The sequence below is a fragment of the Pteropus medius genome, unplaced genomic scaffold, assembly GCF_902729225.1.
Source record: "Pteropus medius unplaced genomic scaffold, Ma_sr-lr_union100, whole genome shotgun sequence".
NCBI lineage: Eukaryota > Metazoa > Chordata > Mammalia > Chiroptera > Pteropodidae > Pteropus > Pteropus medius.
Window position 1 is genome coordinate 260,388 of NW_024350925.1, and position 55,188 is coordinate 315,575.

Below are 55,188 nucleotides of genomic sequence, written 5' to 3' on the forward strand. Positions count from 1 at the left end.
TTCTTCCAAAGCTAAGTATAGTTTTAACATACGATCCAGCAATTCCGATCCTTGCTATTTTCTCAAATAACTGGAAAGCTCATGTCCACGCAAAAACCTGCACACGGATTTTTACGACAGCTTTATTCATAATTGCCAAAACTTCGTAGCAACCAAGATGTCTTTCATTAGGTGAAAGGAAAAACAAACCGATCCATTGAGACAATGGAATATTTTTAGAGTTAAAAAGAAATGAGCTATGAAGCTACAAGAAGATGTGCAGGAACCTTAAATGCATACTGCTAAGTGAAGTAAGCCAGTCCGAAAAGGCTGCATGCTGTGCGATTCCAATCATATGACATTCTGGAAAAGGCAAAACCATAGAGACAGTAAAAAGATCAGTGGCTGCCAGGGCTTTAGGCAGAGTGCAGGAGTTTTAGGGCAGTGAAACTGGGCCTCCTGAGTCCCAACTTAGTACTCCTTATACATCTCAAGTAGGGCGACGATATAATTTATTGTCCAAGCCAGGCTATTTAAGAGTGAAATGCAGTGCCATAGATGTCAGTCAGAACTGTCCCAGAGACCACGAACTGGGAGCCTACGAGCCACATCTTGAGTCCAAAATCGTTTTGTTTGCCCTCACATAGTGGTGTCCCACACAACATTCTTTAAAAACTGAAATCGGTGGCCCACATTTACTGCTGCGGAAACTCCACATAAAAACATGAATTTCTGACTCCTCTTGGAAAGTGGGAAGATCTGGACCCACCTTCGTGTACAGCAGTGAGTGGCTAGAGCTGAGTAGCGGTCAACCCCTGTGCGGACGTGTCCCTCCCTGTTCGCCACAGACTCCACCACTCCCTTTTGCATCTCATCCTCTAGGCCAAGTGTGAGTTTCCATTTATCTTCTTGCTTATACCGTTTTGGTTTTGTTTTCTTTCGTAATAAAGAAATAAAAAAAAGGAACTATATCTTACATATGCATGTCATGATACAAAGTAAGAAAAAGAAAAAAAGACCAAGACGATCCACAAACAGCTAATTCTCAGCCTTGCAAGGCATTTGAGTTTGCCCGCTCTGGTCTGTACTGCCTGTCTCCCCAGGCCCCAGACCATGCCGGCCTTTAGAATTTTCTCAGGCTGCCACCCACTGCTGGAAGAGCTAGAAGTGAAGGGAAAACAACAGACATTATTTAAGCTTCCATTTTTATTGTTACCCAAATTCAGTGTCGTTCATCATCAACTCGTGGTGGAAATTATTTCTGTTGTTTTTCTTAATTGCCTCCAAATGGAAGTTGAGAGCAAGACAGAGCAGCAGAGGCCATGGCACCCACCTTTCCTTTCTGTAAACATGTGTTTTGCGAGCACCTGGCCGTGGAATGTTGTTCATCCATGTGGAACAGCTCCAGAGGCGGGAGCATCGGCTAAGAGGCCGTTGCAGTGAACCAAGCGATGAGACCTATGACTAAGGTGGAGACGGTAAAACAGAAAGAAGGGGACAGACTTGAGAGACATCTTCAGGTTAGACTTGGCAACTCCTAAGATATGGAGGGAACTTGAATTGAGAGATGAAGAATGAAAAGACAAGTTACATACTGAGATAAAATATTTGCAAATCATGTGTCAAACAACAGATTTGTATCTAGAATATATAAAGAACTCTCCAAACTCAACATTAAAAAAAAAAAATCCAATTAGCAAGACAGGAAGAGGATGTACAGACATCAAATAAGCACTTGAAAAATATGCTCAACATCCTTTGCCATTAGGAAAATGCAAATTGAGAGCACAATGAGGGATCCCTACGCACCTCAGAATCACCAAAATAAAACCTAGTTGACACCACCAAATACCGACAAGAAAGAATGGTGAGAAAATACATCACTCATTCATTGCCGGCGGGAATGCAAAATGGTCCAGCCACTCTGGAAAACGGTTTGGCAGGTCGTTATAAAACTAAACGTGCAATTACCATACGACCCAGCAACTGCACTCTTGGGCATTTATCCCAGAGAAATGAAAACCGTGTTCACACAAAAACTTGTACATGGATGTTCATAGCAGCTTTTGTGTAATAGCGAAAAACTGGAAGCAACCCAGATGTCCTTCAGCAGCTGAATGGTTAGACAAACTGCTCCAGCCACACCATGGAATGCCACTCGGCAATAAAAAGGAGCAAACTTAATGCACACGACGACTTAGATGGATCTTAAGGGAAGTATGCTGGGTGAAAAAGCCAGTCTCGAGAGGTCGCATACTTCATGATTCCATTTATATCACAATCTCGAAATGGTAAATTCATGGAGCTGGAGACCTTTCTGGTGATGGGATAGTTTCGGATCTGCTTGTGGCGGGGGTTACAGGAATGTGTGAGCGAGTTGTGTGGAAGCACACTTACACACACAGCTGAGCACTGGTGAAGCCCGAATGAGCTCTGCCTATGTCAACGCCTAGTTTTGATACTGAGTAATACATTCGTAAGATTTCGTCACTTGGAGGGACTTGCTGAAGGGTCCCTCTCGGTACTTCTACGTTGTTTTGCAACTTCCTGTAAATCTATAGTAATTAAAAAAAATTTTAAGTTAAGTACTCAAATGAAAAGGAATAAACTATTGATATACCTAAAAATTTGCATGAAACTCAAAGGCATTATGCTGAGTGAAAGAAGCCAGTCCTAAAAGGTTACGTGCTGTTCAATTCCATTTATATGACATTCTCAGAAGGACAGCACTTGGAGGAGGGGAGGACATAAATGCAGAAGGACAGCACGGGGCATTTCGAGGGTTAGTGGAACTGTTTTGTGGCATGAATCTGGACATGTGTTAAAAATCACAGAACTGCGCATGCACAAAAAGTCGATTGTACCGTATGTTATTGTAAAATTCAAAATAGAACTAGATCGCCGAGTGCTCATTTGTTTTTTTTCTTTCCGTCCTCCCTTTCTTTCTTTCATGCATTTATGCAGTCACTTATTGAGCACATGCTTTATGTACGGCCCTGTGCTAGACTTTGGAGATCAACCCGAAGACACGCAGGCCCCTGCCGTCCTGGGCGTTCGTCCCGCTTCGGGTCCATATGGGTTGGAGCCCAGTGTTGTACTCGAGGGAGTAGGGCAAGGAGAACGCTGCAGAGGGACCGAGTGTGCAAACTTTTCATTCCTCGAACCCCGTCCTGTAGCATTCAAAGCGGTCGCTTGTCCATCAAAGACTCTTAGGCCTGAGGGCAGGGAAAGCGCCCAATTCGTATTTCACAGATATTCAGGAGAGAAAATCCTAGGGAGGGTTGCACCCTCAAAAGGAAGGTGTGGGGGTAGGGGAAGATTTGATGCAGTTAGCGAAGTGTGACTCCGAATAGTGTTGCCTGAATTTGTATGTCTGTATGTGGATGTGTCTTAAAAAAACCGTTTCTTTAGCTCATGACTCCGTAGGGTGATGATTGGACTGGGCTCAGCTGGCCGGTTCTTCTGCTGCTTCTGGCTGGGTTCACCCAGCACTGCAGTCAGCTGGCTGCCAAGGCCTCACTCACGTGTCTGATGGGTAAGCGGTGGTCGTTGGGATGTCATCATCCAGCGGGCTAGCCTGAGCCCGCCGGCGCATGCTGGGGATGCCCGAGTTCCCAAGAAGAGCAAGACAACAAATGCCAACATGTTCTTTCTTTTTTACAGCTTTCTTGAGGTGCAATTCACACATGTTACCTGAGTTTGAATTTTGTTTTCTCTCCTGTTTGCAGGGAATCTGAAGCATGTGGTCTAGCTGACAAAACGAGATCAGGTTTCCTGAACGGAAGAGCAGTGCCTGTAATGAAGACAGCGTGTTTATGCGAGCAGTGTGTGCAGTTCGTGACTGCAGGGGAAATTGGGAAGAAATTACTTCCTGAATATTTCCAAGGGGCACCAAGTGGCGGCTGGCCTCCTGGGGTGAGGCAGGCAGGCACCCCAGAGGCCTCAGCTAGACCTAGGGAAGAGGGAGATTTCCAACCTTTAAAGTGTTTATTTTTTAAAAACACACAAATGCCGTTTCTAATCTTTGAAAATTATTTTTAAGCAAGTTGGGGAGGGGTTATTTTTATTTTCTTAAAGGAGACAGACGAGGAGCTGGAGGAAGGCATGGAGTTCTAGTGAGCAGTTTGCGAGGCAGAGGGGGGCTGAGAGGCAGGGTTTGGGCCTCGGGGCCATCCAGGCAGAGCCTTGGCAAGGGAGGGGGCAGAAGTGCATCTGTGTTGTTTTCCGGATTAAGGATCTATTTTGTTTTTAATGAAATGTTTCAAAACCAACTTCTGCGTCCCGTTGTCCTCAGTGTAAGACACACCGACAGCACACACGGCTCCAAACATGTCCTCTCCCTGCAGCGTCAGGAGCCACCCGGCGGTTCGCACGTTCTGGCCTGGTGCAGCCTGGAAGCGGACTCTGAGTGCCTGACCCCGCTGAGGAACTAGTATGTCACCACCAAGCTCCATCCTGTGCTAGGGCCCCTCTAGGGAAGAGCCGTCCCTGCCTGGGGAGCGACTCAGAAACGGGAAGGGCAGGTGGCATTTTGATGAATAGAGAGGCTACTTCCCCGTCAACTGTAGACAATCAGTTGATGAGAAAAATGGGATACAGTCGTGACGTGCCGGTGTCGCTGAAGCCTCTGGGAGACGGCAAGATGGCAAAAACAAGGAGAGCAAGTCCTGCCGCAGCGGCTTCCTGGACAGGTTCAAAGGGGATGATATTTGAGCCGGGCCTTCCAGGCCTCTGGGGATTGGGGGGTGGGGGATGGTGGAAGTTGCGTTCATTGCTAGCGGTGGGAAAAGCCTTGACCATGTCCTGGGATGAGAACAGCCAAGTGTTTATTAAACGGCGTCAGGACACCTGGTCGCCTGGGAATACCAGTCACTTCAAATGCCCGCTATTCTAGCTGTGGACTCTCGGCCTAAGGGCAGTTTGACTTCCACCAAAAAGAAGGGGGAATCTACAAATCGAAGAGGGAGTGGGCGCTGACTGCGGCAGTTGGGGGTGGGGGCAGGCCAAGGAAGACAATTGGGAACTTTGAATTCCCAGCGTGTCAGAGACCCCCCGCCAAGTTTGTTGTCTCCCCCTAGCCCAACCCTTCCTACTGGACCCACCCTCAAAGTCATCCCCCAAATTCCTGTGAAGGCCTCAGCCCCCAGGCCAAGATGCTGGGTGACTAGTGCCCCCTTCTTTCAAAGGGATGGGCTTTCCCACTGGGCAGTCGGGTGCCACCTTCTCAGCACGGGGCGAGCGGGGGGCGGGGGGAGCCCCAGCTCCAGCCCAGCTTGGACAGCAAGGCCAAAAACATCCCATAGATAGAACCAGGAATAATTTCAAATTTGTAAAAGTTAAACTCAGAGTCCTCAGATGGGCACAGCGTTCCCCAAACAAGGAAGACAGACTGACGGTAGCTCCGCTCAAGTCTAAAGTCATCAGATTCCACACATCAAATACGTGCGGCTCTGGGTGTATCGATTATACCTCGATAAAGCTGTCAAAGAAAAAAAAAAGAATCGCTCCCCTAACAGCCGTCACAAGTACCTAGGACAGGAAAAAAACATCGAAGGGAAATCCACCGAAATATTAACCGAGGTGGACTTCTGTGCAGGAGGGAGGTAGAAGCGTGGTTTAAATGTTGTCTTTCCACTTTTCGATATTTTCCACACGTTCTCTAGTAGTAAGCACGGTCTGGTTTTGCCATAGGAAAAATAAATAAATAAACTCTAAAAATCATCTGCAGGGAGAGTTCCAAATCAAAGTGAATTCGAGACACCCGCTAAGGAAGGAAGGTTTGTGTTCAGGCCCTCGGGCTGTTTGAAACATGCCAGGAGGTTCTGAGCCGGCAGCCTGGGGAGCTCCGGCTTTCCAAATCACTGGGCCTGGAGGGTCTCAGATAAGGCGGCGAGAGGGCGGGGCCACCTTTAACCGGTATGAGCCTGTCCTTCCTTCAGGAAACAGCTGCCTTTGTGCTAGCAAGGACCAACCACAATAACCCTAATAATAATGCAAAACGAGCTTTGGGATATACCCCATTTTACAAATGGCTTTCATTTCTAGTGGGTCCCCCCCCCTGCCGGGTGGGTATTATCATCCCCACTTCATAGATGAGCAAACTGGGACCACAGACTGTGAAGTAACTCGCCAAGTTGTCAGTGGCAGAGCCAGGAAGCAAACCCAGCTGGAACCGCAAGTTCCCTTACTTTTTTCGCGGCCCCACACCTAGTGCCGCGAAAATATTTTTAAACTGGGACTTTGGAGTAAACAACTTTCTTATTGCTTCCAAAGTCCAAGCTGGACCGAGCCACACGCTGCTCCCAGGACCTCTCCACACGACAACAACATTAATTAGTTGTGTGCTTTTCAGCAAGTTATTCAACCTTCCTGGGTCTGTTCCCTTACCCATAAAGTGGGCGAATAATTCTCGCACTTCATGGGCTATTGTGAGTGCCTGATGAATTCGCACAGATGGAGGGACTTTGAAAAGAGTCTAAGGCATTGTGTGCAGGAGGGCCTGCCATGAAAATGGGCCTGAAAGGCCGACCTCTGAGGAAAGCCCGATGCTCGCAGGAGCCCCCCTGGCCTCCGCTATCAGGGCCCGCACAGGGGCCAGAGAGACCTAGAGACGAGCGTCGGCTGCGTCTGCAACTCAAGGGTTAAGAGAATAACCATTTCAAAAAGAATCTATGCATATATTGGATATGCCTATATTTGCTTAAAACATCTTTGGAAAGATACACAAGAAACTGGGGAGCCAGGTGGCAGGTGGAGGGGAGTAAGGGAGACTTGTACTATGTTCCTTTTTGTACCTTTTGATTTTTGAACCATGTGAATGTGCTACCTGGTCCAAAAAAAGTAAATAAATAATTTTTTTTTTAAGCCAACGGAAAAATCCCCAGCCAGTTTCCCTTTGGGGGAGTGGATCTGCCTCTCAGCGTTCATTGTGAGCTGTCACAGAGAGAGCAGTATATTTCCAATTCTATGTTTAAAAGACTCTTTCTAAGGCAGAAAGACTCCTTTATGAGAAAATCAAATATTGTCATTCAACTAAAAAGGAAGAAGGGGGAAGGAGAGGAGGACAGGGAGGAGGAAGAGAGAGAAGCAAAGCAAACAGCCTTCCGGACCAAGCAGGTTTTGACATCTCTAAGCCCCTACACAGAAAGTTCCAGCGGCTCCTCCTCCCCTGCCTTTGCCAAGTACAAGTCCCCAAACCTGCTGCTCAGTGCTGGGCCCCGGACTGACCAGCAGTGCTTTGGCGTGCAGGCCACACGTACGCCTCGGCCTCAGACTGCTTGGGCTAAGTCCCGTCCCTGTCGCTCACTGGCTCTGTGATGTTGGCCAAGCGACTCACTCTCTCTGAGCCTCCGTGCCCTCATCTGTTAAATGGGAATAATATCCATACCTGCCCCATGGGTGGTTTCAAGGGATCCAAGAGATGGCGAAGGAAAGCACCGGTTGGATGTCACTATGAGACACCGTTCCTGACCCACCGTGAATCCGGTGTGGGCAGTGAGTCTCCCTGACGTTCCCTGGCTTCAGGAACCAGGGAGCTGGCATGCAAATTTGTGTGGCTGTGCACTATACATTCTTCTGGGGCAAGGAAGCGGAGCTCTGATGAGATTCTCAACGCTCAAGGGGCTTGACGATCCCCAGAGGATGAGATCTGCAGCTGTGGAGGTGACGGCAGACATAAATAGAGGCCCCTAAGACCGGGCCCCTCACTTTAGGGTCTCTGCACACGCAGGTCCTGCTGCCTGGAATGCCCGGGTCTTCCCCACATGGGCTCCTTTTTATTCAGTTCTCAGCCTCAATGTCACCACGTTAGTGAAATGCCCTGGCCACCCGTGCCATCTACAGTAGCCACCCCACCCTCTCTACTCCAAAACATTATTTATTTTTATGTCATTTATCATTATCTTATTTATTTAGTCCATCTCTCTGTCTGTCTCTCGCTCTCTCTGTCTCTCTTTCTCGGAGGCTGGGACCTTTGCGGTTTGCTTGCTATAGCCCTAGTGCCCCTGAAATGCTCAACACATCCCTACGGAATGGTGGAACTGTGTAGTAAGACAAAGCGATGCCTTATATTCTGGGTATTATGGGACAAGGAAGAGAGGCAGGCCATCCTAGACTGGGGCAGTTATGAAGGCTACGAGCAGGCGATGACACAGAAGCTGATCTTGGGCCAAGTGACAGGGGCAGGCAGTCCAGACAAAGGAACATGAAATTTAGGGAAATGACAGCAGTTCAGTGTTTCTGCAACTCAGAATATTAGATAATTGTCCAGCAAACCAATTATAAAAAGATAATTTTAAGACAAGAAGGGAAATTTGGATATGGGCTATGTGATGTTAAGGAATTATCGATGATTTTGTTAAGTACGATAACTGCATGGTTATATATTTATATATTTATATATTTTATAAATATATAAATAAATTATATATAATTTATTTATATATAAATAAATATATATAAATATATATAAAATATATATAAATAAATTATATATTTATTTGAGTCCTCATCTATCAGAGACACAAAGTAAAATATTTACAGGCGAAATAATATACCCGAAGTTTATTTTAAAATACTCCACAGAGGGAAATGTGCGTCTGTGGCAGCAGGCGTTAGTGGAGAGAAATGAAAATTTGAAAATTGTTGATCATCGTTGATGTTTGTTTGGTGGGCACGTGGACGTCGAATATACCATTTTTAAATTGCCGCAATGAAACATCGAGACCTATATTACTGAATGACAGGAAATAAGAGAGCAGGGGCCAGATCACAAAGGGCCCCTGTGCCAGGTGGAGGAGGCTGGATTTGATCCTGCAGGTAAGAGTTTCAAACCAAAGAGCGATCTGATCCAATTTGCATCTTTAAAGACTGCTCCAGCTGCCGGGACAACAGAAAGGAGCCTGCTGAGGCCCAGCTCCAAAGTGATTGCTTAGGAGGAGCCTCTGTTTACCTCAGTCCCAGAACCCTCCTCCCTTGGTCCACAGTGCTTTTCTTCTTACCACTTACTCGGGGAGAGAGAATATGTGTGTGTGTGATGGAAATACTTTTTTTTACATATGCTTGAAGGAAAAACGTTCAAAGAATACAGATAATGGTTTCATCAGAAACTTACACCTCACCAAGAACCACTATTAGTGGTTTGCTAGTTATCTTTCCAGACTTTTTTTTTTCATTTATTCCATAAATATTTTTTAAGCACCTACTAAGTACCATACAGTGTGTCAGGCACTGTGGTTACATCTGTGGATAAAACAGGCAGCAACCTGTCTCCATGGAGCTGGCATTATACATATGTGACCATTTGACTCGTACATGACTGTAATTATACTGTTTATCTCACTTTATTCTATGCACGGGCAGCTTTCCATATCAATCCACCAAGAACTCTTTTATTCATCTTTTTTTATGACAAATTTCAGACATAGCAAAAAGTGTGGCATACCTGACCCCTTAAAGCGGTCACGTTATATGGATGCTCCAAAATTTGTTTAACCTGTCCCTTAATGCTAAACATTCAGAATTTTCTCCTTTTTTCTTTACACATAAAAACACTGCATAACGACAAATATACTAGAGATAATAAAAAAAAATTCAGCAGGCTAGACGTACTCGTATAGCCTGACATTTGTTAATTTTGTACCCTGAAACCTTGCTGAATTAGCATGTTTCTATGTCGATGAAAAACCTGAAATAAACTCATACATCTGTGGCCATTCGATTTTGGACAAAGGTACCAAGTCCATTCAATGGGAAAGAACAGTCTCTTCAACAAATGGTGCTGGAGCAACCGGATAGCCACATGCGAAAGAATAAAGTTGGACCCGCACCTCACGCCATATACAAAAATCAACTCAAAGTGGATCATAGACCTAAATGTAAAAGCTAAAACCATAAAACTCTTAGAAGAAAACATAGGGATAAATCCTCTTGACACCGGGTTTGGCAATGGATTCTTAGATATGACATCAAATGCAGAAGCAAAATAAATAGATAAATTAGAACTCATCAAAATTAAAAACTTTTCTGTTGCGAAGGACATTATCGAGAAAGCGAGAAAACTCACAGAGTGGGTGAAAATATTTGCAAAGCATATATCTAAGAAATAGAGAGTGACTGTTGAATGGGTACAGATTTTATTTTGAGATAGTGAAAATATTTTGAAAGCAGAGGAGGTGGCCGCCCAACAAATGCCACGGAATTACTGACTTTAAAATGGTTCATTTTATATTACGTGATTTTCGCCTCAGAAAAAATCATTGCAGTGAAGATCATCTCACGCCCTTGCGTATTGGTTCTATTATTTCCTTATGAGAAATTCTTTGTACGTTCAAAACAAACACGAAACAGACGATAGATTTCGATCCGCAGAAGCGCCCCCTCAATCACACTGCCATTAACACTGTGGCTGCTCCCATCACTCCCTGGAATGTCATCTTTGACCATCTAAGAGGTAAAAATAGCTCATCGTTTGAATTTTTGCCCCTGATTTTATTAGTGATGTTGGACGTGTTTTTCTATGCTTCATAGTACGTTATTATTTAACTATCTGTCTTTTCCACTGTACTCGAGACCTCTCACACCTCAGTCAATGCTGTGGGGGGCTACAGGGAGAATAGTGACCATAAGCTCCTCCTGGTTCCACAGGGGCCTGGGCTAGTTCTAGGTATCCGGCACCATGCTAACGCATCTTCCCCTCGAGGTCACCTAAATGCCTTTTGAAACACGCTGTCGAGAAGCACGCGGAGTGGCGTGGAGGGCGTGGGTTTGCACTAGTCGGAAATGGAGATCAAGGCAGAATAAGGGAGAGAATGAGGGCTGAACTGGGCATGCGTCGTGAATGGAGACAAACAGAGGAGAAACCACTAAAATCACTGTGGGAGCGAGGCGGGCACAGCTATCATTTCTCAGGGCCTGTTCCAGTCCTCTGTGGCTGGCTCCTGGCTGGTGGCACCGCTCATTGCTTTGCAATTCTCCTGCCAGACTGGGCTGCGTCCTTCAAAGGTGTCTGTCAGCTCCGTGGCACGGTCCCGGCATTAGCAGCCTAAAAGGCTGCAGGGAGGGAAAAACCACCATCCTTCCAGCCCTATTCTGTTTGTGAGTTGCTGGCCTGTGCTCTATCACCCGCCATCTGGTTTCCACTCATATCTGCTCCTCCTTTGAGGAAGATTCTGCAGAATCTCTTATACATTCCACTCCTGAGCCCATTAGGCTAATCTCTGTCCCATCTCACCTGTGACTCTCCTGCACCTTCTCCCGTATCCGGAAGCCAGATTCTGGCTCAGGCATCCGTTTGTGCAACAGGTATTTATCTATGGCCTGCGGTGTGCCGGGCAGTGTGCTCCTCGTTAGGGATACAGAAGGTAACAAAACACAGAATCCCCTATGCTCACGATGTGTGCATTCCAGCTGGGGAGACACGTAATAAATATAATGTGGCAAGTGGTAATCAGTGGTGTGAAGAAAAATAAGGCAGGTAAGTGTTGAGAGCGATGGGGTCGCTACTTTAGATAAGGTGCCCAGGGAACAGCAAATGCAAAGGGCCACAGGCAGGAAAGACCTTCTCATATCACAGAAAGAGCAAGGCCCCTGTGCCTGAAGCCGATGGAATGGGAATGATGGGGAGAGGGGGAGGAAAAGAATGTGGCGACAGAGGAGGGACCAGGTCGCACATGCCACTGCGAGGACTTTGACTTCTGCCCTGGTTGGGATGGAGAGCCGGGGAGGCTCGTGAGGACCCCTCTGGCTATGGTGTGGAGAACAGACTGTCGGGGACAGGGCGCATGGACGGAAAGAGACCAGCCGGGAGGCTACAGCAGTGATCTAGGTGACAGGTGACAGTGCCTTGGAGCAGAGTGCTGCCTGCGGAAGTGGTGAGAAGTGGTTTGGATCCTGGATGTATTTTTTGAAAAAGAGCTGACAGGGTTTGCCGATCAGTCGGACAGGGGACGAGAGGAAAAGAAAGAGGGAGGCAGAGGTGCCATGTCCTTAGCTTGGGAAGCTGAGGGAGGACAGGCGACGGCGGACAGGTGCCTTATTTGTGCGGAATTCAGGAGAGAGCACGGGTCTCCCCCAGATGCACGGGGCTCAGTGAGATTGCTCACCGGTGGGGGGTGGGCGTTGGGTGGAGAAGGTCAAGGCGTGTCTCGCTAAGCAGCAAAGTACCAGGTTCCACGTCACCCCCGGTGAGCACAGCATCAAAGCTGAATTTCTCAATGCAGCATCCAAGTCTGGCTCCCGCGATGTTCTCGTTCCCATCAGTGCCTCCTCCTATGTGCCACTCGATTTGATCGATGTCGGCTTTGCTATCTATCCCCACTGTATTGGGAAGCCCTTGAGGGCCAGACTAGAACCTTGGTCCCCTCTGAGGCCCTGGTGACTGGAGCAGGGCCGAGCAGAGGCTGAGCTCACATCTGTGGCCTCAAGGGACAACCGCGTAGGAATCAGAACCAGCCCTGGTGAGCCCACCCTGGTGGGTCGGGAGGCCCGACTTCCCAAACAGTCACATGTGACAATGAGGAAAGCAGGGCCAAGAAGGTGAGGTCAGGCTTGGAACTGGACTCAGATTGGAAGGCTGACTCCACCCCCCACGCGGCAGGGAACAGGGGTCAGAGAGGAGTAATTACTCACATGTGTACAGCACTTGAGAGTTTATAGCCACAGACATTATCTCATTCAACCCTGGCACAGCCTCACGAGGTAGGCATTCTCCTTCCCCCAGTTTACATGCAAGGAAACTGAGGCCCGGTGAGCTAAAGTCACTTGCCCGCGGTCACACAGCTTGGAAGTGACAGCGTGGGGACTTGAATCGAAGGCAATCTGATGGCGGAGCTCTGTGGTCCCGATATGACACCAGGCCGATGCTGCAGGCTGGCTGGGTAGCCATTTTCCTTTCACTACTCATCCCCTCAGACCAGGCGAGGCCGGCCCAGGTGGCCTGGGACTCGAACATGACAGACGATCACCTATGTTTGAGACTGCAATGGTGGCAGTCGAGAGAAGCTTGAAGACTATGCATGAGAAGTGCAAAGAGAGGGCCCTGGGCCTGTTGACGGCCCCTGGAGCAGTCTCCGGGGGACCAGGCCTTCTTTCTGGTTGGGCACAGGCAGGTCATCCTTGGCTGGCAGCTGCTGTGCACTCGCACCTGTCGGTCGGGCCCCCCGCTTCGCTGACACGTGTCTCGCCGCTCTATGCCGCATGCACGTGGCTGGCCACTTCCGCCTCTACCCCACTTCCGGCCTTTCTCTTTCTGTTTGATTTCCTTTCCTTGCCATGTTTTCTGCGCCCCTGAATATATCTCTTTCTTCTCAGTCCGTCTGTCCCTTTTCCTCTGACTCTGAGCAGGTACCAGTACAGTGCCAGCTCCCTCCTCTGTCATAGTCAGAGGTTCAGGTGAGCTCATCTGTTCAGTCCCCACCAGCTCTGATGTTCACTTTTGAGGAAAGGGAGGACTGTGGCGGGGAGGGGGAGGCAGTAGCTAAAGAGTGGGAAAGAGAGAGAATCAGACAGGACTCGCTTCGAATCCTCCCTCGTTAGCTGTGTGACCTCAGCGAAGTTACCTCCCCTCTCTGAGCCTCGTCCCTTCGTCTGTAAAATGGGATTGATGATAATAGCACCCACCTCACGATGGGGAGGAGGGCAGTGAGAATCGACCTCGCTCCCGGACAGGAAAGGCGCTTCTAGGCGGTAATGGGCAAGTCCAGCAGTTGTGACTTAGGAGGCAGTGAGCGCTGGTCACCAGTGGAGGCGCGGGGCCCAGCCCACTTGCTGTGAATCCTCAGCCCAAAACACACAGTGTGCGAGGCGTCTAACATCCCTATGCCTCGCTTCCTTACAACTCAGCTGTTGCTCGTATCGATCAGCCTGTGGCAAATGTGGTTTCATTATACAGCATTTCGCTTACAGTGCAAGACCCTAGGGACAATGTCAAATGAAGAGTGACCATACTCACCTGACACACGTTTCCGTCATCTAACAAGTACTCACTCAGGAAACGTAACCGTGGACGTTTTTAATCAGACCTAGTGGGACTAAAACTCTCCTGAGCTGGTGTCCTTAGTGGTGACCTGCACGAGGCCACGGGGAACTCAGCTTCTGTTCCTCTGGCAAAGCCATGCACCCTGGGCGAGGGCTGTGTAAATCCCAGAGGACGTGCCTTTTTGTGATTATCACCAGGAGACTGTAGGTGCTCCATGAGGGCCACTGTCTTTGTGTCATAGCAGGAGAGGGACCTAGGGTGGTTGGCCTGCGGGTGCAGTTAGCACATAGGGAACGGATCCTAACCGCAGTCACACAGCCACGTTTGTCTGCGCTGACCGCAGGCCCAGAGTGAAGGGCCGAGACAGGCAATAGGCGCTACTGGTCCAAGCTGGTAGACCACTCCATGCCAGCGGGGGCTCTGATTAGTGGGAAACCAGCGTCTGTGCGTGCACGATGGCTGGAAGTTTGAGGCCTCAGATGCAACGGGACTGACGAGCTGGGAGGCAGGGCCTCAGAGCCCAAGACAGGTGCGTACACGGAAGTGCCCCTGGCGTGGAGATGGCATCAGGGCCAAGGGGCTGACACACCCCCTCGGGGCTCAGGTCCCAGGAGTGAAACTAGGGAAGGCCTGGCAAGCTTTGGGCCTAGCCGAAACGTCTTTAGCAAAGCGAAACGAGGCCTTTGTCACTCCTTGGCACGGGGAAACTTCTGGACTGAGACGCCATCACACTGGCCGCCAGGGGTTTGAGGCATGTGACCATCGGCGTCCCAGCAGGGGCCAGGGAAGGGAAGAGGGAGAGAGCTGCGTGAGGGACCTGCGTCCTGGGCCCCGAGGACAAAGCCCTCTCTGCGCTGGAGGAGACACACAGGGAAAGTTCCCCACTGCTTGGCCAAAAGTCACCCTGCCTATTGCTCTCTTTGACACACGCTCACACTTTCTTTCCAGTCCTATATTCCTGGCTGTGCGCGAGCTATTTCCACTTGGATGTTCTGCCAACGGCTTAAACTAAACATGCTTAAAGCAGAGTTCCTCTTCCCCCACAAAGCCTCACACCTTCCCAAGGCCTCCAGCTTCAATGCTGACACCCGAACGGCCCGGGGCCTGGCCAGCCTGGCTGCCGCTTTCTCTCCTCCGTCGGCACCACTGTCCCTTCCTGCCGTTGGACCCTGTGCTGTTTCCTGGGGAACATTTTTCAGAGGCGTGTCTGCCACACCCAGGCCGCAGCCCTCTCCCACCGGGTACCTCATCTCGGGAGGTGCCTGCGGCAGCCATGCACATTCCGGCCACACACATTGACCATTTACTGCCGTGGGTGTGGCGGACCATCCATTCTAGAAGAAAAGCATAGACACACATAACAGAGGAGCAGGGAGCCTTGTGGCGAGAGTGAGTGCGACGTGGCTGTGAATCCCAGCTCTGCCACTCACTAGTGGTGTGACCTCGGGCTTGTTATTTCACCTCTCCAATGGGGTTGATGGCGCCGACTTCCTAGGGCTCTCGTGAAGTTCAGTGCTAGTAGGGAGCACAGAGAAGGGCCACACTCTAGCATGATACCCCCAAGGGCTGGGATGGGCAGAGCCAGGAAGATGGTCGCCAAGGAGGCGAGAGGTTGGGTGGCCAGCGCTGTTTGAATATTCGTGGTTTTCCCATTATGTATTATGTACAGGAAATCGAGTAGCGAATGAATTCGACTGGATCCAATTCTGGGCCCTTTGCAAACATCCCCCATCCCTTTGTGTAACAGGAAAGCAAGGCCGCGCCGTCCGAAGCTGCCCTGTTATCTCTCCGCTCTCCCGTTTCTCAAGGCCCTGTCCGCGCTCCTGGTGTTCCGCCCTAGCTTCATCTTCTTTGCAAGCCACCTCCTCCTCCTCCTCCTCCTCGTCCTCCTCTTTTTTAACACGGGAGCAGAAGCCAGTGCCTGTCCGAGCCCGCTGGCCTGGGGCACAGGAATGTGGCCGCACCCTGGGCGCGGGGTGGCCAGTCCCAGGCGCTCACTCAGGCTGGCAGCCGGCAGGAGCTGGGGAGGCTCCGGCACCTTGCTCCGAGGGGCTGGAAAGCACTGCAGACGTTAGCTCATCAGTCCCTGGCAGAGGCCCACCGGGCTGCTATTCCCACTAGCATCTTCCAGATGGGGAAATGGAGGCACGGCCGCACTCGGGTGGTTGCAGGCTGACGGGATCCCGAGGGCGCTTCTCCGCAGGGTCCGCAGATGGAGGAAGGGGCAGAGGGCCACCCGACGTCCCTAGACGTACTCGTATAGCCTGACATTGTACGGGGCGAGGAAGGAAATAGGGGAGAACCGTGCTCCAGAAGGCAGTATCTGACGGGGTCCCCAGGGGAGAAGGGGAGCGTGGTGGCAGGGACCCACCATCTCCTGAGCCCCCACGCGTGAAGGGGCATGCAAACAGCCACGGCTTTGCTCACTAGCCCATTAGGAAGGACCCACCACCCTCACTGAGACGTTTGCCTCCCCCATCACCGAGATAAAGTCTGCGTGGCCAGACGCCAAAGGGTTAACTCTGATGAGGTTGGGTTGATTATTATGTTTTCGTCCCGTTGCTTTTCTCTTACTTCCAAATTCTGCGCGGGGCACAATTGTGACATTTATAACGAAGCGAAACGTTCATTATTTTTAATGATTAAAAAGGAGAAGCGGCTGGGATGTGGAGATGGCCCTGGGCTTGGAGCGAGGGGCGCAGGTCCAGCCCACGCTCTCACTTGCCACAGTGGGACCCAGATGAAGTCACTTCGCCTCTTTGAATCCCAGTTTTCTATAAAATGCAGATAATCAGCCCCACGGGGTCAGCGTAGGATTGAAAGAGATGTGTATGAAAATGCTTTTTTAAAAAAAGTTTGGGGAGCTCTTCAAACATATACACAAGTCAACTCTATAAGGAGGCCATGTCACCATCTCATTTTCTCTATATCCCCACCCACTTAACGCTGTCCCCACGGAAATACTTTAGAGCAAGTCCCAGACGTGCCATTTTCCCCATAAATACTCTAATATTGAACTGCTTTATACTCTTTTCACAAGAAATAATGCATGACGACTGTAAAAAAGAATTGGAAAATGAAGAAATCATGTATAAAGCAGAAAACAAAAATCACCTCTTTGAATCCCACTCATTACCCCACCACCCAGAGACAACTACGCCTTGGAATAGCCTATTATTGATCCTATGCACAGATATATACACGCAAAAGTGGGATCCCACTGTACGTGCCGTTCGCAGGTTTCACTTAATTTTAATTATTGAAGTAATAAAATCATATTGCAGAAAAATCAAGTGAGAAAATTACCCATAATCCTTTACTACCTAACATAAAAACTTAATATTTTCACGTATTTCCTTCGTATTTTTTTAAGTTACACACTTTTAACACAAGTGGGATCACACTATGTACTTTTAAAAGTACGAATGTGTTTTACATGTAAGAAAATATGTTACAGAGAAATAAAAGGAAAATAGCACCCAGAACCCCACTACGCAATTATAATCACTGTTATCATTTTGGTATATTTAGGTCCAATATTTCTTCTGCACGATACAATTTTAACAAAAGTGGGAGCATACTCTTTACGCAGTCCACTAACTATAAACTCGAATTATAAAAATAATACTGACACAGTTGGCTTGGTGTTTTCCTGACCGTCGATTCATTATCCACGTTCATACGAGCTTGGAAACATAGCATTTAATATTTTACTCTGTGCACTTTGTAACTTGGCATCATATAGATATGCAACTGTGTACCCAGAGGTTTTTTCTTTTTTTAATTTAATATTTTGTAGTGAACATTTTCCCATAAATAAGAGTTTTAGGAATTAGGGGTTTTTAAAAATGCATCAAGGTCCCAAGGGACACTTCCTTACTGTGGACATGTAGTGAAAAACGCTTTCTGTTTTTCACTATTATAAACAATTCTCCAAACTTTCTTGAACAGAGATCTGTGCTTTTGAACTTTTCGATCCACGTGTGGAGTATACGTTGCTGGAGACCACTCTGGGTGTTTACAACTGTCCTGTAAAAAGCGATCGTCTCATACTGGTCCCTAATTTACTCCTGTCCCGTGGCTCTGACAGCCCTTGGTTCTGGAGGGTGGGAATTTGAGAGCAGATCTACATTTTTGTCTCCCTCCCCTTCCTGAGTGTATAGACCTCCTTCATGCCCTGTCAGTCCGCTTTTTAAATTAATCAGTCAGCAAACATTATTGAGCCTGAAGTGTGTGAGCTGAGGCCAGGCTGGAAGGCAAAAGGAGAAGAGTCAGAAGGGACAATACCAGCGTTTTTGACCACTTAGCACACAGCGGGCGCCAAGGAGGCTAAGCTTTTCCAGCGTGGCAACAACCGCACAGAGTTGCTACCGTTACTATCCCCCCATTTTACAGATGGGAAAACCCGAGGCCCAAGGAGCGAAGCCACTTGGCCTACGGTCCCACACCCAGTGAAGGGCAGAGTAGGCACTGAAACCCAGGCGGTCCGAGCCCCGAACCTGTACTCTGGTCACAGCCGAGCCGCCTCGTGACCGCCACTCCGGCAGCGGCGTTGGGGGTGAGGGTAAGGACTCTGCGGTCGGCCTGACCGGATTCAAACACTCGCCTCCTGGCTGCGTGAACTTGGACAAATCTCTGGGACTCCGTTTCACCTTCGGCAAACCCTGCCTCGCAGGGCTGTCGTGGGAACGAAAGGAGACGCTGGATGGGAACAGGCCAGGCCCGACGCTGGCGCACAGAGGCTCTCGCCGGTGACCATCCCTGTCCTCTACTTGCCAGGCGAGCTCGCAGTCCAGCCGCCAAGTTGGAAGGAGAGTTCGGCGGAGAGCTCTGAGCTCGGCTGCCGCCGCCTGGGGAGCCGGAGGTCCAGGCGTGTTTGCACAGACGTGCAAGGGTCTGCCTTGCTCGCTCCCTGCCTCTGCAACTAACCTCCTCTCCCATCGCCCCCAAAAGAAGGGTGGCTTTTGTGCTCCGAAGCTGAGTGCTCCGAGCCCCTCTCTTTCCTGCACCCCAGGAGGTGGACAGTGGAGAGGGCAGGAAGTCACCGGCGGGGAGACCCTTTCTGGCGTGCGGGTACAGAAATGTGGCGGAGGGCGCTCTTTTTTCTGCCCTTCAGGGGTCCGGATGGGGGAGGGGCTGGCTGTTGAGCAACTGCTCGGGAGACACTCCAGAAGCCGAGATGAACATATGCCTCTTTCTAACAATTGGCCTGGGAGCCATCCAATAGATGGAGGGCGGATCCGCCACCTCCCGGATCCGGAGCCTGCAACGGAGACGCCGCGGCCGTTTCCAGGAGGGCTGCGCCGCCGGCCGAGGCGGAGGGGCGCCCGGGGGCCCTAATTAGCGACGCACAGTGGGGGAGCCTCAGGCGAACGCTGGCACGGCTTCGGGGTGTATTTTGCAGGCCGACTCTGTGGGGTCTTACGGTCCCGTGAGATCCCGCCTCGCGTCGGAGGGCACGACCCACGATCCCCGGGCAAAGCGAGAAAGCGCAGCGACTGCGTGTGGGGTGCGGGTGTTACTGGGGTTGGGGTTGGGGCTGGGCGAGGGGAAGGAACGGAAGCGCGCCCGGCGGCCTGGGGGGGCCAGGGAATGGCTTCACCTGGCGTCCAGAGGACTCGCCGCAGCGTCCTCCACGTGTCAAGGAAGGGCCTTGACCTGTCCCTCTGTTTGCTGCCCACCTTTGTGTCAGTAAGCTGGTCAGTCCGTCAGCAAACAGAACTTTGTTCCAAGAGCAAATGCGAGGCACTTGGAAGGCAAAGGAAGAGAAGGGAAGAAAAAAGAAAAGAGAAGGGAAGAAAAAGAAGGGGGGGGCGGAAGGCAAATACCTTTAGGTCTTCAAACCCAATTAAGCAGACAGAATGCACACGCAGTGGAAATGCCGTCGTGACTTCCCCTCTGCCCACTTTTTTCTTAATAACAACACTTTTTTTTTAAAAAAAAGGGACGTTAAAAACACTAAACTAAGCAGTTGTCACTGAAAGGGTCAAAAAGCGGAGGATGACAGAGGTGTAGTCCCGGCGGCCTTCCTGTAGGAGGTGAGACGGGCGCTTCTTGGCCACAAGGAACACGAACCTCTGTCACATAAAGATTTATAAGATGACATCCCAAGCCGAGGCAGATCGTGTGATCTAAGTGAAATAACCCGGCCGCGCGAGGAGGCAGGAGGCATCCCGCGACCCCCGGGCCAGCCCTTCGGTCCGTGCCGCCGGGCCCCGCGCATCTCCGCACGGAGCCTCCCGCCAGCCTCCGCCCGCCCCGGGTGACCACGACACAATCCTTGGAAGCCAACCCGGCCCAGGCCTTCGAGGGAAGCCAGCGCTGGCCGCCGAGCAGGCCCTCAAGGAGGCTCTGCCTGGAAGCCGGCGACTTTCGCGGGAGGGAGGGGGGGACTCCAGCCCCGTCCCTTCCACCGGGGGGATGGCGCGGCCCCAGGGGCAGACGGCCGCGCAGAGGACCGGAGTCGGGCCCCGCGGGCACGGTCCCGGGTGCGGCCCCCTCCCCGGGCTCATTCACGGAGTCCACCGCGTACCCCCAACCCCCCGAAGCCCTCAGGCCACCCGCTCGATTTAGGTCAGGAAGCAGACACAGCTCTCCTTCGCCTCAGCGAAATTACTAAGTGGAATTTATTGGGCAAGTCCATGCAGGGCGGTGGGGAGAGACCGGAGCCCGCGGCCGGCCCCCGCCCGCCCTGCAAGCACCGGCGGCGGCCGGGAGCTCGCGGCCCGGGGCGCCCGCGGCCTGGGCCCGCCGGCGCCGGCCCGGGAGCCGCGGCCGGTCTCCGGCCCTGCCGCACCCGCGGGGCCGCTCGGACTCCGTTCCCCAGCCGGCCCTCCGCTTTCACACGATCCGCGGTGACTGCACCAGCTCGAGCGCCTTTAAAGGGCCACACACGCCAGCCGCCGCTGTAAAGTGTTCCCAGCGGCACGGTTGCAGCAGGGGCTCCGCGGAGCTGCCGAGAGCAGCCTCGCTCCGCCCGCAGCCCGCCGGCGAAGGGGCGTCCCCGGCGGGGAGGAGGGCGGCCGGGGCAGGCGCAGCGCCGCTCTGGCCCTGGGTGAGTATCCAGTTCAGATTTTGCCACCAACTCGCCCACGAGCCAGGACATGTGCTAATAATGCCCTAAGCCGGTTATAAAGACGTGGAAATTGGGGGGAGAGAGAAAACGGGGGGAGAGGGTCTGTCCTTCCTGGGATTCCTAGCCGAGGCCAGCCTGCTGCCGTGTGCATGTGCGTCAGGGCTCTCCGGGCGGCAATGGGGGCTTGAGAGCTGGGTCCCCCGCGCCGGGAGGGGAGCGCGGTGGCCGCCGCCGCCACCGCCACCGCCCCGGAGTCAGGCGCCGAAGCTGCGGGCGGGCGGGCGGGCGGGCGAGCACGGGCACGGGCGCGGGCCGGGGCCGCTCGGCGCGGCACGGTGCGGTGCGGCGGCGGCGGCGGCGCGGCGCGGCGGTGCGGGCTTTTCCCAGGCGCCCCGGGGTCGGGTGGCACTGAGCGCGAGCGGCTGGCGGCGGCGGCGTGCGTGCCAGGGGCTGGGGGCTCCGCCGCTCCGCCCGCGGCTCACCGGGCTCCGCGCTTCCCTCTCTCCAGGGCAGGCGGCTTCACGGAGGTAAGGCGGGCCGCCGGGCAGGGCGCTGGGCTGGGCGGCGGGGCCGGGGAGTCCCGGCGAGCGCGCGGCGGACAGGCGAGCCGGGGGCTCCGGGGGGACTTCTTTTCCGTTTGCAAGCTGCTCCGCTGGGGGCGGGGGGACCGCCGGCCGCCCGGCCGCGAGCGGGTTCGCCGGGCCGGGCGCCCGCCTCTCCGGGGAGACGGCAGCACCGCTTCCCCCCGGCGCCCGCGCTTTCTGCAGCTTGGCCCCCAGCGACTTTGCTAGGCGCCCGGTCCGCATCTGGACGCCCCGGCTCCGGGGCTGCACAGAGCTCGGGTCTCCTCCGGGCCGGGCTCAGCGGCAGCGCGGGCTGGAAGTTAGCGAATTTGGGCAACTTGCCTCTCGCACGCAGTCGCCCCCCGCCCCCCCGCCCCCGCGCACGCCCACACGGCCACGCACGCCCACACGCACACCCCTCTGCCTATAAACGGCCGAGCGCCGCGGGGCCGGGCCGTGCACGGAGCCCCTGCCTCGCCGAGCGCCGCGCTTGGAGTCGGAGGGACGTGGCTGCGAACCCCGGCTCCGCCACTTTCTAGCGCTGTGACCTTGGGCAAGTTCCCCAACCTCTCGGAGCCTCCGTCCCCGTCTGGTAGCGGGACGGAGCCCGGGCCCCAGGCGGCTTGGCTGGGTGGGGGAGGCTCTGCCCGCGGCCGCGTCGCCTGCCCGGCGGGCGCTCAGTAAGTGTTGCTGAGGCGCCCGAGTGGCCGCCGCCGGTGCCGGAGTGCGTCCCCGCACGCGGCCACGGCGCGGGGCCCCAAACTCACCGCCGGGGCCGGAGCCCGCGCGCCCCCCGCCCCCCGCCCGTGCCCGCGGTGTCCGCGATCCGCTCCGGACGCGGCACTTGCGGCCACGGACGCCCGGGGGCCCCGGGGGCCCGGCGCGCGCCCACGGCCAGGGATGCCGCGGTGGCCCCCGGCTCCGGCGGCTCCACCTGGGACGCGGCGAGGCGCGCAGCCGGGCCGTCGGCAAACAACGGGCCTTTAGTTTTCAGGTGGCGGAACTGACCGCGTCCAGCCAAGCCGCCGTACTGTTGGGATTTTTAAATTTCTCCTGAGTGAGAAAATAGCAATCGAGATGGAGCCATCCGGTTGGTGCCATTTTAACTTTTGGTCCCCAGCAGGTCCAGGACGAGCCCCCCCCACCTGCCTCCCCTTCTTTCTTCTTCCCCGCCCTCCCCACCCCATCTAGACGGGGGCGGGGGGAGGCAGCCGGGCCACGGGAAGGTCTGGAGCGAAGGGCGGGCGGCGGGACCGGGAGCCGGTGGCCGGTGGCCGGGCCCGCGCGGCCCCCGCGGGCGAGGCGGCACTTGTTGCTCCGCAGCGCTCAGCCGGCGGCCGGGAGAGCGAGCGGGCCGGGACGTTCCCGCGCCGCCAAGTTTTTTCCCTTGGAACGGGCTGCGCGACGGAGTGGGGACAGAGAATCGGGGGAGCAGGGACACGGATTCGCATCGAAACCCGACCGCCTCTTCGGAAGGGTTCGGCAACACTTACTGAGCGCCTAACCGAGCACAGACCCGGGCCCCGGGCCCGGGCCGGGGCAGGTGGGGGGAGCGGTGACGGGAGCCGACAGTTCTGAGTGGGACCGGGGTCCCGTTGAGGGGAGCGGCCAGCCCGAAGGCGGGAGACTTGGTAAAACGCTCTTCCCGGGAGCTGGCATCAGGACACACGTGCTTTTTTCCCGGTTCTCGTTATTACCATTACTATTATTTTCCTCTCTCATTGCTGTTGTTGCTGTTTGTCCTTCCGTACCTGGAGGTGGAAAGGAGGAGGGCTGGGCAGGAACGGGAGAGATGGGCAGGGCGGCCTCTGGAAGAAGGACGTGGATTAGACTCCTTGTCTCGTGGTCACTGGCTTGTGACATTCCCCGGGTCCTCCGAGGAGGGAGGAGGGGCTCCAGTCAAGCTGGAGGGGTGCGGCCCACCCAGCGACTGGTGTTTTCCTCGTATTTCTCACCCCACTTCCTCCACGAAGATAAAGAAAGGTAGTAATTGGGCACTTTCTACAAGTGTCTGAGCAGATTCTTAATGAACCCTGCGGGCAGGGAGGTGTCAAGGAGCATTCTAGCCTGGTCGGAAAGATTAGAGACGCTTTTTCAGGTGCTAAGGATTCTCTGGGCGAGGAAGCATTTATAAATATGAAATTCGACATGTCTAATTCATCACGAAGGCTAGAATATAGGAGGCTTTAAAAAACACAAGCTTCTAGAAAAACAGCTAGAGAGTTTGCAGGTGAGGACATTTGTTACTTTCTGATTTGGGAGGGTTCTTTTCCTCCCGTCCCCTTAGCCTTTGCTGCTTGAGCGAAGGAATTACTTCTCGGGGGTCTTGAATCGTTGCAGGTGGGACTTGGGCAGGCCAGGCCTTCTGGCATAAGAGCTCCACCTCGGCCACCTGATGGGAGGGCCTTGAATCCCTACTTGCCTCCTGCAGGAAGAATTCGGCCCACCTGCCTGGGCAGATGGGCGTGGCCTGTCTCAGAGCAGGTGTCCAGGAAAGCCCCCTTGCCTCCTGCTAGCTCTGGAGGGGACTTGAGACAGGAAGGAAACTGCGACCTTCCTAGCCCCTGACCCAAGGTTCAGGAGCTCCCTGACCGTCCGCTTTGGGGACTGACTGCTTCTCTGCGCTGCACCCTGCAGCTCTCAGGGTCCACTTCACTCTGCTCCTCCAGTCCGGGCGGGGGAGGCCCCAGCTCTCCAGCTCCGATGCTCGCGGCTCACTTAGGGACATGTCTGCCTTCAGAATCGGGAACAGTACCCCCTGCCCCCCCCACACACACACACACTAACACTCGGGGCTCCGAAGTCACTGGCGTGAGGAAAGGTGGCGTCGCGTCCCCTCTTGGCGATGCGAGTAGCTGGCTGAACCTTGCACCTTTCCTGCGTCGGGCAAAAGTTCCACCTTGACTGCCTCCCTCGCTCAGGCGGTCCCTGGTCTGGCTGGATCTCTCGTCACCACCCGTACCTCGGTCAGTGACGTCTTCGCCCTCTTCCTCTCTCACGTACAGCGCAACCGCCGCAGCTGGCAGCGTCACCTCCCACCAACTCGTCCAACTTCTGCCAAGGCTCTGAGATGCCAACGATGTCGAGGCCTGCACCTGATGTCAAGGGTGGCTCCTCACCTATGAAGGAGGTAACTTTCGACGTCTTCCAGTTGGAGTCACTGACGCACGGTCTGGGGTCTTGCGGTCGGCCTTCCTAGGTGTGGTGTCTGCTGTTCCTTAGCACAGAGGAGACGACAGGGCTTTCTCTGGGGACAGTGAGCATAGCTCCTGCCTAAAACAAGGGCATAGCGAACCCACTTGGCTTGTTGAAGGACGGCAGGGAGCAGAGGAGTAAATCACGCTGTCCGAAGGGTTCGCGTGGGCTGGGAGGAGGGACCGTGAGATCGCGCCTTATTAGAAAGCTCAGGTGGCGGGACGGAAATGCAAGCAGCAAAGCCACTTAGGATGGCAGGTGCCCGGCACAAGGACTCAGCTGTGAGCTCAGCGCTCAGAGCCCTGGACGCAAAACAGTGCTCGGGCTGGGAGCCGAACTGCCCAGGGGACCTTCTTGCTGCTTCCCCCCGCCCAGCCTCAGGAGCGTGCTGGGCCGGGAGCTATGCTGTGCCTCCCTGTCTTCTAGGATGCCACCGAGGAGATGAACTCTCTGGCCTACTCGAACCTGGGCGTGAAGGATCGCAAAGCAGTAGCCACTCTGCACTACCCCGGGGCTGCCTCGAACGGCACCAAGGCTGATGGGGCTGCCAGCGGTCCCTCGGGACCTTCATCTCCTACGAGCACCTCTCCCACTAAACCCCCACCCTTAAACCTGAACCCCGCCCCTCACCTGCTGGCTAGTATGCAGCTGCAGAAACTTAACAACCAGTATCATGGGGCGGCCGCCGCCACTCCAGGCCAACCCGTCCAAGCCGCGGAGGCGGGGCCCCTTCAAAACTGGGGCTTAGGGGCTCAGGCGGGAGGGGCGGGGTCAGGCTCTCCCCCTGCCGGTGCCCAGAGCCCTGCTATCATCGATTCGGACCCGGTGGATGAGGAGGTGCTGATGTCGCTGGTGGTGGAGCTGGGACTGGACCGGGCCAACGAGCTTCCGGAGCTGTGGCTAGGGCAGAATGAGTTTGACTTCACCGCAGACTTTCCGTCTGGCTGCTGATGCCAACTGTCCCTAAAGATGGAGGAATAAAGCCACCGATTCTGTTGTAAATAAAAATAAAAAGCTACTTACAGAGACATGTGCCGTCTGGAGGTGTTCTTCACTCGTCTGACACCCTCTTAGCAGGCCCGCAGTGGGGCCGTGGGTGGGCACTGCGAGGGAGCTGGGCGTGTTGGGTGGGATGGGGAGGGCTGCGGAGGGCTACGGGCACTGCGTGCCAAATTCCTGCCGCCACCTCCGCCGCCACAGCAGTTGTCTCTTGAGCCCGAGGACCTAGCCTCGTCGCCTTCCGGAACGCGGGAATGCTGTCCTGTTCCATGGTGGGATACAGGGGCTGGAGGTGGGGAGGGTGTGCGTTCTCAGAAGAAAGACATCCAGATTCTGCCTCGGTCTCCAAGTCTAAACAGTCACCCACCCTCTCTCTAGCCCCCCAGTCCAACTGACCATTAAGGCCACCCCTTTGCGCTCTTGCCTCTGAACGACAGAACTAAGAAGGATCCTATGGCCTGGGAGCTCAGGTTTCTATGGAAAATTACAAAACCTACAGACTCCCACCATTAAACTGCGATTCTGGTGCCTTCAAGTCACTCAGTCGTTCAATCCCTCCCTCCAAGCCTGGGACACTCCGGGCTGGTCTGAGTGTCCCCTGACTGGCCCCCTGGCCCACCCTGGATGGAGACATGCTGTTTCTTTGGGCTATCCTCTGCATCTTAACAAACACAGGTCAGGGCCGGGCTTGACAAGTTTGATGGGGACATAGTGATTAGATTAACTGCTGAGGAGGCAGTGGCTTCAGAAGCATGCCAAGTGGCAAGACAGTATAGCCTTATAACTATCATGGCCTTGGGGACCCGATCTAGCCCCGTCGTCACGCTTATACAACCCAAGGGTCTCTACCCACACTTCACACCCCTTGGCCATAGTGAAAATGGCTTGAATCTGCTGCTCAGGACTCGCGTGAGGCCTGTTCCACAGCAAGCGTCTCCGAGGGAGCCTGCAGGCAGAGGTCACGCACTGGCCCTGGCACTCCCTGAGAACCTGCTCGGGGCCAGGCAGTCTGCTGGGCATGGGGGTGTGAATTAGATACACTTTGTACCTTGAGGGGTTGCTCATCTAGAAAGAGAAAGACAGGCACCAACAAATGACACAGTATCACCCATGAGACGTGGGGATGGTACTACATGACCCCAGAAAAGGAAGCGGCTCCATTGGCCCCGGGGGAGTCTGGGGATGACTTCCTGGTACTGAACTGGTTCATCTGTTTGTTTTTATATCTCACGGTAGTAAGTACATGATGCAACCTCATTGTGAAAAGTAGAAACTTTACAGATAAGGTTAAACCTTTTGACCAAGTCTCCCCCTCAATCTTGATCACCTTTGACCCTGCACAGACGTAGCAACTGCTTATCTATTTGTGGTATATCCTCGCTGGCCTTGCCCTGTGCCTTTACACAAAGGTATCTACCCACAGAAACAATAAGGGTTTAAAATAAGACGACAGGCAGCCAAAGAGCAACGAGTGAGGGGGAAAGCTGTGAGGCAGGCCGGGGGCGCGGAGGCGGCCGCGGTGTAGACTGTTCTGTTTGAGGCCCGGAGAGAAGCACACCTTTCTCCTTCCTGTCGCCGGCCCCGTAGCTTGTGGGGAACCTCTGGAAGTCTGTAGCATAGCGAAGAATTAAGCAAGTTTGATTTTTAGAATGATCCCGCTGAAGGTGCACAGTTAGATTCATCTAAGGCTGCAAACAGGGACACGTGGGTTTCCGAAGGGCTGGTGACGCAGCGGTGGAAAAACGAAGAGGAAGGAATGGAAGCCTGGGAGCCGGAGGGGAGGACAGGGTGGCGGAGGCCTCGGGCGTGTGTGCCGGACAGGCCAGGGCAGGACCCGGGGAGGGGAGGGGGGAAGCTGCGGTCACCAGGTGGGTTTCCGAATCCGGACAGTCCGGCGACACAGGGCGAGCACTAAAGCAGAGTGGCGGGATGCGCGGGGGGCCTAGACCCCAAAAGGCTGGAGGGTTCCGGGGTCGCGTCCCTACTGGGGCCTCCACGAAACATGATTCTGGCCACGCGAAACAGTGGAGCAGGCCCCGACCTCTGGAGCCCCAGGGCGCAGGCCGCCTTCGGAATGTGGAGAAGCCCAAGCCAAGGGTCAGCGCCTCTGATGCGGGAGGGGCGGCCTGGGAATCATGGAGGTGACAGGGGTGTAGCTGGGAAGCAGATGGTGGCGAGGAATGGCCTGGGCATCCCCAGAGAAGACGATTCTGAATGAGGAGGGAGGGCAGAAACTTGCGCATGGCAATCCTGCCTCCTGGTGCGGGGGCCAGAAGTGTGGCCACCTGAGCAGCCTCGAGTCCAGAAGGAGAGAGGGGGAGAGAGGGCGAGAGGGAGAGAGAGAGGCAGGGAGAGGCCGGGCTGTGCCCAGCTGAGGAGTGGGAGGGCATGGAGCACTGACCGTTGATTGCTGGAGAAGGCCCAGCAGGGCGGGCATGTCACACGGCACAAGGGTCCCAGGTGCACGCCTGGTAAAAGACGCAGCCTGGGAGTGGGTGTCCATGTGTGACCAAGAGCGCCTCCTAGAGACCAGGCACTGTGCTGCTCCCTGGGGACCAGTTAGGCGCCCCTGTGGCTGCTCTCCAGGGACTCCCAGTCCAGTGGTGGAGTCAGCCATAGTCATGAGGGATAAATTGGATTTCCATAAGGCAGTGATGCTGGCGGGGAGCGGACAGAGGGGACCGCATGGCCTTCAGCACAGGGTGCAACTGGAGCACAAATAAAAAGATCAAATCTGGGCTTGGTGTAAACCAGAAACGAGCGATACCATAAAAAAAGGCCCACGGCCTTTTCAGGGAAGGGTGGAAAAGCCAGCAGCTTGATTTCCCTGAAGGGCAGAGAGCTGAGAGAAGATTTAAGATACAATCAGATCTCTACTTTATCCCGCGCAAGGGGAACCTATCATCCCACAAACGCGGACCGAGCACCTACGATGTACCAGCCTCACGCTAAGCGCTGCAAACATGTGGCGAGCACGTTGCCCTTTAAGAAGTTTAGCAAGGAGAGAGCCAACGGCGAAGTAATCACAGATAATTACAATTAGCAATCATGGGACATGAAGGGAAGAAAAGCTACAGGTGCTGTGAGATTGCGTAATGGGGACTTAATGTCAATCATAGTACATGGGGTACGGTTTTGAACGGTGGGGTTGTGGTCAGACCTTGCATGAGGAAAATGAAACAGGCTACAGTGTGCATGGCAGATTGAAATGATGGTGGCGCTAGAAAGGTGTCACAGCGGTCCAGGCCAGAAGTAATAAACACAGGACATCAGTCTATGATGAAAAGGTAGCATTTCAACGGGGAGTTGTTCACTGAGTACGGGGTTTGCAAGTTAAGGTCTAGAGATGTGTTGAACAGCGGTGTAAATAACTTAACACTACCGAATTGTACACTTAAAATAGTTCACGTGGTACATTTCGTGTTATATGTTTTTTAAACCACAATTTTTATAAAATACCATTTCAAAGTAGGTAATGATGGACTATTCAATAAGTGCTTTGGGATGACTGGATACACTATCTCACTCTTTACACAAAAATAAATCCCAGTTGGACCAAAGATTTTAAACTAAAAAATGAAACCATAAAAGTACTGGAAGAAAATACGGAGGGATTTAAAAAGAATATCTTGAAATGAGGAGGACTTGCCAAGAATGACACAAAACCCACAAGCTATGGAAGAGATCGATGTATTCGACTACATAAGAAAAAAAAAAGCATGGCAAAAAATACCATAAAAAAGGCAAAGTCAAAGAAAAAACAATAATCTGGGGAAAATGTCTGCAACCCACGGTGAAAACGAAAACAGCTGTTACGAATCAACATGTCGAAGACCACCAGCCCGCCACAAAAAAAAATGAGCAAATAATATCAACGAATAATATAAAAACGAAACACGGAAAAATAAATTCAAATGGCTTTAAAACTTATCAAAAGATGCTCGAATTCACTCATGCTAAAATAGTATTTTAAAATTATATTAGGGGTCTTCTGGTTCCAGAACGAGCTGATATAGACACAATTCCCCCCGCTCCTCTCCTTCAAATACAAATATATTCTCTAGAAATTATTCAACGGACAATGACGAAAGGACTGTGAATGCAAGAAAGGACAAGGTGGGCTGGCTAGGAACTTCAGGGCTTGAGGAATGACAAAATGGCGAGTTTCCTTGGTTTCCTTTTTATTTCCCATATACCCCTACACCGGGTACCAAAGAGGCCTGCAAGCCAAACCACAACACACACACACACACACACACACACACACACGCATTGACACACACGATAATAATGACACACGCACACACACACACACTGACTGGCAAAGGGGAAGCCCAACAGAGACCTAGTCGGAGAGGGGCCATGCCCTGTTCCACAACCAGAACCCCAGAGGGTGACCCGATCTCCTTGCAGCAGCAAAGCCCTGAGCTGTCTCAGTCCCCACTCCAGAACAGGGACACCAGCAGGCAGCCTGATCCGCCTGCGGCGGCAGCAGCAGCAAAGCCCCATATCTCCCCACGGTCCACCGAGTGACATAAGGAGACCCAGACGAGGTGGCTTCAACAACCTCTGCGTTCCTCAGAAGATCCCAGCAAAAATGAGCAGCTCAGGGAAGTGCCCTCTGCCCCTGCAGACAGCACCAGCAAGGATGGAGGGGGAGCCAGAGGGACAGCAGAAGGATGACACAGACCAAAATGACACTACGATGGCTTGGGAAGTTAAACTATGATTGGAACTGCAAGCGACGGGAGATGTGAACGTACATGCTAAACCCAATCGGGGTGACTGCTGCTCAAGCAGAGGATGAAATGGGATCGGGAGTGCCCTAACACAACCGAAATGTCTAGGATACCACAAGAAACCACTCACTATGACAAGAGCCAGGAAAACCACAGTTTGATGAAAAAAAGACAATCACCTGACACCAAGACCAAGCTGAACGGATGCTGGAATTACCTGACAAGGGTTTTAAAGCAGCCATCGGAAAAATGCTTCAACAAGAAATTACAAATTCACTCGAAATAAATGAAAAATTGAAAATCTCAACAAAAATATAGAAGTGAAAAAACGGCTAAATGCAAATTATGGAATGAAAAAAGCAACCGAAGTAAGTAACTCACTGGATAGAGTCAATAATACAGTGGAGATGACAGAGGACAGAATCAGAGAATTTGAAGACAGATCAATAGAATTTAGTCAATCTGAACTCGCTTGAATACCATTAAGTTGTGATAAGTTACATACGTTTATGATAACACTACCTAGAGCAAGCACTACGAAAACTATACAAATATACCCAGAATCATTACAAATAAATCTAATATAGAACTCTAAAATGTGTTCGAGTAACTCACATGAAGGCAAGCAAAGTTAAACAAAAGAATGAGAAACAGAAAACAAATAATGAAATGTCAGGCTTAAGCCCTGACATATCAATAATTACCTTAAATATAAATGGACTAAATATGCCCATTAAAAGAAAAAGATAGAGTGGATTTAAAAAAACACAATCCAACTCTATGCTGTCTGCCAGACGCTCGCTTCAAACAGCAATATAAGTCAGTTGAAAATAAAAGACTGAAAAAAGATATATTGTGCAAACATTAATTTAAAAACAGAAAAACTACAACAGGAGAGCCTATATTAATATCAGATAAAGTAGACCTCAGAGCAAAGAAAATTACTTGGGACAAAGAGGGACATTACATTATGTGAAAAAGATCAATCAGAGAAGGTACAGCCATCCTAAACGTGGATGCACCGACAACAAAGCTTCAAAGAATGCTTCAAGGCAAAATACACAGGTCTGCAATGAGAGCTTCAGAGTTCAACGCGCTCTTTCAGCAACCAATAGAACAACTAGACAAATTCAGCACGGATATGGAAGAACTCATCAACACCATCAACCAAGAGGATCGAGTTGATATTTATACAACACTTCACCCAACTACAGAAAAACATATATTCTTTTCAAGTACTCATGGAACATTGACCGAGATAGGCCATAGTTTGGGTCATCAAACGAACCTTACTAAATGTAAAAGAATGGAAACCATACAGAGTGTGTTCTCTGGCTATGATACTGGAATCAAACTAAAAAACCAGTAACGTAAAGATAACGGGAAAATCTCCAAACGCTTGGAAACTAAACAACATACTTCTAAATAATTTATGGATCAAAAAGGAAGTCTCAAAGGAGAATTTTCAAACATACGTTGAACTAAATTAAAACGAGACTATGACATCAAAATGTGAGGGATGCTGCTGAAACAGACAGGGAAATTTATAGCACGAAATGTTTATATTAGAAAAAGAGGAACGGTCTCAAACCAGTGGTCTAAATTCCTACTGGAAGAGCCAAGCAAAGAAGAGCAAAATAAACCCAAACTAAGCAGAAAGATGAAAATAATAAAGAGAGGAGCAGAAGTCAATGAAATTGAAAACAGGAAAACAATGGAGAAAATCAATGAAACAAAAAGCTGATTCTTCAGAAAAAAATCAATAAAATCGACAACCCTCTAGCAAGACTGACACAAATAAAAAGAGAAAAAAAAAACACACAAATTACCAGTATCAGGAATGAAACGGTGTGTGGGGTGGGAGTGATAACACAACTGATTCTGCAGCTATTGAAGGGATGATAAGCAAATATCACAAACAACTTCAGGTTCATAAATTCAGTGTGGAAGAAAGGGACCAACTCCTCAAGATCCACAAGCTCCTGAAACTCTACCGCGATGAAATGGATCCTCTGAATAGTCCTACGACCATTAAACAAACCGCATTTGTATAATTAAACAGGTTCCACGAAAGAAACCTCCGGTTCCCGATTTTTTTCACTGAAGAATTTTACAAAGTATTCATGGCAGAATTAACACTGATTTTGCACGATGTCTTCCAGAAAATAGAGGAGGAAACTCCTCTTAAGTATTACCCAGATTCCAAAACCAGACAAAGGAGGAAAACTACAGACCAATATTTTTCCTGAACTTAGCTGCAAAAATTCTAACCAAAAATTTAGCAAATCCAATGCAATAATAGATAAAAAAAAAAGATACTACACCATGACCAAGTGGGATTTATTTCAGGTATGCAGGGTTGGTTCAACATTCAAAACTTAATCAGTGTAATTTCCCATACCGCCAGACTAAAGAAGAAAAAAACATATGTTCATATCAGTTGCTGCAGAAAAAGCGTTTAACAAAACCCGACACCAAATCATGATAAAAAAAAAAAACAACCTTAGAATATGAGGGTAAGCTAACCTCAGAAAGAGCTGCTTAAAAAAAAAAAAAAACCCCTGCATCTACCATCAAACTTAATGGAGATAAGCTAAATGCATTCTCTAAAATCAGGAACGAGACAAAGAAGACACGCTCTGATTCGGACATAGCCCTGAAGTCCCAGCCTACCTACAGTAAGGCAAGAAAAAAGAAAGAAAAGCATGTGCAGACCAGAAAGGAAGGAAGGAAGAGAGGGAGGAAGGAGGAGGAGGAAGGGAGAGAGAGAAGGAAGGAAGGAAGGAAGGAGGAAGGAAGGAAGGAAGGAAGGAAGAAGGAAGGAAGGAAGGAATAGCTGAAAGAAGCATGAAGGAAAAGGAAAGGAAAGGAAAGGAAAGAAGAAGGAAGGAAGGAAGGAAGGAAGGAAGGAAGGAAGGATGAAGGAATAGTTGAAGGAAGGAAGAAGGATGAAGGAAGGAAGAAAGAACGGTGTCCCTATTTGCAGATAGCATGATTGTCTACATAGAAAATCCCAAGAAATCTACAAAAATGCTCTGAAAACTAATAAGTGAATTCAGTAAGTTTGAAGGATACATACCACACAAAAAGGTATCAATCGCATTTTTATATACTGGCGATGGACATATGAAAACCGATACAATTTAAGACTTGATACAATTTATAATCGCTATACATATGTACTTAGGTAAAAGCCGGGTCAGGATCTGTATACTGAAAATTACAAGATGCTGATGAAAGAGATCAAAAGACACCTAAATTGACCTAGAAACTTAACGCAATTTCTATGAAAATTTCAGCAAGGATTTTTTTTACAGACGCAGTCACGCTTATTCCAAAATGTAGACGGAAAGGCCAAAGAACTGAAGTAGCTAAAACGATTTTGTTAGAGCAGAATAAACTGGGAAGAATCGCTCTAATCAACGTTAAGGCTTACGATATAGCTACAGTAATCGAGACAGTGTGGAAGGAGAGACACAGAAATCAGTGGAACAGAGAACTGACATCTAGACTCTCACAAATACAGCCCAATGAGTTTGACGAAGGTGAGAAAGCAATTTAAAGAAGGAGGCTGTAGCCTTCTCAAAGAACGCAGCTAGAGCAGCTGGACATCCATAGGCAACAAAGAAACAAACGAACAAACTTCTGCTCTGTGAAAGCCTATGTGAACAGGACGAAAAGACACACTATAGACCGGAAGGAAATACTTCCAAACTACATATCTGACAAAGGACTAGTATCCAGAATACATAAAAAGTTCTCAAAACTAGCCTATGTGAAAAAATTTCCAAACCCAACAGTAAAACAAACAAACAAACAAACAAACGATCCAATTAGAAAATGGGCAAAAGAAATGCACAGACGTTTCAGTGAAGAGGAGATGCAGATGGCAAATAAACACATGAAAAGATGGTCAGCATCATTAGCCATTAGAGAAATGAAAAATGATAACTACAACGAGATGATGCTAACACATCTATCAGAATGGCTAAAAGGAAAAAAAACAGTGATGATCCCAGATGCTGACAAGGATACAGAGAAACTGTATCTCTCACACACTGCCGGTGGGATGTGAAATGTTACAGCCACTGTGGCACAGAATATGGCAGTTTTAATCTAAGTAAACATGCACTTATCATACAACCCAGCGATCGCAGTCTTGGGCATTTGCCTCAGAGAAATGAAAAAGTATGTCCACGCAAAAACCTGCGCACAAATGTTCCCAGCAGACTTATTCCTCAGAGCCCCAAACAGCTTAGATGTGCTTCTGAGGAACGACGTGGATTGCGCTCGGTGGAAAACAGCTCAGCTCTAAAGGATACATATTGCATGATTCCGTGCATATACCATCCATGAAATAACATAATTATAGAAATGGAAAACAAATCATGGGAGGCTAAACTGTCAAGAGCATAGACGACATGGAATTAGATTGGCTTCTAAACCTGGCTTCAGCAAGCGCTAGCGGGAGTTTGGTTAAATTGCTTAATGTCTCTGAGCCTTCATTTCCTTGTGCATAAACTGATTTTTATTCATTTATTCAATCAGTCAACAAGCCCTCCGTTTCAGGTATTAAGGATAGCAGTAAACAAGACATCCAAAATCTTTGCCCTCATAGAACTGATGTTTGGGGGGAGCAATAAACAAAGACACAAATTAACATATCAGCAGAGATCTGCTATAAGGAAGAATAAAGGGAGGTGAGGTAATTAGCACTATGCTAGTACTAAGTGTTCAAAACATATCACTCGTTAGCCCCTTATCAGAGGCATTGTTCGCAAATACCTTCTCCCATTCTGTTGTTGCCTTTTCGGTTTCGTTAATGGCAAAGCAAACTAACTTACAGATACACACAAGAAAGGGCAAAGGGCTCTCCTGGAGGCCAAGGGAGGAGGGTGAAGGATGAAGAAGGTACAGGGGCTCAAACTTATGGTGACTAGACTGGGCGGTCAGCACACCCTGGAATACACATGACACATTATCGAATCGTACACTTGAAACTTGTAGAATCTTATTAACCTACGTCACCCCCATAAACTTAATTGTACGTGTATAAGTTGTCGTTACACGTTGTTATTCATCGTCAGAAAAAAATGCTATTTGTAAAGATTGAAGTGCTAGTAAGGGTGAAGGAAATTGAATACTCTCATACACAATTGGAGGCTAATTTGGCCAGTCTTTTAAAAAGAAAAATGCGCATGGGAACTGAACCCTGGAGCCCAGCTGTCTAAATTCCAGCCCTGGCTTAGCTGTTCCCTAGCTGTGTGACCTTTGGTAAGTTATTTATCCTCTCTGTGCCTTGGTTTCCTCGTCCATAAAACAAAAACAAACATGGAGTTGTGCGGATCGAGTGAAGCCATGTGTGTAAAGCATTTAGAACAATGGTCAGCGTGTAATAAGTGTTTTATACGTGTCTGTCGCATAAATTCCACGTCTCAGTATCTCCCCGGGGAAATACACGAGCAGCAAAAGCAGATCCACCGGTGCTCACCTACAGCGTTGTTTATAGCAGTAGAAAAAGTAGAAACTAACCAAACGTGCATCAATTAGCCGGCAGTGGAACAAAGTGAGGTGGGTGGTTACATTCTGACAAGGAAAGATCTCTGAGAGATGCTGTTATGTACCAAGAGCCAGATTCGGAATGATACGTATGTGACCATCTCGTAAACGAAACACGCAACATTTTATATACATCTATACGGCTGCTGTTTTTTCCCCCAGTCGAACATAACAAGTGTTGGTGAAGATACGGAGAACTTTGGAACCCTCGTCTACCTATTTATTCTATTTATCTTAAACGGCCCCATTGCCGGTCAGAATGGAAAATGGTGCAGCCGCTGCGGAAAACGACTGAGCAGCTCCTTAAAAAGTTAGGCGTAGAATCACTGTGTGATGCAGCAGTGTCCACACTAGTCAGAAGGTGGAAACGATCCAAGTGTCCACCGACACGTGACTAGATAACACCGTGTTTCCCTGCAATGGAATGTTATTCGGACTTAAAAAGGAGTGAAATCGTGACCAGGGCTACGATATAGATGAACCTGGAAAACATTATGCTAAGCGAAATAAGCCAGATACGAAAGGACAGATATTATATGATTCCACTTATATGAGATACCTAGAAGAATAGGCACATTCACGCGGGGACAAAGTGGGACAGAGGTCGCCAGGGGCTGGGGCAGGGGGAAATGGTGAACTATTGTTTAATGGGTTTCTGTTTGGAAAGATGAAAACGATAGGTTTTATGTGATATATGTTTTCTTACAATGAAAAACTGACCTTAACAGGTGTTGGTGGGCACGTGGAACAATTGGAAGTCTCACACACCGTTAATGGGAACGTAAAAGAATACAGTCACTCTGGACAACGGATTGGCAATTTTGAAAAAAATGTAAACAAACGTACCACACGACGTAGCCATTCCACACGTAGGTATTATCCAAGAGAAATGAAAACATTTGTCCACAAAAGATACTGGACAAAAATGAGTAAGTATTGTCAATTTTCCATTCACTTAAAACTTTAAAAAATGCGAATGAATAAACAGCGACTGAAAGCATATCAGCGGAGGGAGGTTTGGAGCGAGGGGTTACGAATGGACATGAGGAGGCCTTTGGGGGTGATGGACGTGTTCGTTTTGTGATGGCTCTGTCGGGTGCACGCAAACGTCATAATTAGTCCAATCGTGTGCTTTACATACGTGTCATTTGTTGTCTATCGCTTATTCCTCAATAAAGCTGTTTAAAGACTAAGTTTAAGGAGGGAGTAGCCAGGAGCATTTGAGAGCTCGCTTCCCAGCATGCCATCAGCTTGGCTCAAATAAACTCAAACTCTGACCCTTGCAGCAGACTGAGGAGTAAGCCTCCATATCCCTATTTTGCAGATAAGGAGCTCGGGATTCAGAGAGGTGAAGCCACTTGCTCAAGGGCACAGGGAGACAGATTCAAATGGTGTGAAATGGAGGAGTGGGCCACGCCGGTCCATTGATTGCTGACAAAAAGTCAATTCGGGAATACAAGGCGTGGAAGGGCTACTCCCACGAAACGGCAGAGAAGAGAAAGATCGGTCCATATATTATAGTGAGAGAATCGGTCAGCCGTTTGAAGAAAAATAGAATTTTCCCTGTCTACCTATTTATTCTATTTATCTTAAACAGCCCCAAGCCGATAAAGAATCAAATGTACGTTATTAAATAGGATTGAGTATCTGGCAGATCTCTGAACCTATGGAAGCCTCCTAAGCTCTGAATTGACAAGGAGTTACAGATTTGGCCACGTACAAATTTGAAACTTTGTATGTAGGAAAATATAACCAAAAGGAAAATAACCAAATGGTAAAAAAATATCTGCCTCAAGTATGACAGAAGACGAACCTCTACGGTGTGTAAAGCACTCATGCGAATCAATCAGAAAAACATGTCCCAAGGAGAAAAATGGGCAGAGACAGTCACACAACAGGAAATGGAACGAAGAAAAAAGCGAAGCTAAATGTACGACCTCGCTAGTGGTTTTTTAAGGCGCTACTTCAAACAATTAGATTAGTGAACAGGAAAAGGAAGTGATGGCCAGGCCGGCCTGAGTACAGTAAAATTGCAAGGATCCTCTGAGAGAAGGGTTTCGGGGGTGTGCATCGCTACTGTCGAAGTGCTGGGATTTGACGCGGGGCTCCCTCCCCAACGCTTCTGCCAACCTCTCCCCTGCACCGAACACAGAGGCGCTAGTTGTCCCAGATGCGGGTCTGCAGCCCGGGTCACGCACCCAAGCTCAGATCTATGTCTACAGATGGCTGCGGCCCCGCGCCACATAGCAAGCATGGCAGTGAGCGCACCGCTGAGTTACCAAGCCAGACACCTGGGAATCAGCCTGTGCCTCACCCCTGCACATGCGTCATTTCCGGTCAGACCCTGCCAAAGCTCCTGGGTCTGGCCCTTCTGTGTCTTGCTTGTAATGTTGAAATAGCCCTGACCCCTCACTTCCAAGCCACTCACACGGCCTTCAAAGCGTTCTATAAGGAGCAGAGTTATCTTTCCAAAGCACAAAGCTGATACCGTCCTCCTTAAAATCTTTCAATGGCTTCCCACTATCTACCTCCATGCTAAAGTCCAAGGATGTCAAGATTTTAGCACCTCCCCGTGTTCCAAAGTGCCTCGCCACCATCTTTCCTCTGATGAGCTTCTCCTGGCTTTCCGCCCCTCCCCCCAGCCCGCCTCTCCCATTGTAATGTGCATTCCTTGAGAGCGGAACTAGATCTTAATCATCTCTGCATGGGTTCGTAATACAGAGTTTGACACAGAGTAGGCACTCAGCAAGTGTGGGGTGACGGAATGGATTGATTCTAAGGAAATCATTCGACTGAAGGGAAGAGCCACGTGAAGGAAACCGTTCACCGTGGCAACATTTCATAATAAAGCAGAAGTACAGAAAACTCAATGTTGAACAATAGAGAACTTTTTATTAATTGTGGGACATCCATTTAATGGAATGTGATGCAGCTGTTAAAATACTAATTATGAAGATCATGCAGCAACTGAGAAAGTGTTTGTAATATAATAAAAGCGGAATGGAACACGGTCTGTATCCTAGAATTAAAATTATGTAAAAGTATGCACGCACACAAACTGATCAGAATGAAAACAGGAACAGGAACAAATGAATACGGATGATGTGTTTAGGGTGCTCGGGGAGGTACTGTTTGTGATTGTCTTAGTTTTTCCCAAATTCCCTTTATTGTTCTTAGAATGTCATTTGTGCTTAAATATGAATTGACAGAGGAAAAAAATATATACCGAAAAAGGTGCTTTGATTTCCTCAAGTCCTTTGACAAGCTGGGGTACAGAACCAAACCAGTGACCTGGGCGACCGGGAACCAGCCCCGCCCCCCCGCCCCTAACTGGCTGTGCGATCTGCAGCTCGGACCAGCCTTTTATGTTATGCTCTCTAATCCAAAGTTCCGTGGTTATTCCCGAATCAACTCCCGTCACTCCCGTTACAGCGGCAGCACCATCTTCCCAGCGCCCTCGGCCTGACGACCTCAGAACCCACCTTGCATTGTCGCATCGTCTCCACGCTGGCTCTAATCCCCAGCTGCAATCGATTGCCCCTTCTTTTACAATAATCAGCTATGGACCTAGTCTTAGACAAAGGAGGCCCTGCCCTCTGACTTGATACCGTCTGGGTGAGAAAAGCTGACACTGCTTGTCTCTTGCTCCCCCGGCAGACTGCTGGGGGATGAGTGCAGGGTAGAGGTGGAGACATGTAAAATGAAAGCTCCTGAGTTAGGGTTTGACCCTCCATCCCCGCCGTGGGAGTTCAGGCACAAGCTGCATAGTCGGGGATTAAGTTTCATAAGACTTGGGACAATGAGTGGGGTGTTGACTGAATTTATTCATTTACCAAGTGCTGGACACAATGGCAGGCTCTCTGTTAGGTGGCAAAGGATCCTCCAGATTAATTAGGGGAGGCTCTGTCACAGAGATGCTCACGGCTTGGTGGGGGACAGTCGTAGCTGTGTGCTGCCATCGAGTTTGAACGGAGGGCTCTGGGCCAAAAGAGTGTGGGACCAAACCTGCCTGTGGGGCTGGGGACTCACAGAGGCAGAGGGACTTGAGCCGGGCGTATCGTCCAGGCTGAAGGGTGACATTGGGGCCCAAGGGGGAGGTTGGGCTGTCCATGGCGGTTCCAAGCTGAGAGTCATCAGGTCCACAGGCAGGACGCTTGAAAGAGGTAGCTTTCTCAGAGCAGCAAGGATTTGGAGCGGCTTAGCCTCTGAGGTCTGGGATGCGGGAGCAATGGGTGTCCGGGCAGAGAGACCCGAGGGGACAGGAAGGAGGGTCAAGGGCACGTTCGAAGTAGGGAAATAGCATGATCGCATTCGCTTTAGATACCAGGACGATCCCTAACGTCCCCTCTCTTCCCTGGGACTTTATGACAAGTGCCAAGCGTGCGCTTTGCAGCCGGACGAGCGGGACAAACTACCTGCATCCGAGACGGAAGCAGGCGCCTCGGAGGAGGCGCGAGCGAGGCGTTGGGAGGAGACCGCCTTTTCTCCGCGGCGGTTCCGAACCGCCGGACCTCGGACCTCCCACCAGCAGGTGGCAAGAGAGGGTCCCCGCGCGCGGTGACCGGGTGGCCAGGGCGGGGCTCCGCCGTCGGCGCGCGCAGCCTGCCACCCTCTTTTCTCTGAGCACCGGAAGAAGGCGGTCCTCTTTCCGTGCCCAGCGCAGCCATGGTAAGGCCTCTTTCCGAACTCTTGGGACACATCAGCTTCCATCCTCCCGAGCCCGGGGCCGCCCGGGGCCCCGGGACCCCCTCGGCGGGTGCCCGGATGGAAGAGAAGGGAGTACCGCCTGCGGAATGGGCCCGGGCGCGCTGGAGAGCGAGGGCGCACAGTAGCCCCGGAGGCGGGGGGAGATCGGCGCCGCTGGCGGGAAGGCCCGGGTTTCTGTCCCTGCCACGCAATCTGTGAGCTTGAGAGGAGCGGCGTTCCTCCCAGGCCGGAGCCGCGGGTGGCCCCGGACGGCAGACGATGGGCCGGGGAGGGTGGGCAGCGGCTCCGGCCGGCGGAGAACCGTTCTCTCCGTCCTTGTCTTTTTGGCACGGCCTGACTACACGTAATGTGGCCGGTAAGCATCTGGGTCCCAGCTCTTGGCGCGTTGCTGTGCCGAGGTCAGCCACGCGCCGGACACTTAACAACGAGACAGTTACATCGGGAAAACCTTTCGATTAACTAGTAAAAGCACAGATCGGGTTCTGGTCCATTTCCGTTGCTGGCTGCCTGTGTCCCAGGACGTCCAGCCCTGGCCATTTCACCAGCAAAGTGTCCTACAAAAAAAAAAGAAAAGCCTCGAGAAGCACACACTTTTAAGCACTAACATGAAAATACTTTAAAAACTGTCCCTTAGGCTCGTGGTCCCAAGAAGCATCTGAAGCGAGTGGCAGCTCCCAAGCACTGGATGCTGGATAAACTGACGGGTGTGTTTGTAAGTATCGTTATGATGTAAACATTTTATATATTGTATCTTATCCATTTTCCGGCTTTACGGACATAGTTACACATCGAGGGTCATATTTTACACTGTTATTTGCGGGCGTCGCTGGCTTCTGTATCCAGAAATGTTGCCATGCCCGGGGGATTCCACACAGCACGTGGTGCACCTGGTGAGTCTGGTGAGTCGGCGCACGGGTGCGCGGCAGGCCCCGCCCTCTGCAGGGAGGAAGTGCTGTAAAGCTTCACGGCCTGGAATAGTTCTGTAAGCCTTAAACGCCTCGCTGACCCAAACTGGGGGGTGATGGACAGTCTGGGGTTTAGTTAGTGGATCTCAGGACTTGGGGGTGGGCTTCAGGGAATCGCAGCAGCCATTTAAGGTCATTTTTTTGGGTCATTTTACAGGCTCCTCGTCCTTCTACCGGCCCCCATAAGCTGAGAGAGTGTCTTCCTCTCATCATTTTCTTAAGGAACAGACTGAAGTATGCCCTGACGGGAGATGAAGTAAAGAAGATCTGCATGCAGCGCTTTATCAAGATCGATGGCAAGGTCCGCACTGACGTGACCTACCCTGCTGGCTTTATGGGTAAGTGGCTGGTGGCGGCTCCTTCGATTCATTCATCTCCTGCTCCAGAAGTTTGGTTGTATTGAATACTGGTGGGCTTTTTTCTTTCTCAGAGCGTGGCCTGCCTTCGAGCGTTTTACTTACATACTGTAAGGCTGCAGATAAATATACGTTGTTTTTCAAAGCCATATTTCAGTTCACTTTAAATTTGACATGTCATGCAAACAGGCTTTTGAAACATTAGAACGTTAAAGTGACATTAGAGCATGAACGATTCGGCGTTTGAAATGGGAAGCACCTGGGTTTCCCTCACCCCACCCCCAACAGTGCTGTGGTGGTCGCTCAGCATGGGATGGTGTGTGTGTGTTTGGGGTGGGTCACTGTAGTAACCTTACTGTTTGATGTCAGATGTCATCAGCATTGACAAGACCGGAGAGAATTTCCGTCTCGTCTATGACACCAAAGGTCGCTTCGCTGTTCATCGGATTACAACTGAGGAGGCCAAGGTGAGTGTTGCAGGCAGGCTGGGTCTTACTCCAGGAAAACAACTGAGTTTGACGTTACCGCTCAAATCAAGTACGGGGCTGGGCCATGGGGATGAGGTAGGTAGATGACGATCACTTCCAGACTCGTACTTGGAAATGGCCACTTGCTAATTTGGTGAGATTCTACTGTATGTGCAGTTTTCTGTCGTGTTATTAAAAGCATTCCAATAGCTGTAGCATCCTGTTGCTGGATTTCTAATAATTGACTCCCGCTGGGCGTTAATGTCCTCAATGGATTGTCTTTTTCAATGGCCGAAATGGATGCCGGTTGAACAGAGACTTCCTGGTTGTCTTTTTTAGACGCCCAGAGTGTGATTTGGGGGAACTTTATGAGTACCTAAAGGAAGGGGGGATCCTTTAAGGATAAAGGACGAGAAAACCAGGGTGTCGTCCAATGCAGTTGGCCCTTTGTCATGTCTCCATTTGTGGGTCTAGCTTTGCTCCGGAGGGGGAAGGTGTCAGCGGAGAGACTACAAGTTTTGGGGGCACTAGTTCGACATAGCTCAGGAAAAGCTACCGGCATTGATTATTTAATCCAGTTTGTGCCGGTTTTACACAAAGGGTTTAGGGCTTCTTGAATTAGTGGCTGTAAATGAAGGTTAATTCAATTGGGCGATTCGGCTGGAGGGCACGTCCGTGGTCAGGATGATTTGATTGACTTTAAGGATGTCAGAGAGGGAAAAATCCAAAGTTGAAGTGCTTCGCGAACTCGTTGGTCAGATGAACTCACGCGCTTGCAGTTTGAGACAACTCGGCTGCGATGTGGATGGAGCCATAGGGGGTGAGCTGGAGGGAGGAATCCAGAGGCCCCAAGAGGCACGATCCACCTGGGGAGAGGAAGGTGCTCGGCCTCAGAGGACAAGAACAATGGGAATCGGTCCAGGAGCCTGAGGTTGTGGCGCCTTCGCTGCCTGGGACTTGCACGTGGGGGTGATGCCGTGCTATTAGGAAAATCCACGAGGGGCAGTGCGCCGGGTGGCTCTCACGAGGGTGGGAAGGACAGTCGGGGGACGCACTTTGCAGTTCCGGAACCAGCTTCCACGTGGGGCTATTTGAGGTGCTGGGCGCGTTTACAAAAGCCGGTGGCTTCGAAGGGACGTTTCGGTCCACCTGGAGCGTAGACTAAACGGCCGACCCTTGTGTGTTTCTAGTACAAGTTGTGCAAAGTGAGAAAAATCTTTGTGGGCACAAAAGGAATCCCTCATCTGGTGACTCACGATGCTCGCACCATCCGCTACCCCGACCCCCTCATCAAAGTGAACGACACCATTCAGATTGATTTGGAGACTGGCAAAATTACCGATTTCATCAAGTTTGACACCGGTAAGCAGCCTCTGCTACCTGGGCGTTCTCTCTCAAGCCCAGGTGTAAGAGCTGTGTTTTTGCTTTTGTCTCCCCTCCTTTATTCATCGAGTTCGGTTCTGTGTCATGGAGCCCCCCACGTGATTCTGCGGTGCACATGACTAGAGGCCAAAGCCGGATGTGTGTGGTGCAGCCAGGGATCGGGAAGGGGGCCGCTCTCCGAGTTTTGAGAAGTGCGCAGGGCACGTGTGGAACCGGACGGGGTCTGGGTCGGCATGGCTTTGGTGGCAGTTAGAGTTAGAGATGCGGATATTATTCTGAAGGGCAGGTGGGGAGCTCAGCCTCAGGTGCGGCTCGGCGGGGTGCCGTGAGACGTGCAGCGGGTTTATACTGGGGTGGAAGGCAGTAGCAAAAAGACGACACACCTCTGGAGCTGGTGTCCTGGCTTAGGTGACAGATCCGCAGAGTAAACTCAAGCGGGAGACGGATGGATAAGCTTCCTCTGTCTCTGTCGGTCATTACATCAGGGTAGGCGTCTGCACGGTGCCTTGCTGAGCACGTTGTCCCCCCTCCTGCCTAGGTAACCTGTGCATGGTGACCGGAGGTGCTAACTTGGGAAGAATTGGCGTGATCACCAACAGAGAGAGACACCCTGGTTCTTTCGACGTGGTTCATGTGAAAGACGCCAACGGCAACAGCTTTGCCACCCGGCTCTCCAACATTTTCGTTATTGGCAAAGTAAGTCCGCGTCTCCCTTCTCCAGCCCAGGGGACCCGTGAGTGCTGGCCGCACCTAACCCAGTGCGAAGCCTCTTACGTTCTTCCTTTGTGTCGGGGGCAGGGGGTGGAGGGGCTCAAGGGGCTCGTGAGCAGCCGTGCGCATCACTGGAGTACTTCAGAGATGTTGATTACGAAAACTGTGGCGGCCTGCATTTCTCGGACGGCCAGTGGGCTTAGGACAGTGGCCCCAGGCAGCGGGTGTTTCTGATCAGGCAGCACCTGAGTGTCTGGAGATGGCCTGGCTGCTGCTGAGCGCGCTCGCAAACAGGCTTCTGTTGCTTTAAGTGAGGTGGCACGTGTGGAAGGTGCCAGGCCGCTAATGGAGCTGGCGCTTGGTGGGATTTCATTCTCGTTGTCTCCTTCAGGGCAACAAACCGTGGATTTCTCTTCCTCGTGGCAAGGGGATCCGACTCACCATCGCTGAAGAGAGAGACAAGAGACTGGCGGCCAAACAGAGCAGTGGGTGAAGTGACCTGTAGGTGACATGATTTGGAAAAGTCTTCGTGCCTAATTAAATCTAAATTTAGCGTGACTGATGACATTGTTGGCGTTTGGGGAGTTTTTGTTGTTTTCATTTAGTTTCCTGCCGTCTTACTTTATAATGGGACATGCGGGTTGGGGTTGGCGTTTCGGGCAGACTCAAGTGTCCTGTGATGTCGGTCTCCTAGGTCTCCCAGGCTGAGCTTGGCTGCTGTGGGTGGGGAGAGCACACCGGACTTGGCAGAGGGTTAGCAGCAGCCCAGTGAGAGCACCCCTGACTTGGCCAGGAGGCCACCTACCCTCAAGTCCTCTTGGCTTAAAAAAAAAATTCAGTACGTTCCTTTCTCTAGTCTTTCCTGCTCCTCTGGTTCTCAACTGCGTCCTCGGGACTCTGCAAAACAGAAACACGTAGAAAATTAACTGGTCCTGCTTGCCTGACCGTGTAGGGTCGAGTCAGGCTCGCCTGCCAGTCTCGAGGTGCCCCTGCTGCGCGGGGCCGGCTCTCTGACACCTGCTCTCCATCTGAAGCCGCGGGTGTCCTCCAGGGGTCTGCATTCCCGCACATCGTGCTCTTAGAAACCAGAACCATCTTTGCCTCGCAGCCGGGCTTCTCCACCTTCAGGCTATCGGGCCAGATAACTTGCGGGTGGCTGTATCGTGGGGTGTCGAATAGCATCCCCCACATCCCAGCCTCTCCCCAGTAGACGTCACAGCATGTCCTCCAGCTCTGCCCAGTTGTGATCACCAAAACATTCCTGCCACACACCCCTGGGGAGCACTGCTCCCCTGTGTTAAGCACTGCCCTGTGGATACTGCTGGATCTCACCACCAGCTCCACGTGACACGTCCGTTTGCTGCAGACCCCCAAACGTACTAAATCGACCCAGCGTGACAGGTTCGGGGGCAGACTTTTAGACCTCTTCCACCTGGGGATGGTGAACCTGTGTAAAATCGTTTTGCACATCGAACCGGGTGTGTCTGTTGGTCCCTGGTGCCCTGGCCTGTGGCTTGGGGCAGCGCCTCCACTCCTGGCTGGGTCTCTCTGAGAGAACCGAGCAGTGTCCACAGGAGTCACCGCAGCCCAGGTGACTTAGGCAGTAGGTGTGTCTGCAGGAATCGGGCCCAGCTGAAGCTGGTGGGAGGGGGTCCCAGATGCACACACAGCACGTTGCTAAGTGTCAGTTCAGCAGATGATGGAAACGATTTGAATTTTAGCTAAGGAACCAAAGCAAATGGGAACGAGAGGCCTCCGAGTCTGTCGCTTTCCTAGATGCCCGTCTGGTTTTTTTATTTGTTAGGTAAACTAGCCCCCATGTGGGGGAGATCGCCATCCTAACACCAAGTCAAATCGGGGGACTGAGCCAGAGCTCCCTGTGTCATTGCCGTAAGCTCCAAGTTTCCAAGTAAAATGGTTGTGTCTTTGTAGGGCTTTTTAAGGCTTAAAACTTGATTCATCAAGTCTTATAGTTAAAAGGGACCTTCCAGGCATTGTCAGCGCGGGGACACGTGGCTTCGGTTCACGTCCCTTTTACCTTAAGGGGCCAGTGCAGCACAGCTCTGAATGACAAGCAGAATACAAACGTCTAGGCCTTGCACAGTGCTTCATAGTTCCCAGGAGTCATCCTGAGCTTTTAAATATCCAAATCCTTCGTTCTTATTGCTAAGCCAGATATTACTGCCCCCGACCTACGCCTGTCAGTTCTCACCAAGCTTTCGTCATCTTGTGTCACGGCGAATTCCTTCTCCCCATTTAGGCCGAACACTGGACATGACCTTGATTCATCTCCCTTTCCTCATGCTCCACATGTAATTCTATTAGAAACTCCCGTTGGCTCTACCTTCAAAATACACACAGAATCCGTATTTGGTGATACTGAGAGATGATGAGTTTTTTGGTGTGCTAATCACAGAGTCCTTGTCTTTCAGAGAAGCACACTGAAAGATACACAGAAGAAACGAGAAGCGGTCTGCAAGTCGCTTTAGAATCTAGTGGGTGCGCGGGCTTCGGTACACTTGTCACATCTGCCATTTTTAACGTTTTTAATAATAAATGTACTAAGAAACAGTAGGGCATCTGCCCTTCCTCCCAAATAGTATTGGACCACTTCTCATCACCTGCCTTGCTGCCACTGATCTGTGCCACCAGCAACTCTTGCCTACATTGTAGATCATAGGATTAGCCCCTGACTGGTCTGGCTTCTGTCCTTGCCCCAGTACAGTCTCAACTCAGCAGCCAGAGGCCCCCAGTGTCAAGTGTGTGAGGTCAAGTCATTGCTTACCGTCCCGAATGGCTCCTGTCTTGCTCAGACTACAACCCATGGTCATCACGAAGTCCTATGAGGCTCCTACCACCTGTCCTCTGACCTCATCTACTCGGCACCCCCGCTAGCGCTGCCTGTTCCGCCCACACTGGCCTGCTCTTTCTAGAACATGAGAGGTACTCTGCTGTCTTAGCACCTAGCACTGACTACTTTTTAACATATATAGCTTATGTTATAAACATTTTCAAATATACAGAAAAGTCAGGAGTACAGTGATCTATGTAGACACTGGCTAGATTCAATAATGGCTGTATTTCTTTAGATAGGCATGTACATACATTCCGAACCCTTCGAAAGGAAATTGCAGACATGACCTTGAGTTTCCTGGTGCCAAGGGATGGCAAGTGCTGGCTCGGGCTCCACCTAAGGAGTTAACTTCCTTCCATGTTACCTGGGACATAAACTAGATCCCAAGACAGACCTTATCTTTTCAGGTAGGAATTTTCCATCCTGAATCCAATCCACTCATCTGCCCCGGGTGGTTGGTCTTGGAAAATTCCTCGAATCCAAAGATCAGCCCTAAAACCCAAAGAAAGAATGAAAAATGTAAAAGGTTCGATAAACTCAGGCAGGAGTTGTAGGTTGATTTTCTCTACCGCTGACTTCTGAGAACGTCGTGCTGTTTGAACAATAAATTATAATAATTCCTGAGACGACAAAGCCTTTAATAACAAGAAACTTCCTAAGAACCAACAGCTTTTCAGTTTATTCCCAGGGCTTTTCTAAGGATATGCTGATGTTTTCTTGTTTTTGTTGGTTTTTATTTTTTACGCCTGCAGCAACTGCTATTCCTAGGTGGTCTCCCATTCAAGTACTAACCAGGCCCGGCCCTGCTTAGCTTCCGAGATCAGACGAGATCGGGCACGTTCAGAGTGGCACGGCTGTATGCTTGCTTGTGTATTTTTCTTAGCTTTTCTAGTAATGACGAACATGTATAATCAGTGGTGTGCTGGTAAATATCTAACAACCAGCTCCCTGGGAAAAAAATGTGCATATATGTATGTAAGTTTATTATACATTTTACTAATATAGAGGACGTACAGCACTTTACAAATAATAAACTAGGCCATACTCTATTGTGAATTCCATATAGCCAGTTGATTGTTTTTTTTCCAATTACAGTTGACATTGAAATATTAGTTGCAGGTGTACAGCATCGTTAGACATACCATGAAGTGACCCGCCTCCATAAGTCTAGTGTCCACCCGACATTATATATACATAGTTATTACCATATTCACTATATTGCCTGGGCCATACTTCACATCCCTGTGACTATTTTGTGAGTACCAATTGGTACTTTTTAATCCCTCCACGTTTTCCCCCCATCCCCCGACACCCCTCCCTTCTGGCAGCCATCAGTTTGTTCTCTGTATGAGTTAGTTTCTATTTTTTTTTGTTCTTTAGATTCCACATAGATCATATGGTATTTGTCTTTCTCTGTCTGACTTATTTCACTCATAATACCCTCTAGGTCCACCCATGTCATCACAAATGGTAAGATTTCATTCTTTTTAATGGCGAATAATATTCCATTGTACATATGCACCACCTCTTCTCCATCCAGTCATCTACTGATGGACACTTAGGTCGCTTCCATATCTTGGCTATTGTCAGTAACGGTGCAGTGATCATAAGGATGCTTACATCTTTTTGAATTAGTGTTTCAGATTTCTTTGAATGAATACCCAGAAGTGGAATTGCTGGGTTACGGATAGTTCTATTTTTACTTTTTTGAGGAACCTCCAAACTTTTCACAGTACCTGCAGCAATTTGAAATCCCGCCAACAGTGTATGAGGGTTCCCTTTTCTCCACATCCTCACCAGCACTTGTTTTTCGATTTATTGTTAGTAGCCGTTCTGACAGGTGTGAGGTGATATCTCATTGTGATTTTAATTCACATTTCTCTGATGATTAGTGATGTTGGGCATCTTTTCATATGTCTGTTGGCCATCTGTATGTCTTCTTTGGAGAAATGTCTATTCAGGTCCTCTGCCCTTTTTTAATCGAATTGTTCTGTTTGTGGTGGTGGTGGTAAGTTATAGGAGCTATTTATGTTTTTTTGGATATTAACCGCTTATTGGATGTAATTGGCAAATATCTTCTCCCATTCAATAGGTCGTCTTTTTTTTTGATGATGGTTTCCTTCGGTGTGCAAAAACTTTAGTTCGATGTAGGCCCGTTTGCTTATTTTTTCTTTCGTTTCCCTTACCTGAGTAGATATATCCAAAAAATATATATTACTAAGAGGAATTTCAGATAGTTTACTGCCTGTGTTTTCTTCCAGGAGTTTTATGGTTTTGGGTGTTACGTTTAAGTCTTTAATCCAGTTTGAGTTTGTTCTTGCATATGGTATAAGAAGGTGGTCCAGTTTCTTTCTTTTTTTTTTTTGCATGTGTCTGTTCAGTTTTCCCAGCACCACTTATTGAAGAGACCGTCTTTACCCCATTGCATACTGTTGCCACTCTTGTCATTGGCACTAATTGGCCATACGGGAACAACTTTCTTGCTGAATCAGATAATAGTTTTTGAATCCCGATAGCATATTTCCTTAATTTTTTGAACTGTGTAATGGTACCCCATACAATGTAATGGTAGGAAGACACAACACATTTCTAACTTTTATCGGCATGTTAACATTTTCTGTATCACTTCGTTAACTCTAGATAATCAACAAAACACTCAAGTCTTGATTTGTAGTGTTTATCAGTTTCCAAGGCCAATTTCAACCTACCACCATCATGTCAGTGAACAGGGAGCTGGGGAGGGATGAGTAGCACACCATGACGTTGCATCTGCGCCACTCAGGTGCAGCACGCGCGCTCACCTCAGCGGCATCGCTAATAGTAACGTAGTAAAACAAGAAGTGACGAGTTTGTAGTATTTAGCTATGCCCTTTGTATTTAACAGAATTTACTTAATTGTAAGTTTATATGTTAATATCTTAAAATATTTTAAATATTTATATATTTTGACATTTTTAATAATGCCCGACATTTTTAACAAGTGGCTCAGAGGATTCCCGAAAAATTAACGCTTGGCTCTCGTGAGCTGGTAGGAGGCAGTTCCAGCATGGCACTATGTGCCACGCTAGGAGACCCTCCTCGGCACCTGTCACGTGTGCCTTCCTCCATCCCCTCGGTCACCTGTGCCACAGGCAACTTCCTCTGCTCCCACCCGAGTCTGTCCTCCACACACTGTGGCCCTGTCCTCAGAGCCCAGGTCAGATTGTGTCACTTCTCCAAAACCTCTTGTTCAAACGCACTTCCTGTAGGGTCGGGTCCCAATTCCTCGGGCTACCCCGCCAGTCCTCCCCAGTGTGGTCCTAAGCTGTTCTTGGCAGGACAGCAGAGCAGCTGCCAACTCCGATGTCCCTCTTTGTCGCGACTATTTTCTTGAACGTCAGAGCCACGTAGTACCTGCCACCTGCACACCTCCTGTTGGATGGTCCCCAAGAACCCACCCTTTTCCTCTCCCTGCCACCCCACAGTGCTTCTAGTCCGATAGGCCCTGGTTTTGTTTTAGGGCCTCAGATTTACCCTGTTCCCATCGCTGTTCACATTCTTTGGACAAGTTTTTTCTTCCAGGAACTCCTTTCTCCCCCACGCCCTGCTTGCCTCCTCCCCTAACCTCTTTTCTAGATGATTCTCACCCATCCTTTAGGTCTCAGCTGAGATGTTCCTTCCTCCAGGAAAGCTCTGGGAATGCTCGGGGCCCACAGCACACCATGCCCCTCTTATTCCTGTCATAGAGTTCACCACACTATATTCAAATTGTCTGTTGATCTGTCTGTGTCTCCCAGGTCCGTGGGGCTAATCTTGCTCGATGCTGTATCGCCAGTTACTGACACATCGTGGGTGCCGAACAAATGAATGAGAGGTATAGCTCACGGCTCCCCTCAAACCCTCCTCTCTATATGTCTTGTTTCCTCGCTGTTCCCCAAACATCTTGTACTTTTTCGCTTCCCCAAAAGAAAAAAAAAAAGCCGTAGTTTTTTTGCTTGTGCTTGAGGGGACAAGGTCAGAAAATGTCACCTTCTGAAATTGGAACTAATAGAATCAACACCGAATTGACGAGATCAGCCATCTGCAAAATAATCCACTTTAAGGGTTGTTTTGTAAATGTGGTACCAATGAGACAAGGGTGCTTCTTGGGTCTCTATGGTGACCAGCATGTTGCCACAGGCTGGGAATCTGCCAGATATAAAGAAAGCGATAATGCCAATCAATTGTAACCGGATTGCTAGAGATAATGCTGTATAAGCAGGAGAGCCCTTGTCTACACCTTTGCCGCGTTTGATCGTCATCGGGTGCGACGTGCAGCTCCTTACAGTTTACAAAGCGCCTCCACGGGCCACCGCGGTGTTTTAAAGATGGCAAAAATGAAGTCGAGGGAGTTGAATCAGCTTGCCTGAAAACCCCCACGCCCACACTTTTCACTAAACCCACAGGGAGTGAGGCGGTTGTGAGCCCAGGACAGAAATGCCTCCAGGGCGAAGAAAGTTATGGCGCGACCAGGTGGCCAGCCCCGCCGCTTTGGGTCAGGCCAGGTCTGTGCTCAGCGAGCAGCTTTCACTGCGATGGGGTTTGGCTCAGGCGCGGGGTGGGGGCGAGGCCCGCTGCCAGGCCCGTCTCCCGTTCATTCAGCGGTGCCGAGCGCTTGGGATATAGTGATGAATAAGACACCGAGTTCCTTGCCAAGATGACGGCCTAATTCCAGGAGTCTGACAGGGAAACAAGTATAAATATGGTGTGATAGAGGCTCTGAGAAGGGAAGCATAGGCGCTCGGGGGGCCCGTGGAAGAGGCATCTTCACGGGCCTGGGGGACGCCCCGGGAAGGCTTCCCAGAGGGGTCCGTGCCTGAGCCCGTATGGAAGGGGCTGAGCAATCAGAGGACGGGGAGAGAACTTTCTAGGGAGAGAGAATAGGAAAGCTGAGGGGCGAGAGTGTGTGGTAAGGGAACAGAGGGTCGGCATTGGGAGACAGAATCATGAAGTCCAAACGAATGTACTAATAACATAATACGATATAGCAAGATCCGTGATGTTTTTAATCACAGTAATTCGTCACTCGTTGATTAAGTCGATGATAATTTATATGGCTGGCACTGATAACTTTATAATCAATCGTAAGCTCTAACTCGCAGTGAATGATGAAAAATCCTCCGCTGCAGGGCATGGCAGCTAGGTACTGTCATCATCCTACTTGACCGATGAGAAGATTGCACGTTACAGAGGTTAAGGGTAGCCAAGGTCACATTGACTTTCGGTGACTGGTCTGGCATCAGGATGGAGGTTTAATACCCATCCTGGAAAACGGTTTCCCTGACAGCACAGCACCTCATCAGATGTGTATAGGCATTTGGACTTCATCCTAAGGGAAATAAAGTCGTCAAAGAGTTTGGGGTAAGGAAGAGACCCCCAGATTTTGTTTTAAAACCTCCCCCTGGCTGCGAGGTGGAGGATGGGCTGGAGGGGGCGAATAGAGGCAGAGAGGGCGGGGAAAGGCCTTTGCCTTTTGCTTCATCTCTCAGATGGTGGTGGCTTGGGCTAGAGGGGGTGGGGCGGTGTAGAGATGGAGTGGATTCACGAGGTAGGCAGGAGGTCGCCTGGGCCGGCCTTGCTGCCTGATGGGATGTGGGGACTGAGGGTGAGGAAATCCTGAGGATGACCCCAGGAGTTGTGGCTTGAGCAAGTGGATAAATGGCAGAGGAACATGGAAGGAGGATGAGTTTCACAGGTGGACTGTGAGGTCCGTGACGGACGCTCAGGAGCAGAGGTCTGGGAGGCAGCTGGAGAGATGTTTCTAGAGCTCCGTGAGGAGGTATGGACCAGGCATCAGGGCAGAGAAGCTGATTCCAGCTGCGGAAGAACGAGGTCTCCCAGGTACAGTGGGTGACGAACACAAGGGCAGATGCACACCGCCATTTGAGAGGACCGGCTGGACAAGGTCTGCTTCTTCCAATGGGAGGAGACAGCTGGCAGGCCCGACGCACAGGTAAGACTCCAAATCCTTGAATCGAAAAGACCTTGGGAAAGTGTTCAGTTCAAACCTCTGACTTATAGACTCCTCCCCAAAGAGGGACACTGGGCGGCGGCATTGCCATTCTGACCCCTCATATATTTTGCAGTGAGTCTGTAGCCCATCTTACTCTGTCAACCCACCTCAGGCCTCCTTGGGGTACAAGGCTCTCATGTATGTAACAAGGCCTTGAGCCAACTCTTTCAAGAGACAGTATAGCACAGTGCCTAAGCACATGGCCTCTGCAGCAAGGTGGCCGCTGTTTAAAATGTCCACCGACAGATTGCAAAGCGGTGCAGCCACCATGAAAAACAGTTTGGAGTTTCCTGAAAACATTAAAAAGAGATCTACCTTATAACCCAGCAATCCCACTTCTGGGTACTCATCCAAAGATATCTAAAACACTCATTTGAGAATATCTATGCACTACTGTGTCTGTGTTCACTGCAGTGTTATTTATGACAGCCAAGATATGGAAGCGACCTAAGTGCCCATCAGTAGGTGATTGGATAGAGAAGAGGTGGTCCATATGTACAATGGAATATTATTCGCCATTAAAAAGAATGAAACCTCACCATTTGCCACAACATGGATGGACCTAGAGAGTATTATGCTGAGTGAAATAAGTCAGAGAGAGACGGATACCGTATGATTTCGATTTTACGTGGAATCTCAGGAACGAAAGAAACAAAACAAAAACAGAGTGATAGATACAGAGAACAAAGCGATTGTCAGATGGGAGGGGGTTGGGAGGCTGAGTGAAAAAGGAGAAGGGATTAAAAAGTACCAATAGTTACAAAATGGTCACAGGGACGCGAAGTACAGCATAAGGAATGCGGTCGATGATATTATAATACCCGTATAAGGTGTCAGGTGGGGACTAGACTAATCGGGGGGATCGCTTCATAAATTATATAAATGCTTAAGCATTTATTTACTGTACACGTGAAACTCAAAAACACGACCAAACAGAACCGAAAACGTCCACCGACATCCGCTAGCTGTTTGACACTGGGCCAGTGAATCCACCTCTGTGATTCGCAGCTTTCCCGTCTGCGAAAGGGGTATAAAACTCGTACCAAGCTCACGGGGTTTGTGGTGAGGCCGAAACGAAATAGAACTTTCCCCTGGTAGGTAGGAAAGTCTGTTGAGTGTTTGCAGATCCTGGCCGACAAGAATGTGTCTGACTCGTTACGGTTTCCAAATCCACATTCTCCAGGACCCGATTGCTTAATAAAAATGCTTAGGGTGTTCAGAAAGCAGGAACAACAACAGAAGTGTTTGGGAAAAGAAGATACTACTTGATTTTTCCAAGGACTCCGTCAAAGTAGTCATCACAGGAAAAAGCCTAACTTGGTTGGATTTTCTACCCCGTTTTACGGCTTGGTATAATTTTTAGTCTGAGTCACCTAATGAGAGCGGTGCTATTGAGTGCGCAGCGCGGGCGGAGGGGTCGAGGCAGACTGCACATCTTTTCAGTACTTAGAGCTTCTGAGTCATAGTGTCAGATAATCCCATTGCAGCCTCTCGTCAAGCTTGTGAAGGAGGTGTCATTATGTCTTTCTTTGTAGAGGTGGAAAATAAGGCTGTGTTCTTGACCTCTCTGAGCTTGTGCAGTCAGGGTGCCGTCGGGGCATCCTTTGGCGGGGGGCTGGTGTTCCTGGTT

At 50.4% G+C, this 55,188-nt stretch overlaps 2 protein-coding genes and 1 pseudogene across 10 annotated transcripts; 2 read left to right on the plus strand and 1 right to left on the minus strand.

Moving 5' to 3' along the window:
* Positions 1 to 20,867: 20,867 nt before the first annotated feature.
* Positions 20,868 to 25,817, plus strand: CITED1 (Cbp/p300 interacting transactivator with Glu/Asp rich carboxy-terminal domain 1). 9 transcript variants are annotated; one of them, XM_039841654.1, is made up of 5 exons: positions 21,084 to 21,180; positions 21,538 to 21,556; positions 22,580 to 22,682; positions 24,598 to 24,722; positions 25,214 to 25,817. In XM_039841654.1, coding segments are annotated over exons 1-5 (774 nt in total). In that variant the 5' UTR covers positions 21,084 to 21,178; the 3' UTR covers positions 25,739 to 25,817. The 9 variants fall into 9 exon arrangements, with proteins under 9 accessions (XP_039697595.1, XP_039697593.1, XP_039697588.1 ...); XM_039841656.1 differs by lacking the exon at positions 21,538 to 21,556 and having other exon boundaries at positions 21,086 to 21,180; positions 25,214 to 25,815; XM_039841657.1 differs by lacking the exon at positions 21,538 to 21,556 and having other exon boundaries at positions 21,088 to 21,180; positions 22,587 to 22,682; positions 25,214 to 25,815.
* Positions 25,818 to 40,609: 14,792 nt separating this feature from the next.
* Positions 40,610 to 45,240, plus strand: RPS4X (ribosomal protein S4 X-linked). The gene is made up of 7 exons (XM_039841676.1): positions 40,610 to 40,752; positions 41,426 to 41,503; positions 41,914 to 42,094; positions 42,482 to 42,579; positions 43,770 to 43,941; positions 44,501 to 44,658; positions 45,065 to 45,240. The coding sequence occupies exons 1-7, from the start codon at positions 40,750 to 40,752 to the stop codon at positions 45,164 to 45,166; spliced, it is 792 nt and encodes a 263-aa protein (XP_039697610.1). The 5' UTR covers positions 40,610 to 40,749; the 3' UTR covers positions 45,167 to 45,240.
* A 3,030-nt stretch (positions 45,241 to 48,270) lies between these two features.
* LOC120585423 (uncharacterized) lies at positions 48,271 to 48,389 on the minus strand (annotated as a pseudogene).
* Positions 48,390 to 55,188: the final 6,799 nt, after the last annotated feature.

Bases quoted from the DNA above. Each gene is read 5' to 3' on its own strand.
- CITED1 (XM_039841654.1), top strand. The intron at 22,683-24,597 runs GTTGGTGCCATT...TCTCACGTACAG, and splicing joins AATCGAGATGGAGCCATCCG to CGCAACCGCCGCAGCTGGCA. The intron at 24,723-25,213 runs GTAACTTTCGAC...CCTGTCTTCTAG, and splicing joins GCTCCTCACCTATGAAGGAG to GATGCCACCGAGGAGATGAA.
- RPS4X (XM_039841676.1), top strand. The intron at 42,580-43,769 runs GTGAGTGTTGCA...GTGTGTTTCTAG, and splicing joins TTACAACTGAGGAGGCCAAG to TACAAGTTGTGCAAAGTGAG. The intron at 43,942-44,500 runs GTAAGCAGCCTC...CCTCCTGCCTAG, and splicing joins TTTCATCAAGTTTGACACCG to GTAACCTGTGCATGGTGACC.